This window comes from Vombatus ursinus, unplaced genomic scaffold (assembly GCF_900497805.2).
Source record: "Vombatus ursinus unplaced genomic scaffold, bare-nosed wombat genome assembly UNPS02010548.1, whole genome shotgun sequence".
Classification (NCBI taxonomy): domain Eukaryota; kingdom Metazoa; phylum Chordata; class Mammalia; order Diprotodontia; family Vombatidae; genus Vombatus; species Vombatus ursinus.
The window spans coordinates 19,542,970-19,615,058 of record NW_020950326.1 but is presented as its reverse complement, the minus strand read 5'-3'; the positions used below and the strand labels follow the sequence as shown (position 1 = coordinate 19,615,058).

The 72,089-nt window shown below is 37.6% G+C and overlaps 1 protein-coding gene across 2 annotated transcripts; it reads left to right on the top strand.

Moving 5' to 3' along the window:
* Nucleotides 1-15,074: 15,074 nt before the first annotated feature.
* On the top strand, nucleotides 15,075-61,598 carry PLEKHB2 (pleckstrin homology domain containing B2). Of its 2 annotated transcripts, XM_027854727.1 has the most exons (9): nucleotides 15,075-15,216; nucleotides 34,375-34,415; nucleotides 37,868-37,912; nucleotides 40,979-41,131; nucleotides 43,404-43,506; nucleotides 46,222-46,261; nucleotides 46,724-46,813; nucleotides 48,644-48,749; nucleotides 57,287-61,598. In XM_027854727.1, the coding sequence occupies exons 3-9, from the start codon at nucleotides 37,876-37,878 to the stop codon at nucleotides 57,421-57,423; spliced, it is 666 nt and encodes a 221-aa protein (XP_027710528.1). In that variant the 5' UTR covers nucleotides 15,075-15,216; nucleotides 34,375-34,415; nucleotides 37,868-37,875; the 3' UTR covers nucleotides 57,424-61,598. The 2 variants fall into 2 exon arrangements, with proteins under 2 accessions (XP_027710528.1, XP_027710527.1); XM_027854726.1 differs by lacking the exon at nucleotides 34,375-34,415.
* Nucleotides 61,599-72,089: the final 10,491 nt, after the last annotated feature.

Here is a 72,089-nt window from a genome sequence, read left to right as displayed (position 1 = left end):
ATATCATAACTGCATTCATCACTCAACTAAAACTTGCCAAAGTTACTAATGCTCTTTTAAGCACAAAATCTGATGTTCTTTTCTTAAGAATGGGGATCCTTCTTCACCCTTCTGCAGTATTTAATACTGTTGAACCCATTCTCTTCCTGGATGCTCTGGATTTTCACGTCACCACTCTCTATTGATTCTCCTCCTACCTGTCTAACCATTCTTTACTGATACACTTTGCTATATCAACATATATGTTGCACTAATTTTGGTTGAACACCGAGGCTGAGTCATATACCCTCCTCATTTTTCTTTTTATACTTTCACTAGGTAACTTCTTTCATTCCTGTGGTTTTAATTTTCATCTTTATACTGATGACTTCAGATCTACATATCCAATCTTAGTTTCTCTCCCAGGTTCTAGTCCCTCACTGTCTCCATTTTGAAGTGGATACTACTACTACTACTGGGCAGGTAGGTGGCGCAGTGGTGCCTGTCCTGGAGTCAGGAATTCCTGAGTTCAGATTTGGCCTTAGACACTTACTACTTGACTAGTTGTGTGACCTTGGGCAGGTCACTTAATCCTATTTACCTCAGTTCCTCATCTGTAAAATGAACTAGAGAAGGAAATGGCAAACCACTTTAATATCTTTGCCAACGAAACTCCAAATGGGGTCACAGAGAGTCAGATACAACTGAAATGACTCAACTACTATTATTATTATTACTATTGCTGCTGCTGTTGCTATTACTACTACTACTACTACTACTGCTACTACTACTACTACTACTACTACTACTACATCTTTTGTGCAATATGTCCAAGATAGAATTCATTATCTCTCCCTCTAAAACTTTCCTGTCGTCTGAACTTCCCCATTACTATTAAGGACACCACTATCTTTATCAACCAGGTTCTCAATGTTGGTGTCATCTTCAACTTTTTATTTTCCTTTGGCTCATATAACCAATCAACTACCAAATCTTGCCATTTTTACCTCAGCATATTATGGAAGCATTAAAAAAAAACCCTTATTTTTAATTTCTTTAAAAATATAAAGAAATACCGTTTCTTCATCCTAAAACCTTTTCTAGGCCTTTCCCTTTATGGAAAGTGGGAAGAACAAAAGGTAGGGCCTTCCTCTGAAAAGGGGTAAAGGTTATAACTAAACTTAATTCTTGCCAAATGGGATGATATTCTTGCCACCCACCTGGAATGATTGGTATCATGACTCACTTAAGGACATTGTCTTCTTTTTTGAAATTCAAAGTTAAGATATTGATCACAGGAAAGTACTCTTAAGGAGAAGTGATCTAGGAAAAAGCTGAGTGGTGAGTGACTATTGTGGAATGTTAACACCAAATGGTTTTTTGTTTGTTTGTTTTTTAGTACATTATGATCTCTTCTTTCTTCAAGATTCCTATAAATTTTACTTGAAATGTTCTTGGAGAAGAGAGTCATATTGGACAGTTGAATATCTCTCTCCAAACTAGGTGGCAGCTAGGTAGCACAGCGGACAGAGACACGGACTTAGAATTTGTAGGACTCATCTTCATGATTTCAAATCTGGCCTCAGACACTTTCTAACTCTGTGACCCTAGGCAAGTCATTTAGCCCTATTTGCCTCAGTTCCTCATCTGTAAAAAATGAGCTGGAAAAGGAAATGACAAATCATTTCAGTATCTTTGCCAAGAAAACCTACAGTGTGTTCATGAAGAGTCAGGCATGACTGAACAACAACTCCAAACTAGAAATAGCTTGGGGATGGGGGTGGGGGTAGGGGTGGGGAGAGAGAAATAGAGAGAGAGATGAAATAAATTTTAAAAAAAGTTTCTGATAGACCTGAGCCTAAATAGTAGAATATATTATAAGTATTATTGTTTTTTTCTTCAATAAAAATTTCTTGTATATGTTTCCTTCTTTTCAAATATAGACATCACCTTAGTTTGGGTTCTGGATAAATGTTAGGATATCTCTAACTGGGGATGTATTTTACAAGGTATTTGTTCACATACACATATTTTATATAATATATATATAAACATATATATGTGTGTGTATATCTGTACACACACACACACATACACATATATAGTTATACTGTTATAAATAAACCCCCCCAAAATTAAACTAGCTTCCAGCTTCCAGCCCTCTCTTCAGCCCTCCTCCAGGGGAGAAGAGGAGAGGAGAGGAGACGAGAAAGCTAAGGTAATGGGGGCCAGGATTTCTCTTTCCCTGTTTCCAGAGAGTGACAGAGAAGAGAGAGATGGAGGGGAAAAGAATGGATAACAGCTGGTGAGAAGACCCTACAATGAACAGCCCTCAATAGGTGTAGGTAGAGAGTTCTTGGCTTCAGCCTTTCTTACTGGGGAGAGGGTTGAGGAGTACCCTGACAGCAGTTCTCTACAGTGACACCTATGAGTTATATGTGAATGATGTGAGTAGCTGCTCCACCTCCAGTTAGAGATTTCCTAATATTCATCTTTCTACTCCACCCCCACCCCATTAGAATCTAAGCCTTTTGAAGGCTGAAGTATTATTCCTTGTGTCTAACATAGCTCCTGGCTATAGTAGATTGCTGGAGTTATTGGCAAATCAATTCCTCTACGTTACAGTGAAGAATGAAAGTAAAGTAACATTTGTAGATACAATTACAACTCCCACCTCCAATTTTCAGACTTTTCTGGACCCTGTTGACAACTAAGCTTTTTATTTTATTTTAAATTTATGGAATAAAACAAGCTAACCTGGCACAGGCTCTAGAGTTGTTCTCCCTACTCTCATTTGCACTGGCCAACTGGGTACCCAGAGGAAGGCTACATATTCTCCCATGAGTACAAGTAGAATCCAAAGGGAGAATGTGTTCAAGTCTAGAAAATGTGTGGTGAAGGGGTAACTCATACCTTTTGGTTGTTGGAAGTGTTTTTCTCCCCTTTGTAGGTACTCATGAAGTTTCCTTAGGCATACGATTTTTTTGTTTGTTGTTTGTTTTTCTAGGCTCCTTGCAAGTCTTAAAGTTGAATTTCCTCACTTTGTCTAGTTTGTCCTTACAACATAATCAGGAGCAGCTCCCCAGACACTATTAAGATGCAAGGTTGTTCTTCGTTCAAGGTGAGAGAGAAGAGACTGAATCTTAAGCCTTAAGGTCCAGGCTCTTCTTTCTCCCAAGAGATTCTTTCTCTAGATGTTGACTGGAACAGCTTCTACCATTAAGCTGCCAAATGCTGGGATGACAAAATGCAAATTAGCTTGCTGGTTTTATACAAAATTTACAGGACGTGACCAACTTTACCCAACAAATTTAAATAGAACCTCAGTGTAAATAGTTGAAATGCCTTTGATAAGTAAGTTTAAAGGAAATATCTAGGGATTCACACTTGGTTCATATCTCTTACCTCATAAAGATACCTGGAATTAGTTTCTTATTAGTTCCTTCCCTCAAGGTGGAGCTGATTGATTGAATGAATTAACCCACCTCCACTGTTTGGACATTTAAAGACATTTATGTAAAAAGTAGCCATGGGTAAGTAGACTATTTTAAAGTTACCAGCTAGAAAATCAAGAATTATTAACTGTCATCTCTTCCAGTTTATTATGCGAGAGACAAACATGGGGAAAAAACATGGTGGATAATGTCTCATTTGAAATTTTTACTGTTTTACTGTACTGGGTTTTTGTATTTAAGTGGCTTACTGTGCTGTTTAAAGCAACACATTTAACTTTAAAAATCTGAGAGGACTACATATTTATATATGCACACATGTAATGCAGATGTGTGTGTGTGTGTGTTTTTCTTTACCACATAGTAATTTATATGGGTCTTAGGAAGAGGTGAGAGGAAAGGTAGTGTTTGGGAAATAGTGATTAAGGTAGTTCAGCTATAGTGTTGGGTACTTAAAGGGGAAGAATATTAGACAAGGTTGCCTTTTTCTATCTTTAGGACTTTTTTTAACCTTGAGACTCCTGGCTTACTGACAATTCTTCCTAAGAATCTCATCTTTGCTCTCCAGATTACTCCTATCCCTTCCCTCTGTGGCTGAAACTTGAGAAATCATGGATAGATTTCAATGGCCTAATTCTCTTTTGAGTTTTCAAAATATTAAGACTAACTTTCAAAGCCTCAGGCAACCTAGCAGTAGAAAAGATGACAATTTCTATTTTTTACAATTCTTTCCAGCTGCATTCTGGGCACCTTCTAGTTTCTTTTGGATTGATTTGTCCATATAGCTCTGCCATGTGAACCAAGAGTGGCAATGTTTTAAATTTATTCTCCAGGGAAGTCAATGAAGTTCATGCTTGTCAGGTTCGATTCAGTTATTTCTTCAGACAAGACCTCAGATACCAGTCTTATTCGGGGAAATAAAATTGGTGTTATAAAAGTTTTAGAGCTATTCTGAGGTCCAGGTCTAAGGAAAATAAAACTTCTTTGCATAAGGTATTTTCACATTAATTGAACAAGCATTTATTAAGCTCCTACAGTATGAAAGGCAGGACCTGGGGAGACAAAAACCTGAAATAAACACTCTGCTCTCAAGGATCATATAATAATTCTATAGGAATCAGTTAAGGGCATAAGATCTAAGTCTTTCTCACCTCCTCTCCCCCCAGAAAGGAATAAGCAGTCAAGTTCAAGAAGACTGACTTTAAAGGACACAGGAAAACATAGCAAAAGGCAAGCTTGAACATCTAAAGCAGTCCTGCACTAGGTGCTGTGGGGACTAAAGAAGAAATGTAAATCATGGGACACATGATAAAGGAACTTATAGTCTAGTTGAAGAGATAATATTAATGTACATAAAATTAAATAACAGTGTAAGTATAACCCATATTTCAGTTGAGACTGGTCCTCACATAATGGACCTGTATACAATTTTTCTTGAGGTGGGGATAGTGTCTAATAAAATCTCTCAGCTTATCTCCTAATTGAGGAAAAACCCGGGGAAGATCAATATATATCCCTTTTTGTTTCCACAAAAAGGACCCTTGACTTCTCAATAAATGCTTTTAAAAGTAATCAAATATAGGACTTTTTAAAGCAAAAATATGCAGAATAGGTTCATATTTTAACCCCTCAAAACTTAGGAAAACTCTTTCCCCTATTACTGATAGGTGTTATGAAAGCCTCCCTTCTTATGGCTCTCACATTCTCTCAGAATCCATACCATCCACATGACTCAGTCCCATGATACATTTGGCTTGTTCTTTGATGTCAGTGGTTTCCTGCTATGCTGATCTTTCCTACCTTTTGAGGTAATGCAGAAGGAGCATCAGATGGCCTTTCTCTAGGTAAAAATGAGGCTGGGAATCTCTGTTTCATCAGCCTCTTTTATTGTCATTCATGTTCTGAAGTCCTTACCTTTTTATTCTTCTTATATTCCATTTCTGCTACCTTGGACCATATGGTCCAACTTTGAGGCTTATTTTTTCCTTTCATGTTTCCATGTCTGGCCTTCATTTCATTTAAAAATGAATCCTAATAATCAGCTTAGGTGTAAGAACTATTATTCTTGGGGTATTATATTTTGATTAAGTAAACTTCAAGGTTTTGGAGGAGAGGGTTTTTTTTGAGGGGGCACTGGGGGTTAAGTGACTTGCCCAGGGTCACACAGCTAGTAAGTGTTATGTGTCTGAGGTCGCATTTGAATTCAAGTTCTCTTGAACCCAGGGCTGGTGCTCTATCCACTGTGCCACCTAGCTGCCCCTTGGAGGAGAGATTTTGCATGATGGCATTAGAGGTGGAGTATCCAATGGTAATGGGGATCAAGGAATACTCCAACTCTAACACCAAGAGTTTAAACCCAAGTTTCAGTAAGTGCAAGAAGATGAAGAGTGATAAAGGAAAAAGGTTTGAGGTGAAATCAAGTTTGTTACCTATGAAACAGGCATTCCAACAGAGCCCAATGGAAGAAGTGGGTAGATCTTGAGTGGGACATTGTAAGAGTTGAGAATAAGGCAGTAGATGATGGGGGATAGGGAATAGGGCTTATACAGTGATAGTCAGGGGTTCAGAATCTCTGAGATGGGAAGGGTATGAGGGGAGTAGGAGTATGCTACTCATTGAAAAAGGAGTTCAGGCAGGTTATTATTCCCAGAGGTCCAGGGAACTGATATGGTGGTAGGAGAGTCCAGAGAATGAGCCAGTGGGAAATGGGTAGGTGGATATTGGGAGATGAAAGAGATATTTTCAAGAATATCAATAAAATAGTTTAAGATTGTTAAAAATTATTCACTCCTTGTTTAGGAGTTTAAATAAACTTTTCTTGTTGTATGCATGCCTACTTAAGATAAATGATATGTGAAGTGTCACATGAATAATATAGAGAAGAAAGTGTGAAATGGTTCAGAGAAGGGAGAGAACTGAGGTTAGGTCACTGAATATTTGAGGGAGACAAGATTGACAGAAATGAATTGCCATGTAAGCATTGACGATGTACTAGATGCCCAGTACTATTCTAGGGGATTTAAGGGGATATAAGAGTATCTGGCATAGATTCTGCCCTCAATTTTACAATTTAGTTAGGAGATACTATAAAATTATGAAAAAAAGAAATAACAAATAGTACATAGGTCATAGCACTTTACAATTTACAAATCAAATAATAATGATAATAGCTCACATTTATAGTGTAGTTTCCAATTCACTTTCCCCCTAACAAACAGTTTCCTTACATATAAAATGTGGAAGTTAGACTAGGTGACCTCTAACGTCCCTTTCAAGTTCCAGCTTTATATGCTACAATGCTACAAGTATTAATTACAGTGTGGTATAGTGGATAGAGCACAAGTATTACAGTGTAGTATAGTGGATAGAGTAGTGGACTCTATCAGGAAGGTAGTCCATCAGGAGTAACTTGCTTTTGTTTCTGCTTCAGAAACTTACCTTGCTGTGTGACCCTGGGCATATCACTTAATTCTTCTGAGCCTCAGTTTCCCCAAATTTAAGGTGGGATGAGAATATTATCTCACAGGGTGTTCATAAGGATAAAATGAGATAAAGTGCACAAGGGACTTTGCAAACCTTAACGTGCTATATGAAAGGCAGTTATCATCATCATCATCATCTCTGTGAGAAGCAAATTGAGTACATAGAAGAGCTGAAACTCCTGGCTCTGATTTCAAGTCTCACGTTCTTTATACTACATGACTCTATCTACTTTTCAGTATAATGCTAAACCTGTGCTGCATCAAACATTATTATTGAATTGTTCCTGCCTTCAAAGAACCTACAGTCCAGTGAGAGAGGAAAGACTAAGTTTAACAATTAGAGAGCACACTATTGTATAAATAAATGTTAAGCGGTCTGTTTCAGAAACCATAAAGTTCTAGAATGGGGAGATAGAAGTGTACTATAGTAATTGAGGAAGATACACTCATCAATTTGCAGATGACTTAAAGCTGGGAGCAACAGCTAATACACTGGATGACAGAATCCAGATCTTGGCAGATTAATGCATTGAGCCTAATCTAGTAAGATGAAATTGAGTGGGGAGAAATGTAAAGTTTTAAACTTGGGTTCAAAAAATAAACCTGACATATGTAGTCTAGAGAAAGAATGGTTAGGTAGTAGTTTATCTGAAAGAGCTCTTAAGATCTTAGCAGACTGCAAACTCAATATGAATTGTGATATGACAGCCAATTCCCCTCCCACCCCAAACAAATAACCAAAAAACAAAACCTAATGAGATCTTGTGATACTTTTTAAAAAAGGCATAAATTGCAGGAACAAGGAGATGATAATCTTCCTTTTCTCTATCTGGTTCAGACCAATCATGGAATCTTAGATGGGGTGTTTTGGGCTCCACAGCTTAAGAACACTGAATTAGAGAGCATCCAGATGAAGGTAAGCAGGATGGTAAAAGGCTTTGAATCCATGAACATGAAGAAAAGTTGGAAGAGCTGGGAATATTTAGTCTGGAGATCAGAAGACTTTGGGAACTACAAGTATATGAAATGCTTTGTGTCACTCTAGAGGTTGATAGCAGGAGCAATGGAATAGAAAAGCAGACAATTTAGGATTACTATCAGGAAAAAAAATCTTCCTAATAATTAAATCTGTCTAAAAGAGTAATGGGCCCTGAGAAGTAGTAGGTTCTCTCTCCATAGATATTTTTAACCAGTGGCTGGATGGACACTTAGAATAGGGATCTCCTTCTGGCACAGGTTGAACTAAATGGTGTGGGGTGGTATGCTTTTAGAGGTGGATATCCCTCCCCACTCAGATATTCTATGAATCTGATGTAGGAATTGATCTTTTAGGTAGTTAGGTGGCATAGTGGATTGGGCACTGGTTCTGGATTCAGGAAGACAAATTCAAATTCAACTCAGGCATTTTACTAGCTTTGTGACTCTGGACAAGTCCTCAGTTTCCTCAACTATAAAATAGGGATAATAATAGCACCTACCTTCTGGGGTTGTTGTGAGGATTAAATGAGATAATATTTGTAAAGTGTCTAGCACGGTGCCTGGAACATAGTTGGTACTGAATAAATGTTTATTTTTCCCTCCCTCTTTCTCTCCGTCCTTTCCTCCCTTCCTTTCTTTCTTCCTTCTCTAATGACATATAGTTGAGGTCTTATCTAAGTGCTTTGATATCTTAAACCTTGGGGTTCCAGTTTTCCCTTTTACTAGATAGAGTTCTTTATTTGGTCCCTCAAGACAGGGACCCAACTACCTGTTTCCCTGCTTATCTTAAAGATATTTTTTGATGATTCATTCAGTGGTAAAACCAGTAAAGCATTTCAAACTTCTGGGAGCTGCAATAGCCTTGGGCAGTCTGAGTGGATAAATATCACATGAGTACTGGACACATTCCTGAAGGTATCATTTGCTGATCTTCCAAGTTCAATTTATTCAAGAACCTACCCTTTGGGCTTTTGGAAGACAACTGGGGGAGGCCCCCTGTGTTTAAAGTTAATCCTGTAATTAGCTTTTCAATCTTTTGTCCAAAAGGTTGTCAATAAATAAGTACTGTTTTGCTTAGTTCAGTTTGGGTCTTAAGGAAAGGAGACATTCTGCTTTTTACACCTTTATCATCTTCTCTTGCTCTGATTCTTTCTGTTGGGCCAATATTGAACCATAGAATTCACTACTTTTTTCGAGTAAGGCCAGTCCTCAGCAAACTGTGAAAATGCTGGTTATTTTGTATGCCTAGTCTTCCTTTTCTCTGCTTTCCCTCTGGGTTTCCCTTATACCCTCTGCTCCTCATATTCTGTTGCATAAAGGTATAAATCCAAGGTGTCAGACTTAAGGCCTCACCCACTGCCTGAACCAGATTAAAACGTAATTGGAAAATGCTTAACAAAATCAATAAAAATACAAATAAATATTTAATTTATGGTTTTCTAGGTCAATATGCAGCAAGCTCCCTGCACCTACTCTAATCTCTATTATTCCTTGTCTAATCCCTTAGGGTGAGGGTCCCAGTTCAGGCCCCCCTCAGCAATTGGGATTTGAGGCCTCCTTAATACATGGTCCTTTTAGCTCCTTTTTCCTTCTGCAGAAGCAACATTTATTCCAACCTCCTTCACCATTGAGGGCTGCCTGCCATTACCCTCTGTAAAGTCAGCAATTATTCAGCTCTCTATCACCACACACCTGAGTTGTGAGGCAAAGAGAAAGCCCTGTAACACTGTTTTTCACAATCTCAGTCACAGCCACAGCATCTCCCTGGCAAGAAGGATGTTATATTGAAGTAACTACATGTTGCCTGAGACTGGAGATCTCCTGCACCACGTGACCAATCTGGATGATGTTATCAGTTCTCAACACAGCAGAGATTTGAACCCAGCTTCTCTGAATTCAAACACAGCTTTCTTCTTACTGCAGTAAATGTTTATTATATTGAAGTCAATTCAGGAATCTACTGCCTTAGGAGAGTGGATTCAAACTTAAATTTTTGTTGTGGCATAGCCAATGGATGACTAGTCACTATCTTGGGGTAGTATAGGGTGTCTTGGTTGCTGGGATGATTCACTGCTGGGTCAAGCAGGGCTGGCTTCTCACTGGAGCTTGTGGCTACTGGCAGATTCTGCCATAAACTTGTTTCTGTACCTCTGATGGCTCTTCTAACCTTTTGAAGCTCAAGTTACCTTGTTTCTTCCCTCTCCAATATTTATTCACTGAAAGAGACAAAGGGACAAAGAAACAGCAACATAATGTGGTCGTGGTAATGATGAGGATGGGATTTGGGCCCCAGAAAGGAAAAACCCTGGACTTTCCCACATGGGAAAGGTGTCAGACATGGCCAAATCTCTGGTGTTTGCCTGAGGCTATAATCCCATCAACTGGCCTTTCATTGTGGCTACACCCAATCTCCCCTCCATCGTCTTGCCTCCCTATGGCCCCAGGCCACTTCCCATCCTAGGTCCCATCTAGGCTTCATTTCCCTGGAATTCCATTACCTCATAGACTACTTGGCCACTCCTAGATCCCTCCCACAGGCTTTCTGTATATAAGGTCCATCTTGTCTCTATTAAGATCAGATTCTTATAATCTAGCCAGTAGTTTACTAATGTTCAGACTCCTTAAGAGTCTGCCCAATATGATGGATGTTCTAATAAACCTTGTCTTTGGCTGAAGGAAGGCTTGGGTTGAATTCTTTCGGCCAGGACCCTTGTGTTGTGATTTTGGGGTCCCAGGACCCCTGAACCCCTAAACCGCATCAGTAACATGATGGCTATAGTGGAGTTACTTCCACAGTGGCTGCCTCTCTATCCACTTGGAAGTTCACAGTAATTCTTGCTTTCCTTGACGCAAGTGAGGAGAGCTCTGTTTCAACTGTTTGAGTCTTTTGTATGCCAATTAAGCCAATAAATGACAGGGAATTTATAATCTCTCAAGGCAATCCATTCTACTTTTTGGACAGTACTAACTGATCAGGTCTAGAGGTTTAGGGGTGCGGGTGATGAGGATGGGATCTAGACCCCAAAAAGGAAAACCCTGGACTTTACCACATGGCCAAATCTCTGGCGTTATGAGGCTATAATTCCATACCTCCCTCCCACCCTTAATCCTATCTAGGCTCCATTCTCCCTTGGCCACCCCTGGAGTTCTATTACCTCATAGACTACTTGGCCACTCCTAGATCCCTCCCACAGGCTTTCTGTATATAAGGTCTATCTTGTCTCCATTAAGATGCTGGGATTTTTATAATCTAGCCATGATTTAGATTCTTATAATCTAGCCAATAGCTCACTAATGTTCAGACTCCTTATGAGTCTGCCCAATATGATGGATGTTCTAATAAACGTTGTCTTTGGCTGAAAGAAGACTTGGGTCAAATTCTTTTGGGCAGGACCCATGTGTTGTAATATTGGGGTCCCAGGACCCCTGAGCCCCTAAACCGCATCACTGGGACCCCAAAATCACAATACGTGGGTCCTGCCTGAATGAATTTGACCCAAGCTTTCTTTCAGCCAAAGACACATTGGGAGTCAATGTCATTCCTATTTGTCATGCTCCTGATACGAAAAGCAATTTACTCCTATGTATTGTCTTTTCTACCCTAGTCTGTATAACCTTCTGGAACTCTGTTTTTACTGCTTGCTTAGATAAATGTCTGCTAGCTATTTGTGATTATCCTTTCTATAACAAGAATTTGTTGTGAGGGAACTAACCTGGTGGAGAGTAAGCTAATTATTACCCTTGGTTTTGGAGTAGAACTACATCTCCTCGCCCCCCCCCCCCCAAATGACTAGAGAAAGGATTTTATTCTGAACTCTAAATTTGGGGAGGGAAGGAGTGATCTCCCAGGAATATGAATCTTCCTACTGTACTTTAAGGTACAAATCACAGTCTCTATTGGAGACTTGGTATGGGGCTTTCTAGATTCCAAATCTTTTAAAATATATCCTTGTACCCCAATTTAAACCCTTTGACATGATCCAATCTATATTTCACTTACATTTTGGGAAACATATTTTTATTATCCATTGCTCCTAGTTCTGCTTTCTGGAGTCAAGTACAAGTCCAATCTCTTTTTGATTTGATAATCCTTGGAATATTTCAAAACAGCTATAGCATCCTCTTTTTTGTCTTCCTTTTTGCAGGATAAATATCACCAGTTTCTATAACTAGGACTTGTATAGATGTAAAGGCCTTAAAATCCTGCTAGCCTTCTAGAGGATCTCTAATTTGTCAGGGTCCTTTGCTTTCACTTGTATCACATTGGGGGAGAGAAAGGGGCGGGGAGGAGAGGAGAGAAGAGAAAGGGAGAGGGAGAGAACACAGTGGGATTTCCATCTACCTGCCCCCCCCCCCCCACTAGGTACAACCCTGGGAGACATTGGTGGAAGGTTTGTAGCCTATGGAGGTCAGGCAAGATGGCAAGAGTCCTGAATATTTCAGAGGAAGAAAAAGATCAGCTTGGAATAACTGACATAATACTATTGTTTATTTAGGAAATCAGAGAACTAACAGAAAAAGGAGAACAAAGCCACCGTGCCAGCAGGGGCCATCCAGGTTGTAGGTAAGATAAAAAAAACCAAACCATTGATTAGAGGTAGAAGGAACGTTAAAGATTTTCCATTCCAATCCTACTGTCATATGTAGAAATTAAGACTCAGAAAGGGGAAGTGATTTGATCAGTCATACAGACCCCCACTCCCTTCTCTTGTACATCTCAATCACTTAAATCTTTGCTGAATTTAAGTGGTGGAACTGGGACTTAGGTTAAAGATATCTGACGGAATCTAGCGCATGGTAATTAAGAAGGTCAAAGTTTACAAAACAGCAATATTACAACAAACCTGTATTTAAAGAAATCACTTTAAGAGAAAATAAAAGGTTCAGGAACACAACAGAAAGGAAAGGAAAGGAAAAGAAAGGGGAAAAGAAGAAAGGAAAAATGAAGGAAGAAGAAAGGAGCAATAATAGTATAAATTAGAAAATTGCTAGAAAGCTGTATTGAAGGGGATAAGAAGGGTGATAAAGAATGTCACGGGGCACTGAGCATGAGGATATGGAATAATCATATTGGCTGGTGAGTCATTGTTGAAGGCAAAGCCTGCCCTAACAGATGGCAGAGAATAACACACTTCTATTTCAGGCTTTTGTGTATGTAGAGTAGGGGAAGAATAATGATCATTTTAACACTCAGGAGATAGTCTCATCATGAGTCCAGAGGAGTCAATTAAGCTCTTAATGCTCCAAGAAACTCTAACACTGGGCTTTTCTTAACCTGGGGTCTTTAACTTAAAAAAAAAAGTTTCAATAATTATTTCAATTGGTTTCCTTCATAATTTTATATATTTCACTATATGCCTTTAAAGACATAATTCTGAGAAAAGGTCCCTAGGCTTCACCAGGCTGCCAAAGATATAAAAAGGTTAAGAACTCATGATCTAAGATTAAGTTACAGGGGAGTTGCCCATCACATTGGGAGTTTCCTTCTCTAATGAAACCTTAGGTACAAGTCAACAACACTAACAACCACAAAAAACACACCAGGAGAGCTAAAATAAATCACTTTATTGAAATAAGCTAAGAAGCCAAATCTATGGAATAGAAGATGGTTCTAAAATAATAATGTTTGTAGTGAGTATTCAACTTTGTAAATTTTTTTCATATCCATTATCTCATTTGATTTGGTGAGATAGGAAGGCCTGGCATTGTTACATAACTCATTTTACAATAAGGAAATGGAAATTCAGGGAAGTCAAGTGACTTGCTCTCTGCACTCCGCCCCCCCCAATGAATTAGTGATTCTCCTGGGACCATTAAATGGATCTCCAGATTCCTGGAGAAAAAGCCTCTTTCCACTGTAAACTAAATTGTAATCCCTTGACAGCTGAAATCAGTATTACACTTTTGCTAAGCTGCATACGGTCTAACACAGAGCATCGAACACAATAAACACTTATGTCTATGCCTCTAGAAAGACATAAAAATTAATGGCAGGGACTATATTTAAGTTTTGTATCTTCCTAAATGCCTAAAATAAGTTGTTAAGGCATACAGTAGTTGCTTAATAAATATCTATTAAGTTGAAGGGGCAACAAGGTATAGTGGAAAGAAAGCTAGTTTCAATATCAGATCCCACCTCCACTTTCTGGCTGTGTGATTCAGGGCAAGTCACCTAATCTTTCCAGTGCTAGGTTACCTCTCTAAGATGACAGTTTTTAGAGAAAGTGCTCCCTGGCATTGGCAAAGGGAGTTTCCTAATCAGGCAGTTGTCCTTATCAAAGAAACCATAAGCCCAGAACCTATTCCCTAATTCTAAAATGCTGGAGTCAGGAAGATTTGAGTTCAAACTCTGCCTCAGTCACTTACTAGTTGTATGACCCTAGGCAAGTCACTTAACCTCAGTCAGCTTCAATTTCCTCATCTGTAAAATGGGGATAATAAGAGCACCTAGGTCCCAAAGTGGTGAGGATCAAATGAGATAACAATTGTAATGGCTTTTCAAACCTTAAAGTGCTGTATAAATGCTAGTTCTTATTTTTATTATTTTCCTCAACTGTAAAATGGGGATAATAATAGCCTTTACTTTCCAGGGTTATTGTAAGGATCAAGTGAGATATTTACAAATCAGTTTGCAAGCTTTAAAGGACTGTATAAATGCTAGTTATTATTATTATTCTCAACTGTAAAATGGGGATAATAATAGACCCTACCTTCCAAGGTTGTTTTGAGGATCAAATGAGATATTTATAAAGCACTTAGCACAGTGCCTGGACCACAGTTAAGTGCTTAATAAATACTGATTATCATCATCATTGTTATTATTTTTCTCAACTATAAATTGGGGATAGTAACAGCTCCTACCTCCTAGGGTTGCTGTGAAGATCAAATGAAATTTGAATAATCATCCTCATCCTCATCCTCATCCTCATCTTCCTCCTCCTTCCTCAACTGCAAAATGGGAATAATAATAGTCTCTACCTTCCAGGGTTGTTGTGAGGATCAAATGAGATATTTGTAAAGCGCCTGGCAAAGTGCCTGGCAGATAGTAAGCACTTAATAAATGCTATTATTATTATTATTTATTATTGAAGCGTCTATGGGGGGCAGTTTCCGTCCAAACTACAACTCCCAGAAATCTTGGCGGCGCATGCGTGGCTTGCCCAACCCTGGGGAACGAGTGACGTCGTAGTTCGGTGGCGGAATCTGACCTGCTGGATCTGCCCAGTGTCCCATAGGGAAGAGCCAGAGTAGGTGCGTCCGTCGTTCCGTCCATCTGACCAGGCTCCCACATTGAGGATTTCGTGTCCTGCTGAGTTCCCCCGAAGGTGAGCCTGTGGAGGGGTGTGTGTGTGTATGTGTGTGTGTGTGTGTGTGTGTGTGTGTGTGTGTCTGTATATGTCTGTGAGGAGTGTGGGGTCCGGCAGCGAGGTCCTTCCCCTTCGAGACCCCTCGCCTTTACTTCAGCCTCCGTACCCCCCCGCCTCCCACGTATCCCACGGCCGACCCCCGGTCCCAACTCCAAGCCCATCTGCCTTTTCTATCCACAGTCTTCTCTTTAGTCCAGCGGGTTGCCGGACTCACTCTCTCTTGCCCTACGCCCCACCGGCCTCGCCCTTTTCCGCCCCCCTCTTACCTAACTCCCCCACCTCTCCCTTTCCCCCCCCCCCCCCCCCCCGCCCCGTCCTCAAAGTTCCCCGTTCTTCTCCAGCCCCGCCCCCGCCCCTTGCCCCCCGCTGTTTTCTGCCGCAGCCCCCAGACCCCCGCCCCCCGCTGCGGCCCCACCCTCTTCTGCCCCCCTGCCTTCCCCCAAACCTGCTCCTGTCTGCCCTCCCACCCGCCCCCCGCCTATCTCTGGATCCTTTTTACCACCCCGATCTTGTGGATACTCTCTGTCTCCCTGTCCAGCCCCATCTGCACATTTCCCCAGCCCATAAGCCTTCTCCTTAGGCACCTCTGACCCCACACCGTCGATTTTAGCCTTATTTTAATTAAATTTTATTTTTCTTAATCACCGAAAATAGTTGTCTTTTGCAGTCAACTAAAATACGTACTCTTTTCCTCCTCCCTCCCCCACTGAGAAAGAAGGAAAGAAAAATCCCCAGCTGACAAACACGTATGGTCCAGCCAAACAAATTTGCATTGACCATGTCCAGAAAGATGTCTCAATCTGCGCTGAGTCCGCTTCCCCTCCCGGACCGTCACTTTTGCTGTAACCTCCTGAAATTCCCCAGCTCTTAACTACCCCTCCACCCACTTTAACAGCCCTTAGTCTTGATGCTTTGGGCCCCCTGAAGCCTTTGTCTTCCCTCGAGCCCCAGCCACAACTTTAACTTCTTCCCCTATCAGTCCCACTCCCCAAATAGGAGGGGTTTCATTTTATTTGGAGCGGGTTTCGCTGGCCCCTCTCCCGGCTTCTGTGCAGTGTAGGCTGTGGGAAGGACTGAGATCCGGGATTGGGGATTTCTGTCGGTGTCACCTGACCGGGTTTGTTGTCAGCTCGGAAAGCCAAGGGTGGAGTGAACCAGGTCACCGGGAGCTGGACCGGCCTCGTGTTTTGTAATCTCCCTCCCTGGGAGGGAGATGTCCTAGGCAGCTGGAAAGCGGCACTATTGGAGCCGAGAGCCGGAGGAGGAGTTTCTAGGACCGTGTGTCTCCCCCTGCAGGTTACACTCGGGCAACAAGTCTGAGTGGTGGGAGGATGCTTCTTCTCCGAACGGTACCTGCCTTATGCAACCGGGACAGTAATAAGTGCCTTGAGGAATATATTGTGGCATGATAAATTAATCTGCTGTTTATAATGGGTTACACGAGGGGGTGGGGTGGAGGAGTATTGGCTGAAATTACACTTGTTATTGGAATTGGAGAAAAGAGGAGGGTTTGGTTTGAACATTTTTTAACCAGGAAAACAGGAAAGGGAAATTTGAATCTTGTAGAAAGTGACATTTTTCAACAAGAATGTAAAAAGCTTCATCACTGTTGCAGGAAAAAAAAAAATTGTCTTAAGTGATGGGCTTTACATGTAACAAATGGAGCACTATTTTCACAAAATAGAAAATGTTCTTTCTAGGTCAGTAGACAGTTGAGTTTTCAGAAGCAGCAGGCCACTCTAATTTTCCCTCATATCTGAAATTGAAGGTTACCTCGATTCTGAAGTCAGAACTGATTTTCTTGTCCTTTTTACATTTTTTTTTTACTTAGGCGTTTTATTAGTTGTGTCATTGAATTGAATAACTAGGGTTTTGTATTTTTCCAGGCAATTAATATTATTGAATACTTTTTTGAACAATTAATATTTGTCATCTTTTACCTTTGGAAAATACCTTTTAATTTTCTGACTGCTTTAGAAATTAGGTGTGAGGGAAGTAATGCATTTTCCTACAGGACCAGTCCAAGATTAAAAAAAAAAAAAAGCTATAATGACTATTAAAGACTTTGTTACAATTTTCCCAACATGTTTAAACTTTTTAGGTACCTTTCTTAAGTGACATTTCACTTTACTGAGAGTCTTGGGGAGGGGGAATGAGCTAAATTCATTTGGGGACACTGGTAAAATTGTGAAAGTGGGTCCCAAATGATTAGTGCTTTTTACAGTAGCTTTTTAGAAGAATGGGAAAGTGTAAGTTGCTACTTTTTCAAAGCTTTCTGCCTTCTGAAATATAATTTCCTTATTTTAAAAAAAACACGTAAAAATTTTGTTGATTTTTTAAAAAATGGAATAATAAAATATGATCAATTTAGATTGCCCAAAACATACTGCATTAAAATATTGATCTGAAAAAAATCAGTTTGCAAACTGTACTGTCCCATTGAACTGCCTCTTAGAAGACATGGAATTTTAGAGGCAGAAGGACCCTTAAAAATGAACTAGTTCATCTCCTCGTTTGACAGATAGTTACCTTCCTTATCACCCCCAGAATTTGTGAAAGATAATGAAAATTTAAAAAATCACCTTTTCATAAAATATGCTCTTGTTTTTTGGTATCATAGATCTAGAAGCATTTTCAGAAGCTCTTTGACCCAACCTCTTTATTTTATGGATGAAAAGACCAAGTTTGGGATTATTTACTGTAAATATTTTCTTATACTTTGCTGATTTTCTGGACAAGAGAATAGAATGCATTAGTTAATGTTTTTACACTTCTCTCCCAAAGGTGGTGCTTCCCTTACTACCTTTTCTTGTACTGGTCACACTTTCTCTTATATCCCCTACTTTTTTTTTGGTTAGGCAGTGGGGTTAAGTGACTTGCCCACTTAACCCATTAACAGCTTAACAGCTAGTAAGTGTTATGTGTCTGAGGTCAGATTTGAACTCAGGTCCTCCTGAATCCAGGGCCTGTGCTCTATCCACTGCGCAACCTCACTGCCCCTTCCCCTTACTTTCTGTTGGAAGAGAGGGAGTCCACTTCTACCCCCATTCTTTCCCAGACCGTCATTGGCTTCTTTCATTGCCTGTTTCAACTCCCTTGGGGGGAAGTCATCTCAACTCTCTACTGCACTCCACCTTAGATCCCTTTGCTTCCTTGTTCTATTGCTCCAACCCTAGAGCTTGTTTGTTTCTATTTATGTATTGTTAATAGAGTTGGAAGTAATCAGGAAACTGGTGATTGGTCAGACTACAAATTTATGGTATCTAATTTCAACTTGGCCTGCATAGCAGCTAGGCAAATATTCCATTCCTCCCTAATTGATTTACTCTCCTACTTTTTATAGCTACTGTTTCAATCCTTCCTCCTCCTCAAGCCTAAACTCTCTCCCTACCTTCTCCACAAAGGACCTCACCTTGTTCTTCACTGAAAAAATTGAAACCATTTGATAAAAACTCCCTGCCTGACCCTCATCTCATGTCGCTCAGATATCTTCATCCACTATCTTCCTCTTTCACTGTTGTCTTGATGAAGAGATAGCCCTTGCAAAGGCAAAGTCTTCTATATTCCCTCTTGGATCAGATCATCTTCCACCTTCTCAGCAAATTACTTCCACTATTATCCCTACCTCTTTCAATCTTTAGAGATCTCCAGTCTCTTCCTATCCACTGCCTCCCTCTCTCCTGTTTACAACTGAGTCTCTCTCCCCCTACTTCCCCTAATCTTTACAAAACTCTCAGTTAGCTATAGTCCTATATCTCTCTCTTCCTCTTCAGGGTTAAAATCTTTCAGAAAGCCATCTATAGTAGTTAAGTCAAATCAACAAGCATTTACTAAGTGTCTTTTATGTGCCAGACATTGACATAAGTGCTGGGGGTACAAAGAAAGACAAAAAACCTTCTCTTAAGGAGCTCATAGTTTTATGGAGGAGATAACATGCAAACGACTATGCACAAATGAGCTATATTTATGTTTATATCTTATATATGCACATATATGAGACATGCCTGTATATTACATATGATGTATTGGAGATAATCTCAGAGGAAAGGCACTAACATTAAAGAAGACTAGCAAAGACTTTTTTGCAGAACTTTGCAGACTTTAGCTGAGCCAGGAAGTAAGTGAAAGTGAAGAGTCAGGAGATGGAGTTTCATGTGGGAGGAACAGCATGGAGGTCTACAACACTTTGTTAATATACGTGAGGAGAGTAAGATATAGAAAGACTGGAAAGGTGGGAAGGAGTCAGGTTATGGAGGGCTTTAAAAGTCAGAAGGCGATACTAGAGGGGCCCCTGGACTTTATTGAATGGGGGGGGTAACATGGTCAGACCTTTGTTTTAGGAAGATAAAGAAGAAGAGGGTGATCAACACTGTTAAAGGGTGCAGAGTTCAAGATGTAACTTTAGAGAGTACAAATTTAGCTGAATGCTTAAGTCAGTCATGTCGAATTCTTTGTGACCCCACTTGGGGTTTTCTCCACAAAGATGCTGGAGTGGGTTACCATTTCCTCCTTCTCCAGCTCATTTTACAGGTGAGGAAACTGAAGCAAACAGTTAAGTGACTTGCCTAGGGTCAAGCAGCTAGTAAATGTCAGAGACCAGATTTGAACTCAGAAAGATGAGTCTTCTTCCTGACTCCAGGACTAGGGCTCTATCCACTGCACCACCTAGCTGTCCTAGAAGCCAGATTGCAGAGAGTTAATAAGAGTGAGAAAAAAACAAAGTGAAGGCACCTGTTGTAGTTGGCATTTTCAAGGAGTTTAGATAGGAAAGGGAGAAGAGATATAGGGCGGCTCTCCTATCCTCAAAAAGTTTCACTTGATCCGTTCATCTTGTAGGTGTGTCCACTTCTAAACCCTTTTCAGTATGACTTCTAATCCCAACATGCAATTGAAACTTTCTTTGACAAAGTTTCCTTGCCACTTTCTCAGTACTGATCTTCCTTGACTTCATTATTCTCTCCTCTCTAGATTTTCATGACTTGTTCACCTATTTGTTTGACTGCTTTCTCATTCTCCTTTACTTGTTCTTCATCTAGGTCATGTCCTTTAACCATGTGTGTTCCCCAGAGCTCTGACCTTGGCTTCCCCTCTTTTTAAAAAAAATTAATTTTTAGTTTTCAATATTTACTTTCACAAGATTTTGAGTTCCAGTTTTTCTCCCCATCTCTCCCCTCCCCCCACTCCAAGACAGCATGCATTTTGCATACCCCTTCCCCCAATCTGCCCTCCTTTCTATCACTCCCCACCCCTTCTCTTATCCACTTCCCCTAATATTTTCCTGTAGGAATGGGTAGATTTCTATACCCCATTGTCTATACTTCTTATTTCCGAGTTGCATGTAAAAACAGTTTTTAACATTTTGTTTTTAACACTTTGAGTTCCAAATTCTCTCTCTTCCTCCCTTCCCACCCACTCTTTTGAGAGGGTAAGCAATTTGGTATATGTAGTCATACAGAACACTTCCATGTTAATCATATTGTGAAAGACTTTATTTCTCTCCATCCTATCCCGAGCAGGGCCCCCCCCCATTCTATTCTCTCCTTTGACCCTGTCCCTCCTCAAAAGTGTTTGCTTCTGATTACCCCCTTCCCTAATCTGCCCTCTCTTCTATTGTTCTTTCTCCCTTCTCCCCACCCCCCCTTAGCCTCTCATTTTCCTGTAGGGTAAGATATATATTTCCATACCAGTTGAGTGTATATGTTATTCCCTCCTTAAGCTTGGCTCCCTTTTTATTATTTCACTTGGGCAATGTTATCACCTGCTTTGGGTTCAGTTTCCATCTCTATGCAGATAATTCCCCGATCAATATATACAGCCCTAATCTCTCTGATGAATTACAGTCACATCTCCATTGTCCTCTTGGACATCTTGAACTAGATGTCTTGTAAACATATTAAACTGAACATGTTCAAAACAGAACTTTTCGCCTAAACCCTCTTCCTCTTCTGAACTGCCCTGTTACTTTTATGGGCACCCTTATCCTGCCAGTCATTCCAGGCACCCAGCCTTGCTGTAGTCCTCAGCCTCGCTTTCACTCATCCTCACACCCAGTCCGTTGCCAAACAGCCCTATCTTGACAGCATTTCCTGTGGATGTCTCATTCTCTTCACTCAAACAGCCACAGCTCTCATTCAGTGCTTCTTCATCCCTTGTCAGGACTACTCTATTAGCCTTAAGACTGGGCTTCCTGCCTCAAGTCTCTTCTCATCCCAGTCCGTCTGCACTCCCCTTTCAAGGTAGTTTTATTTTTATTTTTAAAATTTTCATTTATTTTTCAATTAAGCATTTTTTTCACTTTTTCACTACCCCACTTGAAAAGAAAAAAAAATCTTATCAAGCCCATGTAGAATATATGCATAGTTAAACAAACAAACAAACAAAAATTCCCCCATTGGCCATGTCCAAAATGTGTATCTTATTCTGCATCAATACATTACCTTCCTGTCCGGAGGTAGGTAGCATATTTCATCAGACATCCTTTGAAATCGAGGTTGATCCTTTACTGGATCAATTCATAAAAGACTCTCAGAATTCTTTGTCTTTAAAATGTTTTTGTTATTTTATAATTGTTCTCTGTTCACTTTTACTTTGCCTTAGTTCATAGAAATCTTCCCTGGTTTCTCTGAAACCTTCCCTTTGCATCGTTACTTAAGGCACAATAGTATTCTGTGTAGTCTCAGTTCAAATCCCACCTTTTGCTGGAGGCATTTGCTGGTCTCCCCAGCTTTCTAATGCCTTCCACTTTCAAATTATCTTCATTTACCCCTTTGTCTTCTTGGTACTTAGCTATTTATATGTTGTCTCTTCTATTATAATGTACCTTCTTTGAGAGCATGCCTTTCATTTGCCTTTCTTTTTTATCCTTTGTGCTTTTCACTATGCCTGGTGAAATAGTAAGCACTTAATTAGTGTTGTTAATTGACTGAATCCTCATATTCTGGAGGATCTTGAGTCATTGTGACCTTGTCATTTAACCTCTGTGCCTGCTGTTCTCTGTAACTAAGGTGTATTGCTTTTTCTTTTTTATCTTACATTTCCTAAGCTTATGTAAATAATCATATCAAAATTTTTGCAAGACAGAGGAAAAGGCTAAACTCTTCTGGTAGGTATTAGAAACTTTCATTGTCTGACCCTCTTTATCTGTCTACGCTATTGGCCGTTCTCCTGCCCAATCTTAAGCCTTTGCTCTTTCCCCCCAGTATCTCTTTTGTTTTTAACAAAAGAAAAACCCAACTACTTTATTTTTAATGAACTTGACAGACATTAACATGTGAGCATTTTCACATATGAAGAGCAGAAAATAAGATTTTATATGAAACCTTGAATCTCTTTGTTATGGAATATCGTTTGAGTATAAATTTTAACAAGATCAACACTGCCCTGCTTGTCTGTGTCCCCTCTCAACATTTCTGCTCACTTCTGTGTATTTTTAAAATGTTTCAGCCGCATTCTTAACTTTTTTTTGCATCACTATCATTATTCTTTTTCCTTTCCCTCACCAATTAAAAACTCCCTTGTGATAAATATTATCATAACAAAATCATGTATTAGTCGTATATGATAATGCATGTCTCAATCAGTACTTATAGGTTGTACTTTGCAAAGTAGTGGAAAGCATGCTTCATCATCAGTCTTTTGGTGTCATGATTGTTCATTGCATTGAACAGAGTTCCTAAGTTTTTCTGAGTTGTTTTTCTTTATGGTATTGTAGTCATTGGATACATTGTTTTCCTGATTCTTCTTACTTCTCTCTGTATCAGTTGAACTAAGTCTTCCCAGGTCCCTCTGAATCCATCCCTTTCATAATTTCTTATGGAGCAATAATATTCCATTACATTCATGTGTCATGATTTATTTAGCCATCCTTCAATTGTTGGGCACTCACTTTGTTTCTGGTTCTTTGCTACCACCAAGTGTGTTGCTTTAATCATTTTTGTATCATTTTTGTAAGGTGTGATCATTTTCTTCCTGTCTTTTTTTTTTCCTCTGGGACAAAGGATGTATGCATAGTCTTGTGACTTTTTGGATATAATTCCAAATTACTTTTCATAATAGGCTACTTCACAGCTCTACAGACAATGCATTAGTTTGTCAGGCCTTTCACTACCCTTCTAACAGTTGTCATTTTTGCCAGTCTTAGTATGACAGAACCTCAAAGTATATAAACTCTGCATTTCTTTTATAATTTTCTAAGTCAAGCATATCATCTGCAAAAGTGGTACTTCTGTTTCCTCTTTGCTCTGCTTTCTTCCTCAATTTCTTTCCTGCCTTCTTGCTAGTTGCTAACATTTCTAGAACCTCATCATATAATAGTTATGACAGTATACATCCTTGCTTTACTCCTTGATCTTGTTGGCAAGACCTAGCATTTCTCAATTACTGATAATGCTAGCTAATGGTTTTTGATAGATACTACTTACCATATTAAGGAAAGGCCCATTTATTCTTGTCCTTTTTAATATTTTAACACAAATGGGTGTTGTACTTTCTTAGGAGCTTTTTTTCTGCAGCATTTGGTATTATATGATTTTTATAGTTTTAGTTATTTATGTGGTCAGTTATTTTTATAGGTTTGCTAATATTGAAATAGCCCCATATTCCTGGTATAAATTAAACCTTGTCATAGTGCTGTTCAATCTATTTAGTGAATTGCCTAATGTTCTTCCCTAATGTTTCATTCATTATTTTTGCATCAATATTCATTGGAGATATTGGCCTATAGTTTTCTTTATTTTCTTCCTGGTTTAGGTTTCCATACCATATTTGTCTTAAAGAAAGAATTTGGTAGGATGTTTTCTTTCACTATTTTTGTGAAACTGATAGCTTAAATGAAATTGATGAATAGTTACAAAATATAAAATACCTAGATGAACAGAAAAAGAAATAGAATGCAAATAGTCTAATATCAGAAAAAAATTGAACAAGTTCTAAAGGACCTCCCAAAGAATAACCTATTATTAAAAAAAAAAAAAAGAAATTACAAGCTACAAAGGAATTTCCCAGAGAATAAAACGTCTGCGATTCTTCTCTATGTTATCTCATAAATTCCTCAGGAGCCTTCCTCTAGGTCAGACATTTTTTACCTGGAGTCAGTGAACTTGTTTTTAAAAAATAGTTTTATAACTGTATTTCAATATAATTGGTTTCCTAAATTTTATGCATTTAAAAAGTATTATTCTGAGAAGGAGTCTGTAGTTTTTACCTGATGACCAAAAGTGGGTCCTTGAGACAGCAGAGGTTAATAACCCCTGATCTAGGCCTTTTTACATTTTCTTAGTACCAGTTCAGTACTTGAGCTGTCTTTCTGGCCATCTCTGTTGGAATACAAGGATCACTGGACCTTTCAATCTGGCTTGTAGTTGAAATCTATATGTGTTGGTCTTCACCTTATTAGAATTTGAGCTTCTTGAGAGCAGAGACTCTCATACTTTTCAATTGTACAATGTTGGGGACATAGTAAGCTATTATAAAAGTATTTTTAAAAAAGTATTTTCATTCATTTATTCATTTGATCAGTCATTAGAAACATGCTACAGTGTCATAATTATAATAGTTAATATTTATATCACTCTGTAAGGTTTGCAAAATACTATGTACGTCATCCTGTTTGATCCTCACAGTGACATATGAAATAAATGTTGTTATTTACATTTTATAGTTGAGGAACCTGAGACCCAGAGATTTTAAGTAATTTGCCTGTGGTCACACATCCAATAAGTGTCAAAAAATGGAAGGATTTGAACCTAGACCTCCTGACTCCCAAGTCCAGCACTCTGTTACTCTATCTTCTGTGACATGCTTATCCTATTGCCCTTATTTCACTCTGAATCACCCACAGCTTTGATTTTTCAGGGATTGTGGTGTGCAAACTCAGAATCAGATTAAAATGTAATGGGGAAATGTTTAACAAGATAAATAAAAATACAGTACAACATAAATAATGTTTATTTGTGTGTTTTTTTTTTTTTTGGCGGTATGCTTGCAGGAATCAGTTTTTATTTGCTTTTGCCACCTCTGGTTTACAACATTGTGAACCGTAGAACACTGTTAAGAGAATACTGCTGTTAAAAGAGAGGTTTTGTGTCAAGGAACAGTTGGGGATTGTTAAACATACTGTGCAATTTCCCAAATGTGACCCAGCCTTCTGTTACCTTCTTCTTTAGTGCTAGGCCCAGCTTGTTGGCCACCTGCGGTACTTATCCTAGGGAAGACAGATATAGTTGATGTACTGGCCAGCCAATTGCACACTAGATTTTGGACATTAGGTTTTTTTTCCATCTATTTTTTTTGTTTTGTTTTTGTATGAATTGTTAGAATTTTTTTCACTGATCACGGGTCTTTGAGGAGGCCCTGCAGTTTTCGGAGATTTGATATAGTCGCCAGAGTATTATCTGTAAACAGGAGCATCTGGAGGGCCACCTCCTGGAATTCCTTTTCCATCTATGCACTGTGCAGGTCATCTGTGTAGTGAATACTTTTGGTGAACATCACTTTGGTGATGTATCTTGCCAAAAGCTAAAGGTCTGTAATAATATATATGAAATAAATCTGCAAGTGTGCCCTAGTATGTGTATATTAATGCTTCTGTAGCTGGCTGTTCGATTTCTTAGAACATGATGCAAATGATGCCAAAGCTTTGCATTGTTTGATGATTATTGACAATCTTGGTGGGTTGACCGTGGGAGAACAAGTTAAGAGATTAATGTTATGATTATAGAAATGACAGAGGGTTATGGATGGCAGCATCTTCACATGTGAGTCAATATTTTGTAACATGTAACTCCAAGGATCATTAATTGTTATTTCTAGTCATACTTAGATCAAATGAGATAACATATATAAAACTCTTTGCAAATCTGAAAGTGCTATATAAACAGTTATCATTATTATTGTTATTGTTACTATCATTACTGTTATTCTATTCTCAAGGAGAAGAAAGAATAATTTTCACGTACTTCCTACATTTCCTTCCCCACTGTGTGATCTCTCTTGGTCTAGTGGTCTTTTTGCATCTCAGGATGATCTCTGAAAGCTGTAGCCTGCCACTCATTAGCTTGTCATTTTGTAGGTAACATTTGATTCCTTTCCCTTTCCCTTTCCTGTAACTTTTTGTGCCCTGATGGTTGTCTAAAGGAATATAATAATAATTGTTCGATAAAATGTCAGTTGGTAATATGGTATAACTACTAGGAGCAGCACAGGAGTCAGCTGTTAAAAATAATGACCTAGTTGAACATGCTGCTGTCTGTTTTAGTTGGTGAAAAAGGCAAGATATATTTTCATAATCCACTTTGTAAAAAAAAAAAAAAAGCTAGATTCTCCTTTTTTTACCCCCTGCCTTCCCTTCCCTTCCTGCTCAGTCTACCTTTTGTAGAAGGCATGGTGGAGGGATTTGATAGTTTGAAATGGTCTAGTTACAGATGAACTTGTCTGATACTCCTATTCTCTTTCCAGCTGTTTGCTGGTTAACCAACCTCTGTCCCTTCTAATGTTTGGCATTCAGGAGAAGATTCATTTTTGACTTTCAAGTTTATTAAATAGTTATAATCAATGACACTTGAATGACTTGGTTTTTTGCTTCTACTTCATACTCACAAAAGAATAATATTTAGAACTGAAGTGTAGTGGGAAATTTAGGGGTAAACCAGATATTTTGAATATGGCATTATTAACTTTGGATCTCTGTTTTATAGGCAATGTGTGTAGGCCGTTTGTGCTTGATTCTTTCAAAATTACTTGGTATTTAGTGTAGGTTGAGTATTTTGAGTAGCTGGGTGTATGTTTAGAACTTTTGTTTTTCTCTTAAAGATTTTGTGTTGTTCAGTAGTTTTTCAGTCATGTCTGACTCTTCATGACTGCATTTGGAGTTTTCTTGGCAGAAATACTGGAGTAATTTGCTATTTCTTTCTCCAGCTCATTTTACAGATGGGGAAACTGAAGCAAACAGGGTTAAGTGACTTGCCCAGGGTCACACAGCTAGTAAGTGTCTGAGGTCAGATTTGAATTCAGGAGGATGAGTCTTCCTGACTCCAGGCCCTACATGCTCTAGTAAAAGCTCCTCTCTAATACCTGAGCTATGAGGTTTTCTTTGCAGTTGTAGGCTTTATTAGCATTTCACAGAGACTATTATATCCAAAGTCCAATCCTATGCCTCATGCAGATGGTGAGATGATTTTGGGTTTTTAAAGCCTATTTCATCAGAATGTAAGCTGTGGCAGATTTCTACCATGGCTGGAAAGGCATCAAGGGAAGTTCTGGCAGACTGTCTGCTCTCCAGTGGCCAGTGCAGCTAAGAATAGAAAGGCTAGCCATTTGGTCCTGAAGTTTTTGAACAACTTAACCCACAAAACAAAGAAAAATATAAAATGACTCTCAGTCCTTTGTAGTCCTCTTCAGCCCTTACAGTGATGGTGGCATAGTAGAAAAAGGGCAGAAGGCAACAAGAATCACTCAATCTCTGAATATTAACAAGGTTGGTACTCCAAATGGAAGGAACTGAATCATATCAATCTTTATAGTCTTTCTATTTAAAAAAAAAACCAACAGCCCAGAAGAGAAAAAGAAATTTTAGCTGAATGGAAGAATAGCTCTTAGTTCTTCATTGGAGAGGCAAATACAGGACCTGAAAGAGTAGGTTTTATTGTGTCCAAAGGCTACAAGAAACAAAATACGATGGTGTACTTAGTCATCTTATATTTTCATTGGTCTTGATGAATATTTTCAAAAAGTCCACCATGAACATTGTAGCTTACGTATCAACATCAGTAGTAGAAGATTATGAGGTAGAGAAATTCTGTGAAGAACTTGATGAGACCATTAACATTCAATCAACACATCCTAATACTTGGGGATGTCAGTGCAAAGGTATGGGGGAGAATAGGTAAAGCTGTTGGAAAATATGGCTGAGCAGAGAGGGGTCTAAGGTTTGTATATTACATGGAAACCTTATCCGTACATATAATGAATATTGTATTTGAGAAAAAAATTGGAGGTATTAGACATGGTGAATACCAAATAATGTTCCAAAAAATGAAATTTATTGTTTGTTATCTTTTAATAGACAGGAAGTAATTTGATAGATTCATTTCTTGAATCAGATATCAGAATATACAGTTATACTAACAACTTGTTAGAACAAAGATCAAAATTAATACAACACTAGAAGAATAAAAGTAAGAAATAATTGTACGTAACCAAAATCTTACCTATTTTAACAACGTTTTGATGCTAAACAATAAATAAAAACAGTGGAAAGGGCATTAAAGAAGCAAATTTAGGTTGGATGTAGGAAAAACTCCAAATGATTAGAGTATCTAGAAATGAAATGAGTTCCCCTTCATTGGAATTCTTCAAACACCAGGCAAAGAATTGATGATTGTTTGTCTAGTATAAAATAGAGATGTAGAAGAATGGGGCCTCTGAGATCCCTTGCAGCTTTAAGATAATATGATTCTGTGACTCCCATTTTAGTCCTTTTTTTTCTTTTCTTTTTTTTTTTTGGTGAGGTTTTGGGGTTAAGTGTCTTGCCCAGGGTCACACAGCTAGAGTGTATTGGGTGTCTGAGGCCGTATTTGAACTCAGGTCCTCCTGACTTCAGGGCCAGTGCTGTGTCTACTGCGCCACCTAGTTGCTTCCATCCCAGTCTTTTGGTCCAAGTTCAGTGTTCTTTTCAATATGCCATTGAAATATATGGAGGCTTGTCAATTAAAAGATTGTTTTTTTTTTTTTTTTTGGTAAGGCAGTCAGGGTTAAGTGAGTTGCCCAGGGTCACACAGCTAGAGAGTATCGTGTATCTGAGGCTGGATTTGAACTTGGATCCTCCTGACTCCAAGGCTGGAGCTCTATCTACCACATCACCTAGCTACCCTATTGCAAGATTGTTTTAGTTGGGTAGAAACAATAGTGCTAATTAAATTTTCAAATTTGTATGGAGCGTTTTTTTACTCTTGCACTTAGCATCATCACGTTGCATTACAGCTCTTTCTCTTTTTCTTTGCAATGTATGTGAAGTAAATATATATCTCACAGTTTTTAAGCCTATTTAATTAATGATGGAATTGTCAGAAGTCAGTAATTTGTTCATAATATTGCAGGCTAATATGATGGCTCACACTGTTTCATGAACTACTGATTCTGATCAAATAGAGTAATTTATAGGATTACATGGAATAAAATACATTAATTCCATTTGCAAACTGTCATGTGCTCTTTTTTGGATAGTTTGGTTTGCTCAGCTTCGGATGTTTTAGGCCTTGGGTAGGGTTGGGGTATGGGTAAGATTCTGATTTTTAGGTCATATGGTACTCCTTAAGTTCATACTAACTTTGCTCTATATCTCAGAACTAACTTGCTCTCACTGGTTCTTTTAATGTGCTTTATTCACAATGGAAGATGGTGGTGAGATGTGCAAGTGAGAGAGAGGTGTATGCAGGGAAGGAAATTAATAAAAAAACCTTGTGATTCCTTTGGTTACTTGTAGTTATACTTTGCCTGAATTTTCTCTGTCAGACCAATTTTTCTCTTGTTGTCAAATATCAAAAAATTGGGGTATAGGTAGATTAGAAGTCATTTGGCTTAGGTTCAGATTTCCTATACTCTTATTTCCTTTGTGACCTTGGGCAAGTCACCTCCAAGAGTCTCATTTTTCCTCATGTGTAAAATGAAGTCTTTTCTTATTTTCCAACTCAAAATGCTACAAGCTGCATACAGCTTTTAATCTTCAGCTTGTCCAGAAATGAGCACTTAGATCACCTTTAACATTTCGGTTTGATCCAAAGTAATTACTTATATAGGCAGTCCTCGTTGTTCTTTGTCTAGTTTGTTCTTGGCCTTTTGAGCCTAAAAATGAAGTATACCAAAAGGGTCTTTGTATTATGGATGTCTTATTTTCCAGTAAAAGTTTTCCCATCATATTCCACAGCAGCACGCTGGCAAAAAATATACAGTAATTATTAAGATACTTATAAAGAAGAGGACAAGGAAAAAAATAAAAATAGCTTAAGATCACTCTTTTGTTTGCACAAAACCCTGAGTTATCTACAAAGCTGAGAGTAGGACCCTGGACCAGGAGTCTAGTTAGACTTAATAAGGAGGATAAATTGCAGGATTCTATATAGACAAAGAACCCAGGCCAGATTAGCTGTTGTAGAGAGAGAGAGAGAGAGACGTGTTAATATTGTGAACCTCAGTGGAAGGCTGACTGAATTCAGTATTGAAGAGTTCTGTGCTGCTAGGAAGGAACATGCAGGAAGGAGAAAGAGGCCGTTAAAGCAGAGTGGTGCCCACTTTACCTTCTTCCAAGGGCAGAACAATAGTAGGAGAAACCAGTAGTGGAAACAGATTCCAAATAAGCAGGTTGGGCTCATATGGGGACTGATTGGAAATAAATTTCAGACAGAAGAGTGGGTGCTAGTGTCCAGTGGTTCCACACAGTCAACCAGGTTCATATGAGCAGTACCAGAGGTTATGACACTTGCCAAGAACAGAAGGGTAGCAACCCTGCCCCTGTTTTATGTGTTGTTGAGTGTAAGCAAATAAGAGCTGATAGATTTATGGAGGAAACATGTTTCCCGTAGTTCTTCAGTGGTGATAATTAAGATTACCTAATACTTCATTTACGAGATTAATAATAGTTCCTATTAATATTGTACTTTACGTGCATGATTATGCTTCACTCTCATGACAGTCCTGTGAGAAAGATGCTGTTATTCCCATTTCACGTATTGGGAAGCCAAGGTCAGAAAAATTCTGTGACTTGTTTCAGGTCCCATAATTAGCTATTTTTAAGTGTTTGAGGTGAGATTGAACACCCAGATTCCAAATCCAATGCTGTTGTTATGTGCTGTGTCTCTCAGGTTGGAAGTAAATAATCTCAGCATTATTGACAAAAGAATCATGACGTTTCTGAAATAGGTGGTGTAGCTTAAAAAAAGGTAAATAAATATTGTATTAGGACATCTGGGAGTTGTAAGATAATCTGTGCTTCGGTTTGTTCAGAGCTTTATTAGAATACTGTGTTCACTTTTGGGTTTCATACAGAAGCATTTCATGGGAAACTTGGAGAAGGTCCAAGAGAAGAGGATAAAGAATTGATTAAGTATCTAGAATATGGCCTCTTAGGAATACAGAGTAAAGAAGGGAAGGGCTGAGTGGGGATTCAACTATGCAAAAGGGATAATGTATTGGGGAATGTAAAAAGCTTATTTTTATTTGCACTGAGAAGAAGACAAGGATGATTTTAAATTACAATAAAGGGGAAAAAATCCTTCCTAATTTAAGATCTCTGAGACACTAGAATATAGTTTGAAGAAGTATATTGGGATATATTTTCCTAAAAATATGTAAGGAAAGGGAAGAGTGTTTAAGGATTGGTTTGCTCACAATCTTGCCTAGGAATAATGGGTAGACTAAATGATCCCTTAGTCCCTTTTTATTCTTTTGAGCTGGAAGTTCCTTTTCTCCTGTGCAATTGTGTAAAACTGATGCTCATTCAAGGAAAGTAGGTATTTAATAGTATATGCACTTTTCTCTTAAGGAATCCTGATATATAATAATCTAGATTAATATAAGATATATAAATTTATATTCTCTAAGAGGTAGTGTGGTATAGTGGACAGAAACCTGAAAGTCAGACCATCTGGCTTCTTGGTCTCACTAACTAGCCATGTGGTCTTGGACAAGTCTTGTACAAACGAAAGGATTCATACCCGTTCATGCCTCAGTTTCCCCTTTGTGAAATCAGAGAATTAAACTCCTTGATTTCTGAAGGCCTTCCTTAGTTTTAGTATTTTCTGATTCTCCTTGCACTCATTTTCTGAAGCCTTACCTCTGTTCTTTCTGATTCAGCCCTGATACAGTAGATTTTTGGTTCTTAACCATTTTTTTGTGTCCTGTATTCCTTTGGCAGTTTGGAGAAGCCTATGGACCCCTTATTGTAACATTTTATTTTATTTTTATTTATTTATTTATTTTTTTGCAAGGCAATTGGGGTTAAGGGACTTGCTCAGGGTCACACAGTTAGTAAGTGTTATGTGTGTGAGGTCATATTTGAACTCATCTCCTCCTGACTGCAAGGTCGGAGCTCCATCCACTGTGCCACATAGCTGTCCCTATTGTAACATTTTAAAAACATTTGGAGGAAATGGTAAATTTCAGTTAGAGGTTAATGAAAATAAAGATGGAATTTTTTTTTTTTGGCTATCCAAGTTTACAGACAACCTTAGACCTTAGAAATCTATCCTTAGATCCTGTGGGGATCCCGGTGTGGGGATCCTGGTTAAATACTCCTGTATTAGACCCTTCTTACATTAATACCCATTGAAGAAGGATATCAGATGTGATTTAGATTCCAGTCTGAATCTAATAAATCAGCAGGTATGGCCTAACTAGTCTAAAGCAGATTAACTTCAGTGACAACCAGAAGAAGACTGTATCAGCCATAATCAGTAGGCCAGTGGTGGTTAAACTTAAGTTTTGTAAAACCCTGGAGTTTCATGCTCCACTCCCCCATCCCCTCTAAAAAAAAAAAAAAGATTTATGATAGAATAAGCAAACACAGCAAAACTGTCTGTCTTCATGTATATTTTCAGCCAGTGCAAAGAACTGCCAGAAATTGGTCAAAACTAATAAATTAGTTGCTTGTCAGTCTGCCTTGGCAGGTTTTTGTAAAATAATTCATGACTGTACAAGGGTTTATTTATTCATTTTTAATGCTAACATCCATTATGATAATTGAGTAATATTAAGGTGTCTGAAGAGACAAGAAAGCAAAAGTGTTGATAATCAAGACTTTGATGAAACATCTGCAAACGTAATTAAAGTGTTAAAGCCCAACAGAAAAAAAATTTCAAATATAGATAGCATTATGTGATGTTTGTTTTACTGCTAGTGATCTTGGTGCAGTATATGTCATCTGCTATCATATTTTAAAAATAGTTCTTTGGTTCTGAACAAAGTTTATAAATTTTATAATTTAAAAATTTATAAAGTTTAAAAATTTATAAATGCATTTATAAATATAAGATAGCACATTTAAAAACAAAAGTCTTAATTTTAAAACTGAAAGCCCTTTGAAATCTACTGAAATCTAGGCATGTCAGATAATATGCCTAGCTATCTTAGCTGTATTACAATTTCTAAGATGAAATGGCCATCACCTTTATCATTTGGTTGGTGAAAATCTGGTACAAGGTACATCATAGACCCAAGGTGCCAGGTTCAGTGTGGTTTGTTGACCGCTTCAATGACAGCATTATTTTTGTTTCATCCAATATTTAACATACTTCATCATCCCTTTTATCTGTTTTGTTTCTCTTGAATAACATATCTTCTGAAGGGTCGTATTCCAGTTTTGATCCTTATTCCATCTGATCAAATCAGTCATTCCTGTACTTTGGGCATTTTTGTATAGATTTCAGAGGGCATGGGTTTTATTGCTGTCTCCTATTTTGGATTTTGTCTTCTATAGATGAGAGAGAAAGAGAGAGAGAGTGAGAGAGAGATCAAGATTGAGAGATTATGTGTGCACTGATATCCTTATCTAAAAGCACTGTATCTCTGTGTTATCTGGTCTGATGGATACATGTGTTGGCAGTTTTCATTCCTTCTCTTCCTTTTCAACTTAAAGCCCTTTTGATTAGATTTGCAAGACTGGGCAGATGTATTCTTACCATTTCTTTCTGGGTGCTGGACAGGAACTTATCATTACTTTATTTTAAGCTTTAATCCAGAAAGCCAATTTTATTTTCATTTACCAGTTTCTTCAGCAGCTGGCCATTCACTTTTCAATTCTCTCTTGCCTTCTCTTGGCAACAGTGATGAAAGTGCCATCTGTGCTTCTTAAGTCTTCAGTTTTTTTTTTTCCACAAGCCTTCATAAGCTTTCAGTGCTTTCTAGAGATCTTCTTATAATTTGTATACATGTGAATCACCAGAAGTTGGTAGTAGTTATCTGGTTCGAAAAATCTTATGAGGTTCTAGTTATCATATCCTGGAGACATAACTTGAGAAGGTGGCAGAACCCTCTATTTATTATCAGTTTACTAATAGCTATCTCAGTATCCTTTAACATTAACCATACCATCACTCAGAAATTTTTTTTTCTTTTGATTCTTTCTAGTTGACCTGATATCACCTTGGCATCCACGTCTTTATTGGACAGTAAGTAGTTGCTTCCTTTTCAGAGTGGCCTATTCACTCTTTTTTTTTGCAAGAACCAATTAACTGTTACTTACCTTTCTTTTGTTTCTTAAAGGAACACTTCCTTGTTTTTGATAACTTGGATTGTAGAGAGGCATTCTTTGAGCTCCCTTTACCTTCTCTTCTAGGAGGGAGATTAGCCTATAATTTTGTTGTAAATAACATTGATTTGGTTAAGACAGAAAGGCAAACATGCTGTGTTCTATGTAGGTCACTGCAAATATTTCCTTATTCATGGCTTCTGGAAGTACTGTCCTCAGTCTTTTGTTGTTCTTGCTAATGATTTCTCTGGCCAATTCTCAATAGAACTTTCACCTGATTAGTACCATCTTGCCTTATTAGCATCTTGACAGCCAGACCTAACTTCCTTTCCCATGCCCTACCGACTTCATTTTTATTCTTTCCCCTCTGGATCCTTCTATTTCTCCTGGGGTCATTTTTTTTTCTTCCTCTGCTGAAGTTTTTCTCTTCCTCACATTCCCCTCTAAAAGTTAAATCTCTAGCCATCTCCACAATTACAAACCCTTCCAAATATTGTTTTTCACAATTTTTTTCTTATCCAGGGACCCCTGACCTTCTGGAGCTAAGGGTTTGGGAAGCAGATTTAATAAAGTTGAGAGATACACCTAACAACAGCCTTGCTAAGATGAATCTGTTGAAAAGAAACCTAGAATTTAATGTCCAAGACAGATAAGAGTGGGCTGGCTGATTATTAAGTTGCAAAGTCATACCTGGGTCAGTAAGAAAGAAAAGAAAAAGTAACTAAGAAGGGAAAGGCTTTTTTTTTGGCCAACCCCTGCCCCCCCATATATGGAACCAAGATTAACTAATAGGACCTCATTAACATTTATGCTTCATTAATTTTATTTCTCACTAACCTTAGGCTTTAATGATCTTTATGTATTTGTGTTATACCCTTTACAGGTTGAAGATCATTCTCCTTACTGAAGCAGATAGCTATAAAATATGAGTTAGAGAGTTCTGTCTATTTTATGTTTTTCTGTTACCATTATGTGGTGCTTATTTGCTTTACAAAGCAAATATACGATCCAGGGTTTTTTAACTAATTTGTGTTTCTGTGTAATCAGTTTCACTTGAGATTATTGCTTTACTTTTATCATAATAAACCTAGAGTTTTCAAGATAATATGCAAGTTTCAAGGCAGCTTTTAAAATTGTATACTATAACTACTACTTTGCAGAGAAAATTGGTTATAAAGCCAAGGAGAAAGGGAAGCCATTTCCTAAAATGAGATTTTTAGCATGGAAGAGGCCTTCTAGCTCAGAGGAAGATAGACATATTTTCATATGCAATTTGTGGTATGTAGATTTTTACATTTATTTTATAATGCAGTGCTTAGGATTTTAGAGCTGATTTGGGGAATCTGAAATTGGGAAAATACAGTGAGTAGCAGAGTGTTATTATTAAATACAGTGTTGAAAAAATGCTGAATGTAGAAGTTATGCCTTCTGGTCGTGAGGGAGCCTATTTTAAGGACATCTTCCAGTGGTATTTGGTATTCAGTAAGCCAGTGTTGGGCTTGAGTCAGCCCCTCATTATTCTTGAGCTTCTTGTGCACCATGCTATTAAATTTGTTCTAGCCTCAAGCAAAAGAAGTCATTTTTCATAATACCACATTTGATCATACTGCACTTTGGAGCCTGAATTGCAGTAAGACACATTGCTCTACTGACAGTTTATTTTCTGCTTTCTTTTTAGTTTTGTGAGTTATAGCTATTACAATAGTTGCTGGTCAAATAATAACATTTAAAAGAAAGAGATATAGTAGTGTTATCACTGTGACACAGAAAACAGAAATTGTGTAAGTTAACAAAATCATAATCCCAAACAGAACAGGAGAAAAGAATCTTTGGAAAATGAGTTGGTAAAATGCTTATTGTAGCTTCTGTAGAATTTGGTGCAAAAGGAATCTATCCATCCCTCTCTTTTCTTTATCTTCTATCTCATGATCTTATTTCCACCAGTAGGGGAGGGTAAAGAGGAATGAATTGAAAGTAACATTTTAATAAGGTTAAAGGGGAACTTGAGAAAATTAGTCTGTTCCCTGTTGGACTATAACAACTACCTGAGACATGTGAAAAGAAATATTTATATTTGTAAATCAACCTTTGGAGTTTACTATGAATAGGGAATTGATTTTGTAACTCTCCTGGAAAATACTAAATTATCTGTCATTTTATTGTGTGATATAGTATAGATCTAGCCCAGATATTACTGATATTACCCAATTTTAGTGGTACCTAATAAATGTTTTCTAATCTCTATGTCTATGAAACTTCAGTTGTAGGAAAACCAACCTGTGGTTAAACAGAAAGTCACCTGTTAAAATGTGCCTCATCAACAAAACTGCTGGTTAAAGTTAACTTAAAAACCTTTAGTGGCTAAGCCACAAGGCACAGAGAGTACAACTTTAATTTTCCCAATGCCACATTGAATTTGCATTTCTGTCAGTTTGAAAACATTTGACTATTTGCATGGTACTGATGTAGAATGAAGCTGGCATCTTTCCAGTCACTTGTTAAAATACTACCACCAGGAATAGTGGCAGTTTTTGTTCTGAAGTGATTGCTTTTGTCAGCTAGAGCCCAAGCAGTTATAAGATAGGACTTTAATTGGGTGCTGTTAAGTGTATATATATTTGGGAGTTATGTATCTGGATCCTTGAGAATAGGGATCTTTCAGAAAACAGGTGTATCTAATGTATGAACAGCTGGATTGGGGATTAGGGCACCAGATTTCCTTTCTGCATCCACTTTCACCTTTATGCTTAAATTACTAAGCAGACCATTTAAGCTGTGTGCTTCAGTACTCTCGAAAAATGAGTTGCTTGCTACTTTGTGTCATAGTGGTGAGGATAAGTTAGATTAGTAACTGGGCAAGATAGATTAGTTGCATTTTAAAAGAAAAACACATTAAAGAAAGGAGGAAAACTACTTTAGTTAGTTGTTGGTTCAGGAATCCTTTGCTCAGGTTTTCTCTCACCTATTGGTTGGTAAAGTCTAAGAATTAGTGACTAATGGTGATAGAAATACACTAGAACCTCATGTTCTGTTTATTTGGTTACCTCATCAGCACTCATGGGTTCAATTATTACTTTTACATAGATGACTCCCAGTTTTATATAGCTAGCCCTAGTGTCTCTCCTGGGCACCAGTATAGTTAAATTTGATCACTAGTAAGTACAACTATTAGGTTATGACCTAATTTCAAGCTAGCACTTGAAAGGAGGGAACACAATGTGGAGCATGTAGGAGGTATTTAATAAATACATACTTGTTAAATTAAATTGAAAAATTTTATTTTCAATTTGACCCTTTTAGTTTGTGATTTTGTTTTAAAACCAAAGGTATGTTTAGTCATCATTTCTAATCCTTCTCTCTTTTCTCTCTAAGGTGAAGGGATGGCATTTGTCAAGAGTGGTTGGCTGCTTCGACAAAGTGAGTGATGGGTTTAATCTATTTTTATACCTTCTTAATAAATTCTAGGATAGATAGTTCTGTTATGAAACAGACTTTTAAAAGTAAACATAGAATTTTATGAACAGGTTCTTAATTTCCCTTTAGGAAGAATTATCATAGCTCCCAGAGCTCATGGTATAATGGGGGGAGAAAAACCAACAACAACCCAGCATTGAATTTGGAGTAAATTTATCTGGGTTGAATGTTAGTTCCAATGTCTGTTGATTATGGGCAGGTCATATAAATCTTTGAGTCTTATTCTCTTTCCTCGGAAAGCTAGTTTATAGCTTGTGTAAAGAACTGGCCCAGTTTGGATGTGGGCATTGCTTAAACTATTTGTGGAGGTGAAAACAATCTGATTCGGAATTGCCCAAGTATCAGACACTGTGACAAAGACTTAATCTGTAAACTCTGTCAAGGGCAGGGACCAGATCTTATCTAAAACCTTGTATCTTCCCTGGAGCTTTAGCAGAGTGCTTTGCACATAGTAGGCACTTAAGTTTGTTGAATTAAATAATGAGTTCAGTGAGTTTGTTGAAAACTAAACCTCTGTTCTACTCTAAATCATAATCCCCAAAGAATCTTAATTGAACAAATTTGATTTCTCAATTAAAGAGGATTGAAAGACAGTTTTAGCTTTATCTTTCATGTTTTGGCTACTTATTTCCCAGCCAGTAGTCCTAAGTAAAATGCCCTCCCTACCCATAAATGCCTAGCCACATCTCTAGGGTTAAGAGGTAGGAGATTGCCTTATTATTTGTGAGTCTATTCATTTGCCACGAGCTGCTCAGCTTGGTTTAACAGCTCATCTGTACCTTCACGTGTTTTTGCCCCTCTGATTGCAGGGTGAACCAAAAAACTCCTCCCATAGCCTCCCTTTATAGAGGGCTCAAAATCACTGCAGTCTCTTAATTTGCCACCAGCTGCTCTGCTTGGTTTAGAGTCCATCATCATTGGCAACATCATGATATAATGGTGCTGGGGAGGCAGTGAAGGAGGAAGAGCTTTCAGCTTTTTTTTTTGTATGTTGTCTTCCTCCATTAGATTTTGAACTCCTGAAGGTACAGACTGTCTTTTTAAGAATTAGTATCTCCAGTGTTTAGCACAGTGCCTAACATATAGAAGGTACTTAAGAAATATTTATTATATCCATCCACAAGACTACATGTAACAACAAATGCTGTTATTCAGAGATATAAATTCACCTTTTAAAACATGTCAGCTTCTGAATTCAGCCAAAGTATTAACTCAGAAGAGACTGGATTCGCATAGGCTGCTTAAGTTTGACCTACTTGAAAATGGGACTAGACCAGATAATACTTGTTTAAGATCTTTTCCAACTCTGTGATGCTTTTAACAAAGTATAGGATACAACTCTTAGGATAGCTGCATTCTTTTTTTTTAAATTTAAATTAATTAATTTTTAGTTTTTAACATTCACTTTTTTGTCCTCAAAAGATCTTTTTTAAATTCATTTATTTTAATCAACAATTGTTTCCATAAGTTTTTGAGTTTTAAATTTTTCTCCCCCTGCCTCTCCATCTTCCTCCTCAAGACGGTGTACAATCTGATATAAGCTCTACATATACATTCCTATTAGACATATTTTCACATTAGTGATGTTGTAAGGAAGAATTAGAACCAATGGGAGGAACCAAAAGAAAGAGAAAACAAAACAAACCAGAAGAAAAAAATAGCAAATAGTATGCTTCGATCTGCATTCAAACTCCATAGTTCTTTCTTTGGATGTGGATAGCATTTTCCATCATGAGACTTTTGGAGATGTCTTAGATCCTTGCATTGCTGAGAAGGGCTAAGTCTGTCAACGTTAGTCATCACACAACGTTCTCCTGGTTCTGCTCACTTCACTCAGCATCAGTCCATACAAGTCTTCCCAGGTTTTTCTGAAGTCTGCCTGCTCATCATTTCTTATAGCACAATAGTATTCCATTACATTCATATACCACAACTTGTTCAGCCATTCCCCAACAACATTCACTTTTTTAAGATTTATAAGATTTAATATTTATAGGATTTTGAGTTCTGAATTTTTCTCCCTCTCTCTCCTCTCTCTTCATGATATCTTCATTCTTATTACTCTAGGAAACAGCAATTCCCTTATGAATATTTTTCACTACTTTGTTTTGTGGTGAAAAGAACCCTTTACTTTTTTTTCCTTTTTAACATCTGACTTTCTAACATCAATTCTCTTTTCTGTAAAATGAGAGGGTTAGATTAGTTGAACTCTAAGATTCCTTCAAACACTAAATCACATAATCAGACAATCCCATCCTTCTTTCCTTGAGGCCCAGGCCTGTTATGTATCATAATAGTTAGAAATACTAGACAATTTATGTAGGGCATTTAGGTTTTCTGGGGATTCTCCTCTGAGCCCCCATGTGACAGAGGCAAGATAAGTCATTGCAGACTTCACACCAATAAGAACACAGCACATTTGAAGTTACCTACTCACAGTCACAGAACTCACCAGCCACAACTTGAATCTAGGTCTTCTGGTTCCAGGTTGAATGCTGCTCCCCATCTTCAAGATGTATCTATCAGGCAGTCAGCAAGTATGTGAAAATGTTTTGAAAAAGTGGGGGAGGGGAAGTGCTGTTTCTGGGACAGATATCATAAGAGATCTCTTCAGGACTAAGAGACCTAAAATTGAATCTTTTAAGGGGGCTAAGCCAGCATATTGAGAGTCCACATGGTTGTTGAGTATAGGGAAATGAATGGGAGAGAGATTTCTTTAGCTCAAGTCAACATTTAGTATTCTTTGGTTTTTGATTCTGTAGTGAATGGACCACTCTTTGGTGTATATTATATGTAAAATAGCACAGTGGACATTGTCATAACTGAAAAGTTTTATTTTACTGTGCCCTATTTTATTTTATTTTTTGATTGCCTAGTGAAAGTTCCTTAGTAGCCTTATCCAGAGAGCCAAATAGGATAATTTCTTTTGTTTATATTACAGTATTGTTAAATTAGGAACAAGCTGGTTTGTTATTTTGATTCAAAGCAACATCTTCCTGTTTTATTCAGGCACAATTTTGAAGCGGTGGAAAAAAAACTGGTTTGATCTGTGGTCAGATGGCCACCTAATCTATTATGATGACCAGACTAGGCAGAATGTAGAAGATAAGATTCACATGCTGGTGGACTGCATCAACATCCGAATGGGAAATGGATGTCGAGGTAATAGCATTTTTCTGCTGAAGTCCTTTTCTTCTATTTCCTGTGTTTGATTAGTCTAGGAGACATTTCTGTATTTACTTTTAACATTTTGTACTTCATTAATGGATTGAAATAAAACTCTTACAAAAATCCTATTGGAAGTCCTGATATTTAATCTTGGGATTCCATGTAATGGGAGCTTATCAATGGGCAGTGTATGGTACAAGTTGCATTTCTCCCAGATATATTTATATGTTTGAATCTGTGAAAGGTCCCTACTCCCCAAACCTTATAATAACGAAAAGGTATAAGTCAGTTAGTTTGTAATGTATTCAAAGTTTAGTTTTATGTTTTATCCAATTTTTAATAGTTAACCATTATGAGATATAAAAATAATACATTCTTGTTTTAACTTCTTCCTAAGGTAGCTTAAAATAAATTACTTTGGAATTTTAAAACTTTATATTTCACCCTTATATTTTTTGTTAATAGCTATTGAGCTATGAATAATGATAATGTTTATCATTTATATAGCGTTTTAAGGTTTACAAAGTGCTGTATATAATTTGTCTTATAGAAAAAGGCTCTATAACATTTGGCCCTGTCTCACAAAATACAAGCTGAGGAAATTAAGTATTTGGAACCCTTACGGAAAGATTATTATAAACCCCCAAAAGGCAGAAGGCAGCTTCTGTGACTGCTTAACTTGTCTGAAGGCCACGCATGGCCTTCTAGATCCTTGGATGCGGCCTTTTGACTGAGTCCCAAGTTTTACAGAACAAATCCTTTTATTAAGGGGATTTGTTCTGTGGCGTTTGGATTCAGTCAAAGGGCCTCGCTTGAGGACCTAGAGGGCTACAGGTTTCCCAACTCTGGCCTAGTACATAACAAGGTGCTTATTATTAGTTCACATTAAAACATGATGACTGATGTGTGATCCTCAGTGAAGTAGGTAGTACAGGAAATATTAGTCTCATTTCACAGATGAGAAACTGAAGCTGAGAGAGGGGAAGTGATCTGTTCATGGTCACACAGCTCTGTGTGTTAGAGGTAGGCCTTGAACCTTGGTTTTCTGACACCCAAATCCAATGTTCTTTATACTCCACTATACAACATTTTAGATAGAGTCATAGCATTTCAGACTTTGAAGATAATTTATTTGACTAGTTGTGTTTTTCTACCCCACGCCCTGGATTGAAGTTCCAGTATTAGTATTCATGTCAGTTTGCCATTCTATCCTCCACCACCCATATTTGGGTTATAAGTGTATGAACCTACAGAAAAATCCTGCTAAAATCTGATTCTTGTATTTTATGATAAACAAGAATGTTTATAGGATCAGATATCTTCAATTGGAAGGGACCTCAGACCTATCCCTTGTTCAGTGATGGGGAACCTGCTGCCCTTAATAAAAGGATCTGTTTTGTAAAACTTAGACTCAGTTAAAAAGCTGCACCCAAGGATGAAGAAAGTGGCCTTGAGGTCGCAGGTTCCCAACCCCAGCTCTCTTATTTGAGAGATAATGGAGTAGGCTCAGGGAACTTAAGTGCCCAAGGTCACATAGATATTGTCAGAGTTGGAATTTGAATGCAGGTTTTATTTCTGCTGTATTTCATAAAGTCTGGATTCCCATTAAAGCAGTTTATCCTTTTTCATACTTGCTGCTAAATAAAACTCATTTAGCTCATTTTGTATAATATATTACATTGAATTTGGATACAGGCAGGCATTGTGTGTTCTACACATCCCCTTGTATGGAAATAGTGTTCTTTAGAAAAAGTATTTAAATCACCAATTTTATTTCCCTGGAGGAAGTTGAATGAAAATAAAATTGTAATTTCTGTGTGTTTGATTATGGAAAGAGAAAAGACTTGTTCACTTTACCTATATTTTAGTGCTTATCTACATTTTTAACCATTGGTTGCTTTCAATGTAAATACAGTATCACTTTTCTCTTTAGGGTACAGTTGGTGGCAACTTTGTCATTGAGGTTTTTTTTTTTTTTTCACATGGAGCATTATTTCTGTTGATTTATGTACTGGGTGAGCAGTTGTCTCTTGGTGGTGCCCTGTTGAAGAAGTCTCTTTATTTGCTCATGTAGACTGAAAAAGGAACTTGTCTTTGATCTCATTTCTGCCTTAAATCTTTTAGAAAACACATCACAACACATTTATATTGTTCTGTGATTTGAGAGGATGTGTTTAATATGTGACTTGGTGTTTTGTAACACATTTTTTTTGTATTACTTAAAATACTCCCACTCTTCTAAACCCCTTCTAATTTTTCTCCATAGATTTTCATCCTCCTGAGGGCAAGCCAAAAGACTGCATACTTCAAATTGTTTGCCGAGATGGGAAAACTATCAATCTTTGTGCAGAAAGTGAAGATGATTGCTTGTAAGTGTTGTTCTCTTTTGTGTGTCCGATTTGAAAGAATATTTTCTGACATGATTTCCAGTTAAACTTTTTTGTTGTTGAGGGGGTGGAGTTGGGAAAAGTGGGAGGAGAGTTTCCCTTCAGGCTGTAAAGTAAATGACTCTAGGAGATGGATGAGGGAAACTTTAATAGGTCTTTTCCATCTCTAATTACTGTGATTATATTTTCTGATTATCCTGGGCTTCCATGGTAGTATTGCTTTGTAATGAGAGTGACTTCACTTAACAACTGTACAATTGCATGCTTTCTTTTTCAGTTTGGTGAACATTTTATCTTGAATCCGAATTGGTTAGCAGGCAGAATTAAATGTGTTCTTAAATTCCGCAAATTTTTTTTTTGTCATTTGCATATTTCTCTTTTTAAGGAAAAGAAAACAGTGGAAACCCTGTGATCTTTTTGAAAAGAAAAGAGCATTAACATTTATATTATGTAGTCCTTTACTTCTCATCTTCCTTTCTCCGATTGAGGGCAGTACTATTCTTCCAGTTACTGAGATTTGCAACCTTGAGAGTCATTCCTGATTTTTCATTTTCTTTCATCCTCCTATTCAGTCACTTATTAAGTCTTTTCAATTCTGTTTTCACCACATCTCTCATATGTCTTTTCCTCTTCCCTCACATATAGCTATGGCCCTAGTTCATACCTTCATCACTGGCCAAATGCTGAGGCCTTTTAAGTGAACTGTTTGCCTCAGGTCTTTACCAGCTCTAATCCATCCATCTCTAGTGAAGTGCTATTACTGAAGCATAGCTCTGACTGGATCTTAAAATCCCCAGTGGCATCCTGTTTTCTTTAAAATAAAGTAGAAATTCTTCTGGTTCATCATATCTTAAATTTAATTATTTGACTATGTTATTTTCCCTAATTGAATGCAAGTTCCTTGAAGGTAGAAACTGTTTCAGTTTTGTCTGTATAGATCCAGTTCCTGGTACACAGTAGGTGCTTAGTAAGTGCTTGTTGCTTAATTGTTCCTTTAGTCATTTCCCTGTTCATTTTGACCTCCATCTGAAGATGGACTGGGGAAGTAAAAAGAGGAAAAACTTAAATGTGTATATTTTATTTATATATTTATGTAATTATAGGAATATTGAAATTGAATAAGGTGAAGTTGAGGGATAGTAGGTAGATTTCATCTATTCCATTGTTATAGTTTGGTTATGACTACAGTAGAATTGAATGTGTTTATGCTATTCAGTATCTGAGGTTGTAAAGTTATTTATATTGTTTCTGAAATTATATTCTTGCCCTTGGTAGGACAATTTCACGAGATCTCATACATCATTTTATGTCAGAGTATCCTTATTGCACATCGTTTCATTCTCAACACACAAAAGCTGTGCAATGTTTATTGACTTTTCTTTGAGTTTCTTTTGAATTTCAATTATTGCAGGTCTTTAGTTATCATAGTGTAAACATGGAATTTCTAAGGGCATATTCTGATCTGATGTATGATGTAAAAACTGCCTGGCTGTCAGACTTTAAAGGTGATTTATACAGTTCAGTGTCATGATGCTGGAATATGTACTAAAATAGCACAGTTGAATAGAATGATTATGTCTAGTTTAAAAATGTACCTTCCTTCTAAAAATGACACTTGACATATGGTCAGCAGAGCCTGTGCTTTGCACTGCCTGTTTGCAATATGTCTGGTGAAAATAAGGAATATCTATGAAATATAAAGTGAACTGACTGGTAGAGAGTTTGAGCTCACATTTAGAGACTCACAATATCCTGGAGATATGAGGGAACTTTGAGACCACCCAGTCTAACTCGTACCTGAAGAGGAATTCTCTCTGTATGTCTTACCTGACAAGTGGTCATCCAATTCCGCCATTGCTTATAGGCCTTCAGGGATGGGGGTAACTACCACCCAAAGGAGTCCATTCCATTTTGAATATTTTTAAAGATTTTCTTCTGTCAAGTGTAAATTTGCACCCCACTCGTGCCATATCCTGTAAATTAAATTTTACTTTTTTTAATCAGCAAAAATCTATTTTCTCATCCTCCACTCCTCTACCTCCACCTTCTCAAATTGAGAAAGAAAGAAAAAACTTCTGTTACAAACATGTATAGTCAAAACAAAAGTTTCCACTTTGGCCATATACAAATATCTGTATACCAATCTATTGATAATTCTTCACTCCTAAGCCTTGATTTTCTGCGAGGAGGTGAGTAGTAGGTTTCAGAATTATTCTGTTAGACTCATGATTGGTAATTATGCAGAACAGAGTTCCTAAGTCTTTCACAGTTCTTTATCTTTGCAAAATTGTTGTCATTGCATAAATTGTTCTTTTGGTTCTGTTTCCTTTAGTCTGTATCAGTTCATATGAGTCTTTCCAGGTTTCTCTGAAACCATTCCGGGATCTTCATCATTTTTTGTTCTCTCGTATTCCTATTGTTTGCTACTTTAAAAAGAGCTATAAATGTTTTAGTACATCCTTAGAGTTCATTTTTCTACAACTAATCTCTCCCTTATTCTGTCTTCCCAATAATTCTGCCTTCTCCCTTTTCCCTCCTATTTCTCTGTTGAGTGTCCTTCTAGTATGAAGGACTGCCAACTATGTAGTTAAATCTATAAAGTGGACACCTATAAGAGGTTTTAATTGTTGTGCAACCCTTTGAATAAAATAGGAAGGATGACTTACCCTTAAGTAAAACTACCTTTTCCCCCACCAGGGCTTGGAAATTTGCACTGCAGGATGCGAGGACTAATACAGTAAGTTTTCAGTTTGGTATATACATCAACCTTTTTAGGGTCAGACAAACACTGTCATTATTTATACATGGCCAGTTATATGCCTTACTGGACTAAGGTGGGGAAGTTGGGACAAGGGAAAGGCTTTAAATAGCTTTACAAACTTTTCATTTTTTGGTAGTTTTTTTTTTTGAAGGTGTTTGGCATTAGTCTTTATCCATATGAACATTATGCTATTGTAAATGATAACCATAAAGATTTATAGACATAACTAGTCAGTGTCTTTCATACCACAGGTTTGATACTTTTTGTTTTTCCCTTCTGCATATTTCATTTAGCATATTTACGTTTCCCATTTATGAGTGAGCTTGTGATTTTCATTTTGTATGTCTATGATTATGAAGTATGTATGCAGTACATTTTGGACCAGTTTTTCTTACTCTCGAAATGATCTTTTTTCTTCCTTTCTTTCCTCTTATGTAGGCTTATGTTGGCTCAGAAGTCATGTATGATGAGACTGCTGTTGCTTCATCTCCTCCTCCTTATACAGCTTATGCCACACCATCTCCTGAGGTATGGAAGGAAGTATGAGGGAGGAAATAGAATCCTAATGGTGGAAGGATTTTAGTCTCTTCTTTCAGTCCTTCTTTCACCTTGAATGCACCATCAGAGAACTTAGGATTACATCCCAAGACTTTCCCATTTGAATGACTGAATCATTCATATTCAGTGAACATAAAAGTACCTGCCTACTTTGTGCACTGGAAGGCTGCCTAGCTGGTTATTTTTTTTTTTCCCTTTTGACCACACTTACACTTGAAACTGTTTATTTGAAGTATGGAGTTGTTAGAATATTTGTCAATGGAAGGATCACTCAGGTGGATAAAATCATGGATTTTCTAAAGTTTTGCATGGTATTCTATGAAGGGCTCTGGGTTGAATGCAATATAACACACTGACTGCCATCATAGAGCTGATAGTCTAGTTTAATTCAGTAAGCATTTATTTTTGCCTACTAAGTGCCAGGCACTGTGCTGAATAAATGCAAAAATATATACAAAAAAAAAAAAATAGCAACCAGAGGAATCATGAATGGATTTGGGAGAAGCTGGCACTTGAGCTGAGCCTTGAAGATAGCCAGGGATTCCAAGAGGTGTAGATTAGGAGAAAGGACATAACAGGTTTATAGGATAGTCTGTCTAAAGACAGTGGAGATGAAAAATTACATACGGGGAATATCAAGGAGGCTAGATGGGCTAGAACATAGAGTACATGAGGGGTGACATATGAAATCAATCTTGTGTATAAATTGGAATTTTTAAGGAAACATTTTCAAAGGTCTGGGCACCTCACAAATTCAGGTAACTTCAGTATCATGTATGTCTGTGTATAAATATATATATTGAGTTATAAGTCAATGTGGTGTGTAGATAGACTTAAAAATGCTTTTAACCTATAGTTCTTATATAGGTCAAAGCTCTTGTACTACTGTTTTCAGCAGCTACAGCCTTTTTAGGCAGGAGGTTTCCCCAGTCTGCTGCTTTGGCAATTTAGACATAGTTATTGTCCTCTTGGTATTGCTTATTGGTCCATGAGAAACTGATTTAGTAACAGGTTAGGCAAAGATAGATCTACTGAGAATAATAGTTGCTAATATAGTGCATTGTAGTTTGCAAAGCACTTATGTCACACTAACCTTGGGAGGTAAATGTTGCAAATGATAATAATTCAGTTTTATAACTGAAGAAATGGAGACTTAGAGAGGTGTTAACTTCCATATGTCGTTATTCAGCTAGGTTTATGGCTAGGCCTCAAGTCTAGGTACTCAATTGTAGATAAATCTAACATAGTTCTTGGAGCATGATAGGTGTTTAATAAATGTTTATTGACTGACTTAAGAATTAGAATTGACTTAAGAAATCATCTATTCTAAATCCCTCCCTTTATAGATCAAGAAACTGAGGCCAGGATATATAATAAGTGAGTTGTTCAAGGTCATGTAGCTAGTTAGTAGGGCCAGCATTAGAATCTAAGCTCTCTATACCAATTCCAATGTTCTTCCTTCTATATGATGCTGCCTTTCAAATTTTAGAGTAAAAAATTTAGCTTGAAATTATGTTTTTAATCTTTGATTTATGCATGGCAAAATACCATAAGTGATTTTGTGAGAAAAAGAGTCTCCTTGTGATACATATAGTCACCATCCAACTTAACCATTTTGTTTAGTTTTTTAATAAAGTCTTTTCTTTAGTAAGGATAATGCCCATATGGCATTTCACTGTTTATATTAACTGTTAAAATTTTGGTGAGTACAACCTAGGAGAGGAAATGTCAATACATTTTCTTGAGTTTCGGAAAACATATTATAAATCTTAACATATGCCTAATGTTCCATTGAAACAGGTATTTGGCTACGGTCAATATAATGGTGCATACCCACCAGGGACTCAAGTTATTTATGCTGCTAACGGGCAGTCTTATGCGATACCATACCAGTATCCATATCCAGGTAACTAATGGCAATGTTATTGTCTCTTTAATTAGTGTGTATATTACTCTTTGTTGTTTATTTTTCCTAATTTTGGAATATTATTTTATTTTTTGTTTTTTATCCAAAGTATGATCTTCAAATCAAACATCTACATAAGAGCTTCATGTTTTCTAATTGTTTTGAAATGGTGGAATAGATGTAAAGATTATAAAATAAAAAGTCTCCTCTAAGTCCATATAATTTGGGTCGCAAGGGGAGAAATCATAATTAATGAAGTGCATTAATATTTAAGATGTAAAAAAATTAAAAGATCTATGTTAAAGGAAAGGAAATCTTTAAAATAGATTATTTTAATTTTTTCCCTGATTATCCTTTGAATTCCTTTTTTGTTGTCCCTCTGAACATTTTTTGTTGGCCATTATAATAGAGATCTTCAAGGGACTTAAATTATAATTTATCTTTGATTTTGATATAGCATTCTCTTCTACCCCACCCCCTGTAAAATGAAAAACGAATGATAGATTTCTAGCTGGATACTTTGTAAGTTGCAGCAGGTCACAGGTGCCAGGGTTAGTGTTGGAACTAAAAGAGTTGGTAAGGTTGCATCCAGAGTGGAAGTTTGGCATGGGGGTGGGTTGGATTTGGGGTAAGTACTGGAAGCCAGTGGTGAACGTAGAATCAAAGGTCTTGAAATAAGAGAGGAATCTAGAATAGGGTTGTGGCTAGGTGTCACGTATCAGAACTAGGTAGGAAGACTGATCAGATCATGTTTGGATAGCAAGGGTTCCGGGGAAGCATTGGGCAAGACATAAGGCAGACAAAAACCCGAGGACACAAATTTTAGAGGACGTGGAAGGCATGATCAAAAGTTCTAGGTTATAGGTAGGGAACAAGATAACTGAAAGAGCTAAAGGTTTAAATGAATAGGAAAACATGCATTCTCTTTATTGAGGGGCCTTTTTTTAAAAAATGATTCTCATTAGGGTACTATTCAGTTCCAAAATGTTCCTATTGTAAGGGGTAGGTGTAGGTAAATGGAATTACTTGGCCAGCTTAAAGTGAGAGAACAGGGAGGGAATTAGCCACTGGCTCGGCAGCTCCTAGTGCAAAGGTAGCTCATAATATAGGGCTATCTCCAAGCCATGCAGGAATATTATTACATTATTAGCAAACTATCCTTTTGTGCAGAATATACCATTTATCTTGCAAGCAAGGTTGAATGTGTGCTTGCTGTCCACAGATTCATCATTCATTTTCATCTTCCCTGTGGCAGTAGGAGCATTTCCTCTAGTTAATTCATTTCCATTATGCAGTTCTTTATTAAATTCCTACTGTGTGCATATAGTTAGGAACTATAGGGAATATAAAAATATAATACATAGTGTCTTTAAGTAAATTTATAACCTAGTTGAGGAGACAACTTGAAAATCATCTAGTCGAGGCTTCTTGAGAACTTTTGTATGTGAGAGAAACTGAGAGCTGCTCTAATTCAACAAACATGTTTAAGTTCCTGTTATGTGTAAGACATTGTACTAGGCATGGGGCGAAGACAAAATGAAATGATTTCTGCCCTCAAGGGGCTTATCTTCTATTGGCATACACAGTACTCAGATAAATACAAGCTTATTTGGAGGAAGAGAGCAGCAACAAATTGGAGGATCAGGAAAGACTTTGCATAGGAGTTAGCATCAGAATTGACCCTTGAAGGAAACTTAAGAATTCTTTTTAAAGAAAAAAAATTGTTATCTTTTGCATTGTATCACTTTCATTTCCAAAGATTTCCCTTCTCTCCTTCCTCCTCAGAGAACTACCAGCCCTTTGTAATACAAAATTTAAAAGGGAGAAAGAAGAGACAGTTGAGCAAAACTCACCAACAGCTCAGTCAAGTTTAACAGTATATATAATATCTCCCTTCCCCTCCAATTCCCACAAACACCTTTGTCAGAAACTAAGAATTCTAAAAGGTGGAACTGATCTAGTGCATAGCATGCATGAAGGCAGTCTGTGGGAAGACGTGGTGATGGGAGATGGAATATTGAATTCAGGGAATACCTAGTATGTCATTTTCCTGGAATGTTAAATGCATCTAGGAGAATAATGTGAAATAAGTGAATAAAAGTAGGTTGGATCCCAATTTTAGAAGGCTTTAAACACCAGGTTGAGGTTGAGATTATTTTGGCAGCCATGTGAAGAATGGATTGAAGAAGGGAAAGCCTGGAAGCAGGAAGACCATTTAAGAAATTATTATAATAAGGGGGCAGAGCCAAGATGGTGGAATAAAAGCAGGGACTCGCTTGAGCTCTCCCCCAAACCTCTCCAAATACCTGTAAAACTGGCTCTAAACAAATTCTAGAACAGCAGAACCCTCAAAAAGACACTGGAAGCAGAACCCTACCTTAACAAAGAGTTTAAAAGTCAAGTAATTGGTGGGGAAAATGAGCAAGCAGCAGAAAAATACTCGGATTATAGAATCTTACTTTGGTGACAAAGAAGATCAAAACATACAACCAAAAGTAATCCAAAGCCTCCAAGAAAAATATGAATTGGTCTCAGGCCATGGAAGAGCTCAAAAAGGATTTTGAAGAGCAAGTAAGAGAAGTAGAGGAAAAATTGGGAAGACAAATGAGAGTGATGTAAGAAAATCATGAAAAATGAGCCAACAGCTTGCTAAAGGAAACCCCCCAAAATGCTGAAGAAAATAACACCTTAAAAAACAGACTAACCCAAATGGCAAAAGAGGTCCAAAAAGCCAATGAAAAGAATACCTTAAAAAGCAGAATTGGCCAAATGGAAAAGGAGGTCCAAAAGCTCACTGAAGAAAATAATTCCTTAAAAATTAGAATGGAGCAAATGGGAGCTAATATTTTTATGACAAATCAAGAAACAATAAAACAAAACCAAAAGAATAAAAAACTAGAAGACAGTGTGAAATATCTTATTGGAAAAACAATGACCTGGAAAATAGATCCAGGAGAGAATTTAAAAATTATTGGACTACCTGAAAGCCATGACCAAAAAAAAAAAGAGCCTAGGCATCATCTTTCAAGAAATTATCAAGGAATAAGAACTCACTATTTGACAAAAACTGCTGGGAAAACTGAAAAATAGTATGGCAGAAACTAAGCATAGATCAACATCTTACACTGTATACCAAAATAAAATCAAAATAGGTACACGATTTAGATATAAAAGCTTATACTGTAAGCAAACTGAGAGAACTAGGAATAGTTTACCTGTAGGATTTATGTAGAATGGAAAAATTTGTGACCAAACAAGAGATCGAGAACATTATGAAATGCAAAATGGATAATTTTGATTACATTAAATTAAAAAGTTTTATCAAACAAAGCCAATGCAGTTAAGATTAGGAGGTAAGCAGAAAACTGGGGAAAGAATTTTTACAACCAATGTCTCTGATAAAAGCCTCATTTCTGAAATATATAGAGAACTGAGTCAAATTTATAAGACTACAAGTCATTCCCCAATTGATAAATGGTCAAAGGATATGAATAGGCAGTTTTCAGATGAAGAAATTAAAGCTATCTGTAGTCATATGAAAAAATGCTTTAAATCACTATTGATTAGAGGAATGCAAATCAAAACAACTCTGAGGTACCACATCACACCGATCAGATTGGCTACATGACAAAATAGAAAAATGTTAAATGTTGGAGAAGATGTGGAAAAATTGGAACACTAATAATACATTGTTGGTGGAGTTGTGAACTGATCCAACCATTCTGGCGAACATTTTGGCTAACATGACAAAAAAGGAAAATAATGCTGGAGAAGATATGGGAAAATTGGAACACTAATGCATTGTTGGTGGAGTTGATCTAACCATTCTGGAGAGCAATTTGGAACTATGCTCAAAAGGCTCTAAAAATACCACTTTTAGATTTGTATCCCAAAGAGATCATAGAAATGAGAAGAGGACCTACATGTACAAAACGATTTATAGCAGCTCTTTTTGAGGTGGCAAAGAACTGGAAATTGAGGGGATGCCCATCAGTTGGGGAATGGCTGAACAAGTTGTGGCGTATGGATGTAATGGAATACTTTGTGCTATAAGAAATGATGAGCCAGTGGACTTCAGAAAAAATTGCAAAGACTTATATGAACTAATGCTGAGTGAAATGAGCAGAACTAGGAGAACATTGTACACAGTAACAGCCACAATGTGTGATGACTCACTTTGACAGACTCATCTCCTCTCAGCAAATGCAAGGATCTAAGACAATTCCAAAGGACTCATAATGGAAAATACTGTCCACATCCAGAAAAGGAACTATGGAGTCTGAAGGCAGATCAAAATACATGATCTCTCTCTCTCTCTCTCTCTCTCGCTCTCTCTTTTTGTTTCTTCTTTCTCATGGTTTCTTATAGTGGTTCTAATTCTTCTTTACAACATGACTAATGTGAAAATAGGTTCATATCAGATTGCATGCCATCTTGGAGTGGGGGGGAAGGGAGAGATGGGGAGAAAATTTGGAACTAAAATCTCATGGAAGTGAATGTTGAGGTGAATGTTGAAAACTAAAAATAACCAAATTTTTTTAAAAAAAGAAATTATGAAGGAAAGCTGCCCTGATATTCTAGAACTAGAGGGTAAAATAGAAATTGAAAGAATTCATCAATCACCTCCTGAAAGAGATCCTAAAAGAAAACCTCCTAGGAAATATTGTAGCCAAATTCCAGAGTTCCCAGGTCAAGGAGAAAATATTGCACGCAGCAATTTGGGTATAGTGGACACAGTCAGGGTAACACGAGATTTAGCAGCTTCTGCATTAAGGGATCAGAGGGCTTGAAATATGATATTCAGAGGTCAAAGCAGCTAGGATTAAAACTAAGAATCTCCTACCCAGCAAAACTGAGTATAATTATTCAGTGGAAGAAAATGGATATTCAGTGAAATAGAGGACTTTCAAACATTCCTGATGAAAAATCCAGATCTAAATAGAAAATTTGACTTTCAAATACAAGACTGAAGAGAAGCATGAAAAGATAAATAGGAAAGAAATCATAAGGGACATATTAAAGTTGAACTGTTTACATTCCTGCATGGAAAGGTGATATTTTAACTCATAAGACCTTTCTCGTTATTAGTGTAGTTGGAGGGAATATATATAGACAGAGGGCACAAGATGAGTTGAATATGAAGGGATGATACCTGAAAAGTAATATATTAAGGGATGAGAGAGAGAAATGTGCTAGAAGGAGAAAGGGAGAGGTAGTTCTTCTCATTCAGAAATATTTCAGTCTCAACACTGGACCCCTAGAATAGAATTTAAAAAAAAACCCAAAACTATTTTTCTCTTATTTTCTCATTTTAATGCAACAGATATGCACTGATTTAAACAAAAAAAAAAAAGATTTCAGTACAGCAATATACATGGCACCCAAAATGCTGTCAAGTTACAGTTGTGTCACTGTGATTTGTAGTGCACTGAACAGCAGCATTAAACTGTGATAGTGCCACATATGGTCTCTGTCACAGCTAGTCAACCCTGCGGCTATGGGAAAGCATATATAAACAGTACATAAACCTGAGCATGGCTGTGTTTTGATACAACTTTATTTATGGACATTGAAATTTTAATTTTATGGGGCAGCTAGGTGGCACAGTAGATAGAGTACCGGCCCTGGAGTCAGGAGGTCCTGAGTTCAAATCTTATCTCAGACCAAATACTTGACATTTACTAACTGTGTGACCCTGGGCAAGTCACTTAACCCCAATTGCCTTGCCAAAAAAAAAAAGATTTTAATTGTTTAACTCATCTTCACATGTCACAAAATATTATTATTTTGATTTTTTTAAAAAATCATTTAAAAATATAAAAACCACTCAGCCTGCAGGCCATACAAAGATAGGTGGTAGTTCAGATTTGGCCCTTGGGCTGTAGTTTGCCAACTCCTGGTCTAGGATATAGATGTAAAAGGTATTGTGAAAATGGAATTAATGAGACTCAGCAACTGATTGAATATAGGAGATAAGCGAGTGGAAAGAGTCGAGGATAACTGAAGTTATGAACTTAGTCCAGTGTTTTCAAGTCACTTTCAAGTCAGCCAAGGTCCTGTAAGACAGTATTAGAGCTGGTACCAGAACTCATGTCTCTTAATTCCTAATACCCTGCCTCCATTATACTCAACATTATATACAAATACAAGCATTTAGTAGCAGGATAAGGTAGTTACACAAAAGATCTTAGAAGGTAGTATATGAGTAAGTGCTAAATGTATAATGCTAACAAGTACAATAAAGATTTCAGAAGAAGAGATTGCTACTGGCTGAAATGGTCAAGGAAGACTTCATAAAGATGGTGGCTTGTGAGCTGAACCTTCAGCAATCAATAAGATTTGGGTAGGTAGGAGTGGGAAAGGCAGTCTTTCCAGGCTCGGGCAAAAATATGGAGGTGAGAATGTTAATAACATTTTGTAGGAGTGGTTAGTAGACTCATTAGTCTGAGTATAGAAAGAGAATTCAAGGCCAGAACATGGATAGCCATGGTTTTAACTTTTAGTTATGGGAAGCCATTGAAAGTTTTTGAAAAGTGAAGATTAATCAGTGGTATGTAGAATGAATTGGATAGGAGAGAGGCTGTAGGCAAAGATCTGTTCATGATAATGATCTTTCATTCCCACTACCATACTTTTACCTTTTGCTTCAATAATAATTTAATAGTATGAACAGTGATAGTATAGATTGTATAATATTTGATTGTTTAAAAGATTTTTAGGAAAAATATGTATTTTTTGCTGTTGGATATATAGTAAATGACTTCTATGTATTTAAAAACAAAAGCAAGTTATAGGAAGAGATTTAGTTTTAATTTAAAATTTAATTTGCATGATTGAAAGTTTCTGTTTTAAAGTTCATAACTGCTGTATTAAAGAATGATTCTTAGGTAATAATGGTTGAAAGTTTAATGAGTTTGCCCTCCTCTCTCCTTCTGTTATACTGCCAGTGGGCTAATTAACTTTCTAACCACTCTTTCATCTTTGGAATTTCTGTGGAATCCCTGGATTCTCTACCACTCTGCTCGTTTCTCATTTATTACTCTATTTGTTATCCTGATGGATCTGTGCTTAGCCAACTGTAGTAGAAAATAGAGGCTCAAGTGTTGCAGATACATTAAAGGTATGTTAGAGAAAATGGAGGAATACAGTGGAAGGAACATTGGATTTGGGAATCAAGTTCTGGGTTCTAATCTAATTACTGCCAGTGTGATTTTGGGCAACTCAATTTAATTGAGTAATAATTAGTCAGTAATTACTTAGTTTGCAGTAAAAATGAGGGGGTTAGACTAGATGATCTTTGAGTTTGCTTCCAGTTCTGAATCTCCAAGCCTTTGCAATTTATTTTTTTGGTTGGGTGGTTGGTAATAGTAGAGATTTTATTTGTCTTGAGTTGATGAGTTTGACTTTCAATTAGCATGAATTCGAAAGTGGGGGAAGTCAAGTATTGGAACTAAAGTGTTATCAAGCCTTTTTTAATTTCAATTTTGTTTTATTTTCAGTTCTGAGCTCTCCTCCTCCCTCCTCTTTTTTATTTTTTTCCCTTTTTTAGGCATTTGGGGTTAAGTGACTTGCCCAGAGTCACACAGCTAGTAAGTGTGAAGTGTTTTGGTCTGTGGCCAGATTTGAACTCAGGTACTCCTGACTTCAGGGCCGGTGCTCTATCCACTGTACCACCTAGCTGCCCCTTTCCTCCCTCCTTCTACTCCCCTAACAATTGAGAAGGCAAGAGAAACAAAACCCATTACAAATAGGGAAAACATATTCCTACATTTGCCATGTTCCCCCTCCCTTCCAAAGGAAAAGAAAAAATATGCTGCGATCCGCACTCTGATTAGTCAGTCCATCAGCTCCCTATCTGGAGGTGGATAGAATATTTCATCATGAGTCCTGTGGAATTGTGATTTACCATTGTGTTGATCAGAGTTCCTAATTTTTTCACAGTTGATTATCTTTGTAATATTGCTGTAACTGTATAATTTTTTTTTTCCTGCATCTGCTCACTTAACTTTGCATCAGTTTATATAAGTTTTCCTAGCATTTTTTGATACCAGTGAATCTGGCCTTTTGAAAATAGTAGTAGAGGGGTTGTGGAACACCAAAAAAGAGCCATCATCACTTTTACTCCATACTGGAAAGTTACAGCTTTCCTTGTATAGCCTAGACTATAGGAATATAGGCCATAGGTCAAACATTCTAATGGAAAATAACTGTTGGATCTGTTTGAAGGGAAGTCAGCTTTATTTTGTTGGTTTAAAAGGAAATGTGATGTCTTGGTATCTCATAAGGAAAAAGATATTTTGGTAAGGATTAGATATAAAATATCCCTGTCCTCTCTTGTTTTGTGTTCTTTTCTTTAACAATTAGGTTTTGCTGATACTTTTTGTTATTTTACATTAGTCATTTCTGTGTTTCCTCCACCAAAACATGTACACATTGAACTTGTTACCTTCAACAAAGGAAAATAGTTAAGCCAAACTAACCAGCATAGCAGCTTTGTCTGACAGTGTATGTAACATTCTGTTGTGCATCTTTTCTAGGACCTTATGGACAGCAGCCTGCCAACCATGTCATCATCAGGGAGCGTTACCGGGACAACGATGGAGACCTAGCTCTGGGCATGTTGGCTGGGGCAGCCACTGGCATGGCCTTGGGATCTTTGTTCTGGGTCTTCTAAGTTTCTCTACGTCTTTGTATTTGTAGCTTCCAAAACCTTATTTATTTTCTGTGTGCGATAATAATATATTTTGCAAGGTATTCCTGTTTTACTGTAAAGATTTTTAATGACAGTTACAATAGTACTTTTAAAATAGTGACATATTAATTATAATTAGTCAATATAAATTTCACAAGGCAGGATTGTAAGGGTGCAGTTCAGTTGAAATATGAATTAGAAGGATACTTGATCATTTCAAACTCTTTTGTGGAACTTAGTTGTATAAGGACTTATATGAGCTCATTCATTTTGAAGAACATTATCACTGCAGTGTTAAATGCAGAGCATAAGAGATAGCTTTTTCATCCATATTAGGAGTATACTGCTCATATAATGACCCCTGATTAGGTGATTATTTCTGGCGGGGAAAAACTCAATTAATCCAACTATTAACTCTCAACTTAAGAATTAACCATGGAACAGGCTGGGTGTTGCTGTTGGCATGGCAAGATGGTAAACTATGCATGATAAAGCAATATGGACTTTTTGCACTACACACTCCAAAGAATAGTCCCCAAGGTAGTCTCCATATACCTCTGTAGTTGGCTCTGTCATCATCCAGTGGTGCTCTACTGGCAGACCTGTTTTCTCTGTTGTGAATGGATTTATTGAATCCTAGATATTGGAACTGGTAAGTTTCTTCTAAAGAGCTGCCAGTCAGGACAGATTCTTGTCAGTAGGACTGGAAACCTACAGTTCTTTGACATAGTTCTCAACCATGGAGAGCTGTAAAAGCAGTTCAGAAGCTGAGGTGAATGGGGTTGTTTTTTTTTTTTTTTGGAAGTTGGTACTACCCATGCATTTAAAAGGTGACAGACATGACTTTTACCTTCTTTTATTTAACATGGTGAAAACATATTCAAAGTTCAGATCTCCATTGAGTGCATTTTTATGTTGTGTATCTGAGCCATCCACTCTCCTCTTGCCTTGTTTTGAAAAACATATATGTCACCAGCATACTAGTAGTGCTTTTGGTTTTATCTGGTTGGCCTGTTACAGAATATTGTTCTAAGGGTGGAACAGACTGAAGGCATTTGTAGTCAGTCAGAGTGAGGAGAAAGAATTAAAATCAGACTCAAGGTTATTAGTATAAATGTTGAGTTCTTGATCATTTTGCAGAGTTGAGATAAGGTGGAAGGATGAGGGAGGCTAATGGGAAGAATTAATGACAGAAAATGATTATAGAAATTAGTAAAGTGGTTTGCTTGAAAATGTGCAACTAAATCTGTATCTTGTTATAGATCTAATTAGATCAGTAAACAGATAGCTGATTTAGTCTTATTTCATGTGACTTTCCCCTAAAACTGTTATTTTTGCCAGTAACCTTTAACATACTTTGAAAAGATGTGTACTCTTCAATCCCATTTTAATTTTTGTGATAAAACTCTTAAGAGAGTTCGCCTCATCCTCATGAATGATATCTTTTTTCATGGACCATTTGGTAAAATCTGCTTTCCTTTACTTGAAAATTCAAAATGTTTTATTCTCCAAATCTATACTTATTTGAAGATGAGAAAGCAATAGGAGGGAAACAAAGGCTCAGGGAAATGTACATTGTTCTGAACAGCCATTCCAGAATTTTTAATGGTAGGATTGCCTCATGTGTAGATTTCACGTTTTTTTGTTTCTTATATTATCTGTAGTTCAGTTATTTTTGCTGCTTCCTAAATTTTTAATTGAAATTTACTTAATCTATTAGTTAATAAAACTGTATTTAAGGTATCAGGGAAATAGGATGAGAGCCATGTTTGTAATGTTAAAGTAACTCAAGATTGTCTTAGGTAGCACTTTGCAAGTGATGCTGTTATCTTTCTCTGAAAGATGTAAAAAGTTGATGATTCCACTGTCATGACTAACTAGAGTTATGTTAAAGGAATGTAAAGTAATTTAATATACATATAATAATCTGTGGAAAGATAGCTACTCTATTTGACCAAGTAGACTGGCACATTTATTCTCATTAATTCCCATTCAAAGCTTACAATTTGTGGATACGCTTGTTTGGAGCCCAGTTAATGAAATTATGTAAACGAATAAAACAACCAAAATCTAAAAGGTAAACCTAAAACACATCAGGCAGCTAATACCATACAGTGATTTGATCATTCCTTAATTCATTGAAGAAATATTTTGGAATGCCTGCCATGCGTAAGACAAATCTGTAGTTAGTCTTATATTATTTCCTAATTTATATGACTTTCCTTATTTTCTATGATATATGATTTATTTTAAACTAGTTTTAGAGTTTGAGATTTTCCCTTGTCATGGTATAGTGATGATAATTCCCATAAAGTCCATTCTTTGTCATGAATTCTGTTTTGTGTTTTGGATGACTGATTATATATCATTTTTTCTGTCTAATTAACTAGTTTGATGTCTTATGAAATTTAATACTCCATGTCAAATTGAAGGCCAAACCAGCTTTATAATGAACTCTTGGATTCTTGGCAGTTCCTGTAGGCCTTTTTTTTTTTTTCAAACTGGAGATGTCTGCTTCAGCTGACAGGAAATGTACATGAGTGCCATCTCACTTAATATTTGACAGTTGGGGGAGAAAGTCACATAAGGTCTGATTGTATAATTGATTGATGCTTTAAAATCATTGCTGTTAAGACTTTGAATTATATGTAATAAGAATGTTAAAATTACAATGATTTAGACAATGTAGTTTATGTGAATCCTCTAAAGTACTGTGAATTGAAGGGATATATTTGCAATAAAGCAGCTTTGAATGTTGCAGTGGGTTGGTTGTTAATATGAAACTCAGTGAAAGCACCATGTTACTGGCCCATTGTCTGCATTGTAGGGCTAAAATATCTGTAAATACACACTGTACTCTTATCCCATTATCCAGGGTATTTTATAACTCAAAGGACCAAAGGAAATGTAATTTCAGCATGTAATTTCCCTGACTCCCTTTGGCCTTGAATTGGAAACTCTATGATCGAGCATGAAGGCATTATTATGTTTTAGCCTGAGGGACTTTGGCCTTTAGGAGAGCCAGGTCTTTGAGTAAGCTTCTCTAAAGCTGTGTGTTTCATCGAGTTCCTCAGAAACTTCACAAGCATGTTTTCCCTTATCTTTGTGTAACTACTTGCATTCATGGTCACCAGATTTTAGAGGGATTGTTTAAGAAGGTAGCCTACCACACCATCATTTTACACACGGGAATACACAGGCCCAGAAAGGTAAAGAAAGTGACTTGTCCAAGATAATAATTAGCTGGTAACTGAACAGGGATAAGAGCCCAAATTTCCTAATTCCCAAGTCAATGCATTTTTCTATTTGTCAAGTGTAGCTAAGTTGTTAATGTTTGAGTTACTAGTGACTTTACCTTAATATGAAACAAATACAGTACATTGGACAGTTTCTAAAATCTCATTCTTATGTTTCTAATATTGTTGATACCAGCTTCCTGATAGTGCTTTTGATCAATTACCTTTCTGTATGGTGCTTTGCATAAATAATCCTAACTAAAGAGATTACCAAACTAAGAGGCTGTTTTAGTTTGTACATCTGGGAACATTTATTACCTTTTACATCCCTTACCTTCCCTTTGCATTTTTCTTTGTTTTAGGAAATTGTCCTGCCTGGAAAAAAAGCTGACCACTCATGTATTACACATAGTTATTCTTTATGTTGGCTCTAATGTATTGTTTCCTTGCTTTGTGTCAGGATTATGAGTCAGGTAAGGTAGAGTTGAACTGAGTAAGTTAAAGGGAAAGTATGTTTTTGACCTTGATGCAGATTTTCCCTCAGAACTCAGGGAAAATGGTCTAGATAGTAAAACATGGCTTCTCCAAACCCAGCTATCTGTCTCCTCAGAGAGAGTACAGTGTAGGTTTAAGGCAACTGAGTTAATAAAAGGGCAAAATGCTAGTTTTTGAGATATAATGCAAGTGATGCAAATTTTCTATCTTCATTATTCTGGATAATCTCTCCTCATCACAGCTTTTGCAGGCACTGTTTTAGAAAGCGGTGAAATCTCTTTGCCTGAGATTCTTTCCTGTGATTGCCATCTTACCTTCACCATATTGTTTCTGTTGTGCCCATGAAACCTGTTTTTCTTCTATGCGGAATATACATTTATGTAGAATATAGAGAAAATGTTAATAAAATGAGTGTTGAACTGCAAACTTGTGTGTTGTGATTTGTTTACTTGTCTGAATTCTTTATCTATACCTGTGTGTTCATTCCTCTTATTAAAATTAACATGAAAACAAGTGTATAAAGAATGAGTCACTAACCTGGAGGAGAATAGAGCTCATCTAGAGCTCTCATATCTATCTGTTCCCTGATTTCGCCTTACTATCTCTTGGTATCAGTCATCATCCCTTATGACTGATATTTATTCCCTCCACATCTTTGCCTGTTGAAATTATCTGTATTTCTTGGCTACATCACAAGTTACTGTATTGTGCCTGTTTTTGTACACGCTGATCTTATAAAGGGCTTTGTCAGTTTTTAGTTATTTATTTAGGATGATGTCTTGCACAGTTATTTGAAATTGACTTCTCACACTATCCTGTATACACATTGACCAAAATACTGAAGAATATAGGCCCTACATTCTAGAGTCTCCTTTACACTGGGGTGAGACATATTTAAGAGGGCTTTAAGAAAGAGGAGTAAAGGGGCAGCTAAGTGGCGAAGTGGATAGAGCACTGGCTCTGGAGTCGGGAGGACCTGAGTTCAAATGTGGCCTCAGAGCAAACTCTTGACACTTACTAGCTGTGTGACCCTGGGCAAGGCACTTAACCCCAATTGCCTAAAAAAAAAAAGTCAAAATTAAAGAAAGAGGAGTGAATCCAACAACAGATGGCATGATTTAAGACCTAGAAAATATGAAATTATATACATAGCCCCAAGGAAATTTAATTCTCTAAGAAAAAAATTACCAGGTCTTTCAAGACATTATTTGAGAGTCTCTTTTTGTTTGTTGTCAAACCCAAGCTACTGGCACTTAAACCTCTTTACAACCTGGTCCCATTTTGCCTTTCCAGCCTTTATAGTCATTATTCTCCACAAACCATGTTATTGAGCCAAACTGCCTTGGTGTTTTTTACGCAAGGATCTCTTTCTCTTGTTCTGCCCCCCACCATGCCTGGAATGAATGTACTTTCCCTTTACCTCTTAGACTCTTAGACTTCCTGGTTTTCTTTTTTAAGACTCATGTGCCACTACCTTCTCCGTGTAGTTTTTCCTGCTCTCCTAGTAGCTAGTGTGTCCTAAGGTTACCTTGTGTGTGTGTTATTTGTGTGTTTTGTAAAGACCTGTATATATGTGTGCTGTCACCCCCATTAGAATGTAAACTTAAGGCTGTGGACTTTTTTGGAGCCTAACACATAGTACATGCTTTATCAGTGCTTGTTTTATTTCATGTAGGATTCTGGAATGGATTTATAAAAAGTGACCTGAAGTGTTTATTCATGTTTTTGCAGTTTGTGGATGGAGGTGGATGACAACTTTTGAGTTTTTTTGACTTATAGTGCTCACTGGACTTTGCTATCAGCTGCATTGGGTGTTCCATAGGGAATGACTGCTCAGAAAGACAATTTTAAAAAAGTGATCATCACCTTCCATAAACATAATTAATGAATGATAAACAATGAGCGAAACCTACTTATAGACTCATTTTAAGCCAGCTGACCCAACAGGTTGTGCAAAAATTGCTAAGACCTGATTTATGTTGACATTTACATTAAAAAATAAATTGGAATTTTAATTGGTTCCATACATTATATGAGCTGTTTAAAACTCTTAGTTCACTTACATTTGCATAGCACTTATTCATTAATAAAATAAGGGGGCAGCAAATTACATGTAAATTGCTGGTTTATATGCACAATGTAAATACTGTGTCATAGAAGTTTTAAAAGTTACTCATTCATCACTGGGCAGTTGACTGGAGTGTAGTGGAAGGGCACTGGACAAGAAATTTAAAAAAAGAGGGTCCTTACCCTCTTTTAGTTATGTGTTAGTGGGCAAGTCATTTTCACTTTCTGGACCTCAGTTTCTTCATCTATAAAATGAGGTGGCTGGACTAGATGATGTCTAAGGCCCTTACCAGCTTTTTCTAATCTTAACTTTTTTATGTTGATTAATTTAGACTCAGAGAAAGGTGTTAAGCCTTGCTTGGAACAATTCCTTCCTTCAAAGCTCAGAAGTATAGTCATGTTGGGGAAGTATAAATTTCCTTTTTTGGATCCAGGTTTGAAGATAAAACTTTCTTTTCCTTGGGAAAAATCTCATAGTGCCAATAGCTTCAGTGGAGGTAGGTTTTTATTTTTAATTTATTTTTTAGGCAATTGGGCTTAAGTGACTTGCCCAGGGTCACACAGCTAGTAAGTGTCACGTGTTTGGTCTGAGGCTGGATTTGAACTCAGGTCCTCCTGACTTCAGGGTCGGTGCTTTATACACTGTACCACCTAGCTGCCCCGGAGTTAGGTTTTTAAAAGCAAATTGTTGTTTAAAAAATTAGTAATTGTCCTATTCAATGTTAGTGCCTAATGGGTTTTGTTATTTTAAGCCACAAGTTCAATGGGTAACAAGTTAGCTATTTATTTACCACAATGGTTATTATTCTGACCCTTCCTTTCCCCACTCACAAGCCCAACAACTAAATGCTGTTAAAGATTAGCATTTGTATTTTAATTTCATTCTTGGAGAGAGAAGTTTTAAAAAAGGACTGCATCTCCTATGACAGAATTTCAGTTGTAATGACAGAAGGACTGGAAAGATATTTAGGGGCTGAGTAAATGGGGTTTCCTGTCATCCCTCAAATCATAACATGTATGTATAGAATGTGACTATGTGCTAAATGGGCCTTTCCAGGATATACCAGATCAACTGTAAAAAATAAAGAATTATAAATATTTTCAAACTTCAAAATGAAGAAATGTCATCATTTAGTTCTAGTCAGGGTTTGAAAAGTACTTTTACCTCGTGAGAGAAACCACACCAAAAGGTAAACTTCATTTTTGCCATTGAAGAATAATGATCGTGATGACACTGAAAAAAATGAAGCCCACTGTCTATAACTCCCCAATGAAAGTCAATGAGAGAGAAAAAAGTTATATGCTAAAAGAATAATTTAAAAAGGCACTTGGAACGAAAAAGGGAAGTGGGTAAGTTGTCCCATCAAAATGTCTGGAGCCTTTGAAGGACTTTAAAAATTATGAGAAACATCCATAAAAGAGGAAATAGGAAATGTGCAAAGTTCTTCCTCAATGGAACATGCTCCTCAATTTCCTCAATGGAACAATAATGAGTAGGAAATGCACAAACAGATTTTGCTTTTGCTGCCAATAGAGAACTCTGGAGACAGTAAGAATGAGGAGTTTTCTAAGCTGTGGGTTAAAAAAATTAGCTTCCCAAAGACAGGAAGTGGGCAATGTGGTTACACAGCAAGTTCCTGTTAAAAAGAGCTGGGGATTTTAGAGGACTGTTAGACCAGTGAGTCAACACTGGCAACCAGTAAGGTTCATGTGATCTCAGGCTACATTAAGAGGCATGGCATCCTGAGGAAGGAAAGCAAGAGTCTTAAGGTGTTTTGTCCTGATCAGGCCAAATCTGGGGTGCTGGTTTCAGTTTTAAGCACCATGTTTTAGCAAGGACATTGACAAATTGACATGCATCTACAGGAGGGGGACCAAGAAAGTGAGGGGAATTAAAATCTTGCTATACTAGGATCCTGTAAAGGAGCTGGGGACATTTTAGCCTATAGAACAGAAGACTCATGGAATATGATAGCCATCTTTATTTGAAAGGATATTAAAGAAGACAGAGTAGACTTACTGTGTGTGGGCCAAGAGGGTAGAACCATGAACAATGAAGTAGATTTTTAGCTCGATGTAAAGAAAAAAGAAATTCTGACAATTAGAGCTATCTAAAGGTAGCATGAGCTGTTTTGGTAAATAATGAATTTCTCAAGACTGAAGCTCTTCATGTGGAATCCGAGTATATAGAGGGAATTTCTGTTTGGAACAAGTAGGAGTAAATGACTTCTGAAGTATTTTCTAGCTCTAAAATTCAGTTATTCTTATAATTTTAAACAACTAGCCAGCATGATTCTATGATTCCCTACCCAATCAGGCACCAACAGGCTTAAAAACACTGGCAGCCTGTGTGGCATGATTTGAAGATGTTCAGAAGGTTTCCTTGTCACAGAGAATTAACCTGTTCCACCTAGGTGCTACAGTGTCTGAAATTCTACCATTAAAAATTCATTCCTTTGAGTTATGAACAGCTTTCCCCAAATTCCTCTTTGAAAATGCAAATGCCATAGGAATGGGAGGGGTAATACGTTGAGGCATTATTAATTATTTACAGAATACTGTGAATTAGTTAATTTTTTTTTTTTTACTGACAGGTAAGAGCTGTGTTGTGTAGGACTGAGGATTTTAATTGGGGGTGGGGCAATAAAAGAGTCTTGAGAAATTCGGGGGTAATTTTGGTGCATGGCTGGAGTGATCATGAATTCAGGATTTTCTGACACAATACTCCTCATAAAAGAAAGTGTACCCCGGGTTCTTTAAGGTTGGATTCCATAGTGGGGAATTCTGAGGGAGCAGCAAGAGGATCTTGATGGCCCCTTCTCCCCTTCCCCACCCTCATCCCATGCCCTAGGTGCCTATCATTCCAACCCATCCTCGGTGGTTACCACCCAGGGACTTATCACTGACATGATAATTCCGAAGGTAGTGCTGGAACTTTCTCTCCTATGGAAACTTTCTCGTAGCTCACATTCTTAGGGCCTTCATGGAATCATAGAATCACAGACTTTTAGAGCTGAAAATGACCTCACTGGTCATCTAATCCAACTGTATACTTCAAAAGAATCCCTGTATACTTGACAAGTGGTCAGCCAGCCTCTGCTCAAATACCTCCAATGAGGGTGACCTATTACCTTCCAAGGCAGTTCTAACTGTTAGGAAGTTTGTTTGTTTTGCTTTGTTTTCCTGATAAACGATCCCAAGTGATAATTAGTTCTATTACTATCATTAGTTCTTACTGTCATAAGGTCTTTGAGAATAAGGAGCAGGCCTTATTCTTCTTTGTATTTCTCATAGCACCTAGTAAAGGGACAGAACACACAGTAGACACTTAGAGTTTGGTGAATGAATAACTAATCAGTCTGATGGGAAATCTGGTGTTATAGGAGTGTCCTGGCCCCTGAATCAGGAGATGCCTGAATTTGACTCCTGCCTTCAACATGGAATCATGGACAAGTGATTTAACCTCACTGAGTCTAGTTTCTTGGTTTATGAAATGGGCATAATAATACTAGTAGGACCTACTGTTTTTAGGTCTAAATGAGATAATGTATGTAAAGTGGTTTGTCAACCCTAAAAGTGCTATCTATATAAATGTCAGTTACAAGCTATAATTGGAGAGATTTGTGGGGCAACTCTCAAGTAACAAGATTGCTTTTTAACAGTGATGTCTGGAGGTAGCATCCTCTCTGCCTATTGGTTGAGAGGGTCAGACATGTAGAATAGAGAATTGAGAAATCATCTAGTCCAGTGCCTTCATTTTACAGATGAGGAAACTGAGGCCCAGGGAAGTGAAATTATCTTGCTGAAGATCACACTGATAATAAATGATAAAACCTGGATTAAAACCTAGGTCCTTTGCCTACAAAGACAATGTTCTTTCCATTCTAATGGAGGGAATTTCAACAAGGTTTTGGCATAGGATTTTTTTTGGGAGAGGTGGGCAAGTCTTTCAATATCTCTCACATCACAGAGAAGCCAGTGGTGCACCCACAGCAGGGGCGACCACTTCCATAAAGCCCCCTTGGGATATAACATGGGAAAAAGCCGGGATGGTACCAGGGAAAGGATGAAGGGAAAACGTTCCAATTCTGGAATACAACAAATTGCGAGAAATTTTCTGAGATGGTAGATATTTCTCTGCAATGCAATTGAACAGCACTAGCCTAAGAGAATGGACAACCACCAAGTGGCTATTTGTGTGGTATGATTGAAAGAATAGTGGAAACTTCTCCTAAGTCCAGAATATCCCCTTGTCCTATCTTTCACTGATGCTTAAAATTTCACCATTCATTCTTTATGGTTAAAGTATTACTCCCTGTTAAAATGCAAATGCCTATGGAATAGGGTCACTCACTAAGCTGTTTGTCTCATAAGTGAATCAGAATAATGTTTTGTAGATCCTATAGGGAAGTTTAACCATCTCCTTTGACAGAGGAAGAAATTGAAGCCCAGGGAAGGGAAAATGACTTGTCCAAGGTCACATAAATTGTTAGCAAACTAAAATGTATTGACATTTCACAAATGCGAATATGGAGAACAGTTATTGATAGCAGCAAATTCAGAAAAAGCGTGAGCCCTCCAAGTCTGTTAAGGGAATGTGGCAAGGAAGGGACCAAGAAAACAAACAAGGGAGTCCAACCTTTGCTTACTTCATAATTTTGCTCAATTTTGCCACATGCACAAAAGACCTTAACTACAACTCCCTTATTTTACATGAGGAACAGGGTGGTCACACTTTGACTCCTAGTTGCCCTTCCTTGCTCTGGAATACCAGGAACAATGCACTTTGGAAATTATTTAGCAGCATACGTGGACACAGTTAAGGTCCTGTCTGCAATGTCTATGATCTGGCCCTGCTCTTACTTTTACATGGTTGGGGGTAAAGGGAGTGGTGGTGAACCAACTGCAGCACCAGGTTGCTCTCAATTCTGCCAGATGTGTTGGCTTTCTTTGCTTGGGCACAAACTCAGGCTTCCCAGGAGTTGGCTCGATCCCACATTCCACATTTAGACACTAGGGGGCAGGCCAGCATAAGAAATCCATACCATGTCCGGCTTCTGCTCTCCAAGCACTGCTGCCTGGTTTTGACCCTTTAATATCTAATGCAATGGAAGAAGGGAAATTTTGCTGGGAATGGACCTAATACCTATTATTTCCCACCTCCCCTTGGATTAGTAAGAATTCCAGAGGATCACTTCCTCTGAAAGCTTCTCTCCTGGAGTAGACATTCAGAAGCATTGGATAATTGGTCATGTGTGGTAACTGCTGGCATTTATATTGCACTTTAAAGTTTGCAAAAGTTTATTTTTTAATACTTAATAAATGCTTATTGATTAATTAATTCTAGTTATTATATACTAGAAAAATGGTGGCATCTCACTCAGTGGGTATGACAGTGCAGGTGGCAAATTTAGTGATTCCTGTTACCTAAACATTCTGTGATGTCAGTTAAGCTGATTGACAAGAAATACATGTGGACCTGTAAAGCCAGAGGCACTAGTGACAAAGTGAACAGGGAAGAGCCAACCTCCCCAGGCATCTAAAACATTTTACTAATAGTGCATTATTATCCTGCTCTTTGTGCTTGGTAGTTCTCTGAGCAGGCTGAAAACCTATGCTCCAAATTGAGTATCAATAGTTTAAAGTGATATATAACAACAACCACCTTGTGAAGAAAGGTAGATTAGGGGGCCGCTAGGTGGCTGTGCCACCTAGCCACCTGGATAGAGTTCCAGCCTTGGAGTCAGGAGGACCTGAGTTCAAATGTGACCTCAGACATATGATACTTACTAGCTGTGTGACCCTGGGCAAGTCACTTAATCCCAACTGCCTCACCAAAAAGGCAAAAAAAAAAAAAAAGGCAGATTGGAACATGATTAAATGAGGGACAGAATATCTGAATTTGCACATGCATTATCTCATTTGAACCTCATTATAATCATGTATAATAGCAGATAGTATCCTAATTACTATTTTTGAGAGGACAAAATGCCAAGAAACTTGTTCTGGGTCATACACCCACTAAGTGTCTCAGGTGAAGAGGAGGGGAACAAGCATTTATTAAGTATCTACTTTATGTCAGGTGGGCAGTTATGTGATGTAGTGGATAGAGTGCCAGGATTGAAGTTCGAAGACTTATCTTCCTGGGTTCGAATGTGGCTTCAGATATTTACTAGCTATGTGACCTTGGGTGAGTCACATAACCCTATTTGCCTCAGTTTCCTTTTTTATAAAATAAGCTGGAGAAGGAAATGGTAAACCACTTCTGTCTCTTTGCTAAGAAAACCCAAAATTGGGGTAACAAAGAGTTGGACAAGAGTGAAACGACTGAACAACAACAGTCCTATATGCCAGGCCCTTTGCTAAGTGCTTTATGGATATTATCTCATTTGACCCTTACAATAACGCTAAAAGGCAGGTGCTATTATTATCCCCATTTTACAGATGAGGAAACTAAAATTAAGTGACTTGCCTAGGGTCACACAGATAGTAAATGTCTAAGGCCAGATTTGAGCTCAGAATTTCCTGACTCTAGGCCCAGGGCTTTATCCACTAATCCTCCTAGCAGTCTTGAGACCTTGGAGTGTGACTTTAGTAGATTTCTTTAACACTGATATAGTCTTTCATCTGTGTGGCATCATGATGCAGTGTATACTCAGAATTAGGTATATTTGAGTTAAGATCCTCCTATCAGCCAATAGAGAATTGGGATAGGGAGGGACTAGAAAGAAGGGAAAACCAGCATGTATGGTATGAAACATGGCCTTGGAATGGTCTGGGTCAGTTAGCGTTTTAACTATTTTTTTTTTTTTTTTTTTTGTTAGGCAATTGGGGTTAAGTGACTTGTCCAGGGTCACAAAGCTAGTAAGTGTCAAGTGTTTGGTCTGAGGCTGGATTTGAACTTAGGTCCTCCTGACTTCAGGGCCAGTGCTCTCTCCACTGCGCCACCTAGCTGCCCCTAGCATTTTAACATTTTAACATGTACTTCTGTCCAGCTTTGTGTTGGCCTGGCAGAGAATATGAGCTATGGAGAGGATGCCATCCTTGCTCTAAAGGAGTTCACAGTGTAATGCAATATGCATGAAATAATTAGAGAATGATTAAAGCTTAAGGTGCACAGTTCAAACTATTAGAGCTTTAGTCATTCAGAGAGAAAAAAAAGAAGTCTTTGGGAGGGTAGGTGGGATGGAAGTGGGGAGGGAAGGCTCCCTGGGGAAAGCTTTGGATGATTTCCCTATATACCATCCACCCTAGACATCTTGCCAATTGTTCTGCCCCCTTCCCCACACCTGGAACAATACCTTCAGGACCGGATCTCCAGACCACACCCCCTTCCCTGAAGAAATTAATCTACTCGACATTGAAACTCTGCTCTGAGGCTGACTTGCCTAGATTGGTGAGTGAGTGAGTGAGTGAGTGAGTGCAAACCCAAGTAACTTATCATGCTAACGGACCCAGACCACTCCAAAGCCATGTTTCACACCCTACGTGCTGGTTCTCCCTTCTTTCTAGTCCCTCCCTGTTTCAATTCCCCAAACATATTTTTCACTTCTTGGTCTGGAAATAGTAATAGAATGAACACGAGCATTGCTTCTGGAAAGGAAGTGACAATCAACTGCCCTATGCACCATTCCTGTGACTCCCCAGACTAAAAACTTCTTTCAGAATTCCCTTTTGACATGTGTTGTTTCCCATTATTAGAATATAAGTGCCTTCAGGGCAGGAATTGTTACACTTTTGCATTTGTCCAGCACCTAGCACAGAACTTGGCATGTAGTAGGTGCTTGATTACTACTTTTTTATTCATTCATTAAGTAAGTGGAAGGGGAAGAACAGGTCTAGCAAGCAACAAAAGCCATAGGAGCCCAGAAAAGGGAACATCTGCGTGCAGCCTGGCCTAATTCAAAAGTTCTTGTGCATGTGTGTATACGGGAAGGCTGACTCCTTTTTTTGGTCTCTTCAATCATACTATGGAAGCTTTTGTTTAGGCTTGTCTAAACTTTAGGCTTAATCCTTGAGGCAGCTAGGTGGCTCAGTGGATAAATCACTGGACCTGGTATCAGGAAGACCTGAGTTCAAATTCAGCCTTGACACTTAACTAGCTGTGTGACCCTGGGCAAGTTATTTAACCTCTGTTTGCCTTAATCCACTGGAGAAGGAAATGGAAAATCACTCCAGTATCTTTGCCAAGAAAACCAACGAAGAGTTTGACAAGACTGAATGACTGAATTATTTCAACATTCTTAATCCTTGGGTTTTGGTTTCACGTGTATTCCACTGGACAAAAATTTGCTTTGGTTTAGCATGGTAGAAGAAGCAACAAATTGAGAATAAGGAAACCTGGGTTCTACTCCCAAGGTTGCTATAAACTATCTGTGTAACTGCAGGAAGTCACAGGCAAAACTTCATGGACAAGGTGTTCTTTGGATTGGTCTTGAAAAGTTGCATAGGGATTCCATAATTGAAGCTGGTAAAATACAACATTGTAGGCACAGGAACAGTATGAGCAAGAATGGGGAGGTGGGAAAAGGCAAGATGAGATCAGGGAATACGGATTGTTCCATTTAGCTGGAGCATAGAATATTCAGAAGAGATTCTTAATATTAGATATTTTGTCTGAGACAACAGCTTGGGCAGAAGGGACTGAGAAATGACTGAGAAATCCCACATATCCTCCCATACCTTTACTCTGACCAGTCAAGTCCTCCTAGGTCATCTCAATGAAAGGTATCTTGGCAAAGTCGACAGAACATTGGATGCAGAATTAGGAAGATCTGGGTTTGAATTCTGCCTCAGATGCTTACTGGCTGTGTGACCCCAGAGCTCTGGGCAAGGCTCTGAGACTTATCT

What these genes read in the sequence shown, in the direction of transcription:
- PLEKHB2 (XM_027854726.1), top strand. Translation starts at nt 37,876, where the DNA reads ATGGCATTTGTCAAGAGTGGTTGGCTGCTTCGACAAA. An exon ending in AATGGGAAATGGATGTCGAG is followed by an intron (nt 41,132 to 43,403) that starts GTAATAGCATTT and finishes TTTTCTCCATAG; the next exon opens with ATTTTCATCCTCCTGAGGGC. An exon ending in GAAAGTGAAGATGATTGCTT is followed by an intron (nt 43,507 to 46,221) that starts GTAAGTGTTGTT and finishes TTCCCCCACCAG; the next exon opens with GGCTTGGAAATTTGCACTGC.